Source organism: Phodopus roborovskii, unplaced genomic scaffold (assembly GCF_943737965.1).
Source record: "Phodopus roborovskii unplaced genomic scaffold, PHOROB, whole genome shotgun sequence".
NCBI lineage: Eukaryota > Metazoa > Chordata > Mammalia > Rodentia > Cricetidae > Phodopus > Phodopus roborovskii.
In genome coordinates this window covers 30,473,600-30,542,385 of record NW_026125052.1, presented here as the reverse complement: position 1 = coordinate 30,542,385, position 68,786 = coordinate 30,473,600, and the positions used below count along the sequence as shown (strand labels likewise).

The window sequence follows — 68,786 nt, the reverse complement described above, 5'->3', positions numbered from 1 at the left end:
CCTTAGGGTCTGAGGCAGACCCTGTCCCTGTCAGAGAGGAGCCTGAGAAGGGAACACCGCCCTCCCCACTGGTTGTAACGCTGGTACCTTCCCCCTCACGCGCAGAGGAGCCTATTTCAGGCTCTTGGAAGCCCAGATGCCTCTGGGAGCTGAGAAACTCCCCAAGACTAGCTGCTGAGGTTTCTCCCTGGCAGCTCAAGCCAGCCAGGGAGGGGTGGGAGGAAACACAGGCTGGAGGGGAAGCCAGGGTGACTCAAGGCCCCTGCTTCCTGGGAAGGGTCCTCCCTCAGGGCCACACACACACACACACACACACACAGGGTGCTGCCGTGTTGAGGCAAGAGGCTCACATGTGCTCAGGACCCGTCCGGCTAGTAGCGCTGAAGTCTGGTCCATTCCTTAGCTACCTCTTAGGCAGTTCCCTATCTGTAAGATGGGGAGTAAAGCAGTCCTCTGATAATGAATGCTCAATGAGTGTTCCCTGGGCTGTCCTCCTCGGGGAAAGCAAGCAATAGTTTCTAGGCTGTGGCAACTAGATACTGTAAGAGATGACTTGCAAATGGTAACATACTATATCACCTCCCCCCCACACACACACTGTTTTTTGTTTGGGTTCCTCTCCCCGCCCCCCCCGCAAATGTGAAAAACAAAAATGGCTGAGATGGGTGTGCATTATTTTGTGTAGGGGTGGGTACATGTTAGTACACATTAATATGTCATGGCGAGCATGTGGAAATCACATTACAGCTGTCCGGAGTCGGTTCTCTCCGTCCGCTTGTTGAGGGAGTTGTCTCTTGTTTCTGCCACTATGCTGTGTCCTAGGGACCCTGTCTCGCCGCCTAGGAGTGCTGGGGTTACTGCACTGAGGTGTCTGTCTTTCCTCCTGTGTCCGTCATTACAAAGCTTCCAGAGGAGTCCTGTGCGTTTCCGGGGCCCACTACCACCTTGTTCCATACCCACTCACCTCTGAAGAAGCCAGCTTCGAAGCTTTTCTCGACAGACAGGAAGGGGGTCATAAAGTGTCTGTCCAAGGTCCCACTCAGCATCCAAGCAGGTCCCTGTCCTTCTCCACATGGATGGTGCCCTGGCCACCCAGTCAGAACCTTCCTGCCAAGAGCAGCTCCCGTCCCTGGAAGGCTGGGCCAGCCAGATGTTCTGTGTCTCTCTCCCTCACACCAGACTCTCAGGCCTGAGCCACAAGCTGTGAGCTTCCTCTGATGCCTCAGAGGGACAGCCAGAGGGTGATGACACCCAAGGACACCCAGGTCGGAGTATCTTACACGCTTTCCGAGGAACCATTAAATGAAGTCGTTTCTCATCAGGTCCCAGCTAGGGGGCCCATAGGCCGGGGTAATGGGTCAAAGCAATTGTGAGGCTCTGCCTCCGCTGATGGTTGGGGTTTGGTCCAACAGACTGAAAGGGCACCAATGGCCATGTTGGGAAGGCCACACTGGGGGCCAGAGAGGGGCAGGTCTAACATGGGGACATAGGGGATGTGTCAGGTAACGCACTTCACAGGGAGGAAGGCTGGGCAGTGGTAAGTGCAGCTGTTGGACTGGGACAGAGGACTCTGGGCAGAAGCTATGGAAACATGACGGTAGGGGCAGGTTCACAAGAACCCTGGGGCATCTGAAATGGGTGTCAAACTAGGAGGCCACGGGTGAACGTTTTACGTAGGAGAATGACATAACGAAAGAAACAAATGTAGATAAACGAGAGAAGAAAATGGCCAATGCTAGGACAGTCCAAATTCAGCTTCTAGGGGATTTTTCTGGGGGTGAGGTGGTCCATGTCTCCGATCCCATCATTTGAGAGACAGAGGATGTCCATGAGTTCAAGACCTCACAGTTATTTGCAAACCATACCACAAAGGCAAAATCGGTTAAGTTAGATCGACCAATCAACGTTTGCCGCATCAAGGAGGGAGAGGCTGCGGTGGGAGAGAAGGGTATCTCTCATCAACTCTTCACTGAGTGAGCACAGATGGGCCTCACTTCGTTCACAAGGAAGGCTCTCGCTAAGGACGCTGTCTTAACTGAGCCCTGTATGCGGTGGACACCTTGCTCATGAAAAGCCTCTCCCTTTAATACTCACAGTCCCCACGGTGTGGGAATGCCAATGTCCGTTTTAGGGATAAGGCATCCGAGGTTTAGACAAGATCAATCATGGGCACTCGCCTAGGAAGCAGCAGGCCCTGGATCCAATCCCCAGCACTGAGAGAAAACTTAACTAAGATACTAAACGGGGGCATTGTGCATGTCTGTAATCCCAGCACTCAGGAGGCAGGACAGTAGGAATGTGTGAGTTTCAAAGCCAGACTGACCTACACAGATCCAGGCCAACCAGGGATGCGTGGCAAGTCCTTGTCTCAAAAAAAAAAAAAAAAAAAGAGAGAGAGTAAGACATAGTAAAGGAGGGTAAGTGGCTCACACTTGAGAGGCTGAGGCAAGATTGCTTGAGCCCAGGAGTTCAGCATCACCATGGGCAGCATAATGAATCTTCAATAAAACCCAAAACAATTGCTGGGCAGTGGTGGCGCACGCCTTTAATCCCAGCACTCGGGAGGCAGAGGCAGGCGGATCTCTTCAGTTCGAGGCCAGCCTGGTCTACAGAGTGAGTTTCAGGACAGCCAGGGTGACACAAAGAAACCCTGTATGGAAAAATAAAAAACCAACCTAAAACAATTGTTCCACGATTCCAGAACCTCTCTCTCTCTGGGTGACCAGAGCAGGCCTCAGTGGGGTGTAGGTTCAGACAGCACTCCATAAGCAAGGCAGACGGTGGCCTGGCACAAGAGGCTGCCAGCCTCAACAGGTCCAGCAGGTGGTTCTCGCAGGGCCTGGCCAGAGGGAGAGCCTGGGACTGAAGGACAGCTCTGTATGAGAGAGAAAACCATTCCCAGCATGCATGCATCTCCAACCCCTCCTCCATCTTGTCCCCCCACGGGACTCCGAGGAAGCCCCCTGCTTCAGCGCTCACCCCTTCCTCCTGCCAGGTTCTTCGTGAACTTCCCATCAGCCAAGCAGTACTTCAGCCAGTTCAGACACATGGAGGACCCCTTGGAGATGGAGAGGAGCCCCCAGCTGCGGAAGCATGCCTGCAGAGTCATGGGGGCCCTCAACACTGTCGTGGAGAATCTGCACGACCCAGACAAGGTGTCCTCCGTGCTTGCCCTGGTCGGCAAAGCACATGCCCTCAAGCACAAGGTGGAACCTGTGTACTTCAAGGTGCGTCCTTCCTTCCGTTTGCCCTGGTCCAGAGCCCCCAGCTCACTGGGCCACAGCTCCCTGTGGCTCTGGGAGGGCTCCCTGAGTAGCAGAGATGGCCACTGTGCTGCCAGCCTGTTCCCTAGGAGAGGCTGTGCCAGGAGGGACTGCACCGCAGTAGGAGAGAAAGGTGGTCCCAGTGCAGACCCTGTCCTGAGAGCATGATCTCCAGCAGCCACCACACAGGCCAATGCGGGCTGTCAGGGATCCTGGGGACTGTGGGAGGCAGGGTGCCCAGGCGTTTACCCCCTTCCCTCCTTTGCCCCCAGATTCTCTCTGGGGTCATTCTGGAGGTGATCGCCGAGGAGTTTGCCAATGACTTCCCTCCTGAGACGCAGAAAGCCTGGGCCAAGCTGCGTGGTCTCATCTACAGCCATGTGACCGCTGCCTACAAGGAAGTGGGCTGGGTACAGCAGGTCCCCAACACCGCCACGTGAGGAGGGGGTGCGGGTGGGCTGGGCAGCCTCTCCGCTGCGCCCTCTCCTGTCCCCTAGGCTTCCCATCTCTCCCAGGGACCAGGGACTGGCTGCTGGGCAGGAACCGTTCAGGCAAGCAGACACAGGAGTCTGATACACTTAAAGGCAGGCACAACACAAAGGGCCCTGTGACTTCAGGCCGCTTCTGTCCAGCCCCTGCTCTCGGCTGCACAGAACTGAGAGCTCCAAGCAGATCTGTCTGGGCAGTGCCTCTCCGTGCCTGGAGCAGGGATGGCTCAGGTCACCCAAGGCTATGACTGTCTCCCAGTGGGGCGTTGGCTCCTCAGACTCAGAGCAAGCAGTGTGGGCCAACCCCTCCCCAGTACCAATACTGTTCCTCACACTGACCAGGGAGAGCTTCCACACACTGTCTGGAGCCACGATAGTCACCAGGCCCACCGGGACCTACATGGGTGTCACTCACGGGGACAAAACTAGGGGAGGTTTACTTCCAGTCTGACCAGAGGACAGCACCCACTTCTAGGCTCCAACAGGGTGGCTGGACTGACTCAGTGACTCCTGCGGGCGGGCTGGGAGCAGGGCTGGCGATGTGGCTGTGGCGGCTGGGAACACTCAGAACCCCCCTAGACCCCCGGGAGACAGCTGACTCTGGGAGCTGAATGAAAGGGCGGAGGCGGGAACAGGGAACACGAACCAGGGGTCAGCCAGCGGCTTGGGACACGTGTTGTAGAGAAACATTCCCAGCAGTTTCCCATGGAAAAGGCACCATCTCCTCAGGCTCCTCCACGCCCCCCTCCCCGCCCGGTGCCACCTCCGGTTAAGGGGCCTCCCCACCCAGCTCTATAGAGGAGGTCCCTAAGGGCAGGACTACTACCCTCCCTGCCACTGACCAACCAGTCAAGTTGTGCGCCCTCCCCCCACCCCCCACCATCAGCAGCTCCCCAGGAGAGCAGAACAGAGTTCTCAGGAATTGCTGCTTGCAGCCAGGTCAACTCCAGATGTGCACAGCTGGGCCCGGCCTGGCCCAAACCCTGGAGTGAAGGACAGGCAAGAAGAGTTTTACCTGGCGGAGGAGGGCGTTGGCCAGGCTAAAAAAAACTGGCGTTCCCTCCAGCTGCCACTGAGAGGGGTCAGGGAGGAGACCGGGGAGGGGAGACAGAGGAGGGCTCCCCCCACCCCGCTTCTCCCCAGGCAGACTCTGCCGCCCAAGATGAGTTTGTTTACAGCCATGACACAAGACTTCCTGCTTTTGGAGAAAAGAACATTTTACAGGGCCTAGAGGGACTGTGGGGATGAGGGGAACTGGCCAGCGAGCCCCTGTGAATCAGAAACACATGGCTGGAGCCCTCCCCACTCCTGCCCCAGCTGGACCCCAGGGACTTAGTGCTGGCCAAACCCCAAACACCATTTGCCCCTCCTTTGGTCCTAGCAGGCTGGATGGGAGCTGATGATGCCGGGGCCAGACAAGCCAGAGCCACCTCACCTGGGCCCGGGCACCCATTCTGGGCTTCCCCAGCTGTCTCCTGGCATTGCCACCTCATCTCTTGACAGCCTCTATCCCCATCTCTGGTCTCCTGGGGTCTTGGGGTCCTGCAGGACCCAACCTATTGCCAGGACCCCTCTTGCCTCACAGGGTAGGGTGGAGTTTTGGGGCTGACTTCTAGAAGGGCCCTGTCCAACTTCTCTTATCAGGGAAACGCACTGAGCCAGACACCACTGTTTATTGAACTGTCTCTGCTTCAGGGTGTGTGACTCTGTGTGGGTGGAGGGGCGCTGGGGCAGGGGGATGTGACGGCCAGCGAGCTAAAAGGAGTTTCGTGGATGGAAGCCAGGGAGCCCTCTGCTAGGATGAGCAGCACATCTGATTTCCAAACAAATAGAAGCAAGTTCATGTCTGTAAGTCCGTCCATCGCCATGTGGTGTTTGTAAAATGCTTCAGTCAGTTCTCAGCAGACTGGACGCTGGCCACACCCCCTCCTACAAAGGGCAGGCCCAGGCAGCTCCTCTCCTGGGCTACTAGACTAGCTTGAGGTAGCACAGTAGGTTGGAGGTAATGGGGAATTGGGTCTCTCTCTGTGGGAAGTGTCCCATCTCATGATCCCCCAGTCCCGCGGTGTCCCATCCGGCCCCACTGACCCCTGTAACCTGTCACCTTCGTCTCCTGTCTCATCCACAGCCCACCGGCCACACTGCCGTCTTCGGGGCCATAGGACCGCTCCCGGCTCCCCCGTCCCTGGCAGCACTTTGGGCAGAAGGCTGAATTCTGAAGACACTCCTTGACCTTCCATTTCTGAGTGCCAAGAAAGCTGGAGGAACTCTGACTGGACTTCCCGAAAGGAGGCCTTCCTCATGGCCCTGGCCCCCCAGGCTGCTGGGAGGGAGCTGAGCCTAAGCAGTGGAGGGGCTCTTCTGCCTCGCAGCAGGGGGTGTCCTTGTCTTAGCTTTTCTACTTACCGTTAGAGAGGGACCTAGCAAGTGGCCGGTGGGAATCGAGGCCAAGCCTGCGAGTCACTTGGGAAAAGAACTAGCTTCATTCTGCCCACCAGCATGCGGGTTCACGCCACCATCTCTAGAGTATCACGCACACATGTCTACCATATATACAAATATATTCTATATACGATCTCTATATAAATATATATACGTACATATCTATCGTGTGTACCTGCAGGCGCAGAAGCCTCAGTCTTGCCCAGCTGTGGGAGGCCCGGAGGAGTCCTGGGCAGCTCTTGGGGAGCCAGGAGAAATCCTACAACAGCATAAGAGGATGGGGCCGGGTGGAAGAGTTGGGGTGACTCAGCTTGTCCCCATAGCTCAGTGCTCTGCATTCCTGCCCCTCAACAACAACAACAACAAAACAGAAAAAAGAAAAACAGAAAGAAAAAAAGAAAGAAAGAAAGAAAGAAAAGAAGAAAGGAAGAAAGGAAGGGGAAAAAATCTGGTTTGCCAGGTATAGTGGCATACCCCCGTGGTCCCTCGGTTCGGAGGCCGAGGACAGAGAATCACTGCAAGTTTGAAGTCAGGTGATCTCTCCCTGGTCTCCATGCTGGGGAATTTCAGGCTAGCCTGAGCTACACAGGGAGACCCTGTCTCAAACAAAACGCAATGAGCTCTGGCTTCCTTCCCCTTCCCAGGGGTCTGGCTGACCGACTTGCCCTAGAAAGGGTGAGGATGAGGCACACCAAGAGCTCAGACGATCCCAATGGGTGGCAGCCAGCGTGCGTGTGTGTGTGTGTGTGTGTGTGTGTGTGTGTGTGTGTGTATGTGTGTGTGTGTGTGGAGGGCTGAGGGACAGCCTGAGTAAAGGGCCTGAGAACGTCCGCGTCACTGGCTCATTTCAGACAGCAGTCAGGCCACAGGAGCAGGGATGCTATCCTCTGTGGAGACCCAGGGCCTCCCCCTCTTCCAGGCCACCAGGGCACCCTCCCCGTCCAGTCTCCTTAACGTTGCTGGGGACCCTGTGCGTGTCCCCCTGGTCACGTGTACTGTCCTGGAGGATGTCTTGCTGCTGTGGTGACTGTGCCTGCATCCCCTCCCGTTCTCGCACAGCCTTCCTGTAACTGCCTGTCTTTTTTTGTAGTTTCTGATGTTTGTAACCAGACACAGCTGTGTCATTAAACAGGTCCGTCCTTCCTGGGTCTGGTCTGTTCTTTTCCGCCCCGGGAGCCCTGCCTTCACCTCTCTTCTCCCACCAGAGATTCTAGATAAGGGCATTTTCATCTGAAACAACCCCCCCCCCCCCGGGCTGGCCCTAGCTGACCCTGGGCCACTCTGGGTGTTGAGACTGAAGATCGCCTGGTGGCTAAGAAGGGAGCCAGGACGTGGAGCAGGGGATGGGTCCGTCTTATTAACAATTCAGAGAAGCCAGACCTATTTGGTGGTTTACAGCTGTCTCATCAAGGCTACTCAGGAGGTTGAGGCATGGGGGGGGGTAGGGCTGGGAGTCGCAAGTTTAAAGCCAACCTAGGTAACTTAGTAAGACCTTATCTCAAAATAAAAAACAAAGAAGGCTGAGGATGCCGGGCACTGGTGGCCTGGTGCACACCTTTAATCCCAGCACTCAGGAAGCACAGGCAGGCGGATCTTTGTGAGTTTGAGGCCAGTCTGGTCTACAGAGAGAGTTCCAGGACAGGCTCCAAAGCGATACAGAGAAGCCCTGTCTTGGAGAAGGAGGAGGAGGCAGCTGGAGGCACCGCTCAGTGAAAAAGCTCTGGCCTGGCTTTCCTTCACCAGGCTCTAGGCTTAATCTCCAGCACCTCCACTAGGGGATAAAAAAGTCAGTGTCTCTTGGGCTTTGTCCTGGAAATTTAGCAAGGACAGGGTCAACGTGGAATGAAGGGCAATGCCAAAGCTGACTTGGTAACACACTCGGTCACCCCAGCACTAAACAGGCTGAGATTGGAGGAGGACAACCTGGGCAACACCATGAGTCCCACCTCAGAAAAGAGAGGGAGGGGAGAGGATGCGGGGAGGAGGGGGCCTCGTGTCCAGATCCCTTCTGTGCACTAGTCACATAGCCAAAGCCTTGACCTTCTTCTAGGCCTGCACACTGGACATCCCTCGCTGGATGCTGAATGCAGGTCCTGATGCTGCAAGCGGTCAGCCCTTGGGCCCTGCAGAAAGGGAGCCTGCTGGAATCAGCTTTCAACCTTGAGCTCTCAGCCTAGACTCTCTTCCCAAGCTCCACTGGGCCAAGCCTGTCCATCCCCCATGGCCATGGTCACAACAGCAGCTTCAAGTCCCTGAGGAGGGATCAAGGAGGTCATCACGGGGGGGGGGGGGGATACAGGGAAACAGGAAACAGCCTCTGCCCCTGGGGAAGGCTTCAGGCTGTCTGGAAGGACTCAGCCGACACAGGCAAAAGTCTTGTCTCCCAGCCCGCGCGCTTGAATGTGAGCCGTGCCTTCCTTTATCTCCTGGGCCTGGCACAGCAGAATCCAAGCTGGAAAGCCAAAGAATAAATAAATAGCAGCCTTAGAAAGCAGGACAAGCTCACGGGCCAAGAGTAAGCTGTGAAATGAAGGAGGGTGCTGGGTGCTGGGAGGGCGGCACAGGCCAGACCTTTCCAGGGATGGAGTGCGCCAGACTGGTGGCCTCCCAGCCTGCTGTGTGACTCTGGGCCAGACACTGAGAACCTGAATTTTAAAGCAGGAAGCCTGGTGTGGTGGTGCTCCCAGATCCTGGGAGGTTAAGGGAGGAGGATGGAGAGTTCGAGACCAGGCTGGACTACACAGCAAGACACCGTCTCAAAGAGAAAAATATCAGCTTCATTAAGCAAAAGTCTCGTCTTGCAAGGCAGGGCTGGCTGGACACAGAGGGCTGGGAGAAGATGCTAAGGATGAGATGCTAAGCAGAATCCTGTGCGAGAAGTTGGGATGAGAGGGACAGGGGTGATCCCTGGCGGTCTGGGCCCAGCCAGAGCTGGCTGGTGGGCTATCAGAGGGTCCTGATGGGGCATCTGAGGCCATGAGGGGGATCGTTCCTGAGAAGACCTCCCCACAGTCGTTTTGAGAATGGCGTAGGTGGAAGACTCTCCCCACTTCCTACCTTCAATAGAGGACGTGGGCCATCACCTCCACCCGCTAGGGATGAGGGTGGAAGGGGGCAGGATTCTGGTGGCTGGGTTTTAAGCCAGAGGCAGGGGCAATGTCTGGGCTTTGAATGTCTGGGGCACAGAACAAACACGCAGTCCGCCTTCTTATTGAAAAGCCGAGCAACTGGGTCAGCTCCCCTGGTGAGCTCAAGCTGAGAGCCATCGGGGTGTGGGCAACCAAAGGGGGGTGCGTTGCGAGGAGACGGCAGCCTCTTCTGCCGAAGAGGCCAGCAGTACAGCCTCACAGTGACCCCTGCTGGATGCAGCTGGAACTTCACCCAAAGAAGCAACCATCTATAGCTCGCCAGCTTCCGGGCAGATGGAGGTGGGGGGGGGGGTAGTACGGGTTCGGAGTGGGGAGAGCAGCGGATTGGTTCTGAAAGGGATGCAGCCTTACTGAAACCGGAGACAAAAACAAAAGTGGACATGCCTAAACAACACGAAGTATCTTCCCGCGGTTACCAAGTGGAAAAAGTTGATTGATAAAGGAAGGTGTTGGCACCAGATAACACAAATCTACAATCCCAGCATTTGGCAAACTGAGGCAGGAGGGTGCTGAGTTTAAAACCAACCTTGGCAAATGCATAGTGAGTTCCAGGCCAGCCAGGGTTATGTAGGACGACATTCTCTAAACAGACAAGACAGACAAACGGGAGACGTCTTCCTCACTTGGGTGCTTGCCTGGCAAGCACAAGAATCTCAATCCAATACCAAGGACCCAGGAAAAAAGCTAGGTCCGTGGGGCTTGCCAGCTAGCCTCCCCTAAAGGTGAACCCCGGGTCCCAGGGAAGAGCCTGACTCAAAACAGAGTGGAGAGATAACACCGGAGGTTGACACCTGACCTCCAGATGCATACAGAGAAAGAGCAAGAGAGGCAACCGCTTTAAATGCAAAAAGGCATGAGCCGCCACGGCCCTACTGGCATTTTCTTGATTAATGATAGATGTGGAAGGGGTCAATCCTCTGTGAGCTGCGCCACCCCTGGGCACTGAAAGAAAGCAGTCTGAGCACGCCATGGAGAGCCAGCCAGTGAGCAGCTCCCTCCAAGGCCTCTGCACCAGCTCCTGCCTCCAGGCTCCTCTCCAGTCCCTGCCCTGACTTCCTTGCATTGTTTTAGTTTTTAATCCTGGCTGGCCTGGAACTCCATCTGGTAGACCAGCTGGCCTCAAATTCACAGAGATGCTCCTGCCCCTGCCTCCCAAGTGCTGGGGTCAAAAGCTCTGCTGCCGCCCGCCGCTGCCACCGCCTGGCCTGACTTCCCTTTATGACTGATTAAAAGAAACTCTTTGCTCCCCAGGCTGCTTTCAGTTTACCACGGCTGGCAGGAGAAAGTAAACTACAACAGGGTTCCTCCCCTCGGGGGATGGCTGACAGAACACCAGTTTGTTCTCCATCACTTTCCCTGGATCTGCTCTGCCTCAGGTCTGCCCCAGAGAAAGACAGGCCCAGGGTAGGGAGAGCGAGGGTTCTCCTGCTGTGGTGGTTTAAGAAGACAGCAACGGCACGCTTCAGGCCGACCCCCACCTGGCTTCAGCTTCACACGGTTCTTGGAGCAGGCTGTGAGGGAGTCCTGCGCCTGTTCTACCAACAGCTTTGAGCAAGGCCAGAAGTGAAGCCTGTGGCAAGCAGGTGCTGAGCAGTCAACACTGCAGCCACCAACCTCAGACCTTGCCAAGAATGGAGGGTAGTGTCCAGCCACCTGGGCCACGTGCTGGCCTCTCTGTCAGGGCCTCCACATAGTTCTCTAGCAAAGCCTCAGAGGGAGGTCAGTCCTCCATACCCCAGCCTCGGCGAATCTACTCTGCCCCATGTCTAGATACCAACAAATGCATTTCAGAAAGAGGGGAGGGGGAGGAAGGAAGGGAGGGAGGGAGGGAGGGAGGGAGGGAGGGAGGAAGGGAGAGAGGGGGGAGAAAGGGAGGAGGAAGGAAGGGAGGGAGGGAGGGAGGGAGGGAGGAAGGGAGGGAGGAAGGGAGGGAGGAAGGGAGGAAGGGAGGGAGGGAGGGAGGGAGGGAGGAAGGGAGGGAGGAAGGAAGGGAGGGAGGAAGGGAGGAAGGGAGGGAGGGAGGGAGGGAGGGAGGAAGGGAGGAAGGGAGGAAGAAAGGGAGGGAGGGAGGAAGGGAGGGAGGGAGGGAGGGAGGGAGGGAGGGAGGAAGCCTTCCTTAAGTGCTTGCTTTCCTAGTGGAAACATAACAGCAATCCCAATACCAGTAACCAAACTGCAATCCCAATACCAGTATGAAACAGCCCCGATCATCCCACGTCCCGTCCCATGCAGCGTCCAAGGAGGCCAAAAGGGGGTGTTGGATCCCCTGGAACTGAGTTACAGACCCTTGTGAGCGACTATGTGTGTGCTGGGAACCAAACTCTGGTTCTTTGCAAGAACAGCAAGTACTCTTGGCCTCTGAACCATTTCTGGGCTTTTGTGGACTGGAACACAGGTCCCTACCAGACCAATCCCACTGCAACAGCCTCAGCTCTCTCTACCACGGGGCAATAATCTCCTCTCCAATGAAAAGGCTGCTCTGGTCTCCTTTCCAGAACCTTCCTCTACAGCCTTTCTGTGACAGGCACAAGCCCAAGTCAATACTGTGGTGGCCATACCTTGGGAAGTTTGAGAAAAGCCCATCTCTCAAGACCCTTGGCCCTAGGGGTTAAGAGATAGCTCACTGGCTGCTCTTCCAGAGAACAGGGTTCAATTCCCAGCACCCACATGGAGCTCACAACTGTCTGTAACTCCAGTTCCAGGGGACCCGACACCTTCACACAGACACACGCACAGGCAAAACACCAATGCACATGAAATAAAAGTTAAAAAAAAACAAAAACAACCTTGGTCCTGACTCATCGCTTTTGACACTTGGGGCTTGAGGCTGGATGGTCATGTGACCAGGCTCTGGCCTGCAAGGGGGGCAGGGTCAGTGCTTGGACAGGGGTGCAGCTGTGGAGATGGCAGAAACTGCACATCCAAGAGTCATTTTCTGCTGTCGCTGCTGACAGGTTCTCACTGTGTAGCCCAGGCTGGCCTTGAACTTATGACCCTGAAATGATAAGATCACACAAACCCTCCGGCCGTGACACTGAGCTTTGAGACTACATTTTGAAGCTGACCCAACAGGATTGCCTGATGCGATGCGTTTCCGTGTGGGCGGAAGGGGTAACAGTGGGTGGTGGCGGAGACTCCAGGATCACTGTTTTCCAAGGGGAATAGGCAACAAGGCAGTCTGCACACGAATTCTGCTGTGTGTTGTTAAGCACATGGTGGGCAGAGACTGTTGGATACCCCAACCACAAGCATCTCAGAGGTGCCAAGGCTAGAACTGCAGCTCAGAACTGGATGAGCGATGTAGGGTGTGGGAATCAGGGTTGCTGGCTCAGGGGTGGATGGGAGAAGAGGGAGGAGGAGGAGGACGGGGAAAGGGCAGAAGCCATGAAGCTGTAGGAAGCAGCCAGCTGTGTCAGCTCTCCCAGTCCACTGCTTTGAGGACAGATGGCAAGGCGGGGCCTGGGGACCTGACAAGGCTGCTCTGGCGGAGAGGAAGCCTGCTTGGAAGGGGTTGAGGGTGAGCCCAAAGCAGAGGTGAGCCCAAGAACACACCGGTGCAGAGGCAGGCTGCAGCAACAAGAAAGGATCCCTGATCCAGAGACGGGTGGAGAGGAATTAGCGGGGCAGGTGGCAAGGGGGGACGTCCACAAACGCCCATCCGGGCATTGATAAAATCTACCAAGTACCGGAAGCGTGTAAACCTCGGGAATCTACCACTCATGGTTTGGGAGAGCAGGAAGATCAAGGAGCCCATGTGGTGTGTCCAGTGAGTGAGGGCTCACTTCCCAGCTGATAGGTGTTCCTCCCCTGTCTGCAGGCGGGAGTGGGAGGGGTCTGACAAGCTCTCTTTTTTATCTGTTTGTTTGGGTTTTAAGGCAAAGTTCTAGGCTGGCCCTGAACTTATTATGTAGTTGAGGATGGACTTGAACTCCTGATTCCCAACTGCAGGCAAGCACCACCATGCCTGATGCAGGGTCTCTTTTATAGGGCCTCAATCTGCCCAGCATGATGGCTCACACCCACAATCCTTGTACTTGGGCGGCTTGGCCATAGGTTCAAGGCCAGCCTGGGCTACATACTAAGTACCAGGACAGTCTGGGCTCTATAGCAAAAACAGAATCTTTACATACACAGTGTTCCGCCTGCATGTGTGCTTGCAGGCCAGAAGAGGGCACCAGACCTCACTACAGACAGTTGTGAGTCACCGTGTGGGTGCTGGGAATTGAACTCTGCACCTCTGGAACAGCAGCCAGTGCTCCTAACCACTGAGCCATCTCTGTAGACCCTTAGAAATATTTTTAAATGTATACTGTTTTGTCTGCATGTGTGTCTGTGTACAGTGTGTGTTCCTGGTGCCCCCAGAGATCAGAAGAGGGTGATTAACAGGCGTGAGTGCTCGGAATGGAACCCAGTCCTCTACAAGAACAGCCAGTGTTTCTAACTGCTGAGCCATCTCTCCAGCCCAACAATCCTTTAGATTTTTATGTGCAGCTTTAGCGGTTTGGCAGAATTTTCAAAGGTGTGATAAGATTGCTACAGGAAATCTAGGGAAAAGGAAACCACACAAGGATCATATCCAACAAGCAGGCAGACTACAGCCTGAAGATCTGGAGTTGTCAGGGTCCGGGTTAACAGAAATTCTTCATGAAGCCTCGGGGCTGGGAGTGACAGGTGTAGCAGAATCCTTCCCTCCATTCCTTGGCCTTCTGCACATTCCCAGAATTATGCTATATACATGCACTTTGCGTCAAGTCAGGATCATGTCACACCTACTGGCTCTTGAGGAAAGACATCTCCCAGGACCAAGCAGTGAGGAGGTTTATATCCAGGGTGTGCGGATGATAACAGCATCTAGGGGCTGGGGAGATGGTTTTGTTGGTGGCCACACAAGCGTGAGGACCTGAAGTTAAGCCCCAGAAGCAACTCAAACACTGAGTGCAACAGCACATGCCTATAATCCAGTGTTGGAGACACAGGAAGGTCAAAGGTGTTGCTGGCCAGCCAATCCAGTGGCACTGACAAGCTCCACGTTCAGTGAAAGCTCTTGTCTCAAAATAAGATGGACAGTGTCTTGGATGGGGTCTCTATTGCTGTGAAGTGTCACCATGACCATGGCAACTCTTACAAAGGAAAGCATTTAATGGGGTGGCTTATAGTTCAGAGGTTCTGTCCATTACCATCATGGTAGGACATGGCGGTGTGCAGGCAGACACGGTGCTGGAGAAGGAGCTAAGAGTCCCACATCTTGATCTGAAGGCAACAGGAAGCAAACTGAGACACTGGGCGTAGCTTGAGCATATATGAGACCTCAAAGCCCGCCTCCACACTGACACACTTCCTCCAACAAGACCACACCTGCTCCAATAAGGCCACACCTCAAAATAGTGCCGCTTCCTATGAGCCAAGCATTCACACACGTGTGAGTCTGTGGAGGCCGTATCCATTCAACCCACCACAGTGACGAGGGAAGATGTGGTGTTCTGACCTCATCCCCAGCATGCACGCCCTCTGCGGTGGTTTGAGAATGTCCTCATAGGCTCATGCATTGGGACATTTGGTCCCCAGTTGGTGGATACTGTTTGGGGAGGCTTAGGAGGTGTGGCCGTGTTGGAGGAAGTGTGTCATTGGAGGTGGGTTTCGAGAGTTAAAAGACTCCTCGAGGCATCATTTCAGGGCTCTCTCTGCTTAGTGTTTATAGTAAAGGATGTGAGCTCAGCATCCTGCTCCAACCATCTTGCCTCCACTCTATCATCATGGACTCATCCCTCTGGAACCCAAATAACCTTTTTCTTCCTCAAGCTGCCCTGGCCGCAGTGTTTTATCATAGCAATGGAAAAATACAGAGACATGCACACAGGCGTACACAGGAAAACCATAAAGCAGAAATAGTGTATCTCCATAGCAGCACATTACCAAAGTTAGCCTGGGTTGAGACAGATTCCAGGCCAGCCAGGGATCTGAAATGATTTAAAAGATGGGCATGTGGTACACTCAGCACTCAGGAGTCAGAGACAGGCAGGTATCTGTGCATTCAAGGCTAACACGGTTTACATAGCGAGTTCCAAGCCAACCAGCAAGGTGTACGCAGTCTCAACAAAAATACAAACACAAACACTAACTACTGGAGAAGAGCTAGTTGTGGGGACTGACGGAGGAAGGTCCCCTTCCGGAACCGTGGCCTGAGTCATGGCCCTGGTTTGTGTGGAGAGGGGCCAGTTCAAGACAGGACTGTGCTCAACAACTCAGGCTTCATTTGTCCCCGAGAGATGGAAATGGCTATATTTCAGCGGACCACCCAGAAGGAGCCATTGGGAGGGCCAGGCGGACTTGTCCACATGTGGAATCAACTAGCAAGCAGTTTAGCATTTTACACCTGGAACCCCTATGCTCAGGGGGCTGAAGCAGGAGAATGGAGACCCCTCCGCCCCCAACTGGAGTTATAGACAATTGTGAGCCACCATTTGGGTTCTGGGAACTGAACCCAGGTCATCTGTAAGAGTCACAAGCACTCTTAATCACAGGGTCACCTCTCGACCCCTGAAACATAAACTTTGCTCAGTGGTCTCACTTAAGATGTTTTTCTTAGGCCAGGTGTGGTAACAGAAGTCCTTAATCCCAGCGGTAGGTGGAGTTCTGTGAGTTCAAGGTTAGCCTGGTCTATGTAGTGAGTGCAGGTCTGTGTAGAGAGGTCTTTAAAAGAGAGAGAAAGAGATGTTTTCTTTTTTTCTTTTTCTTTTTGAGACAGGGTTTCTCTGTGTGGCTTTGGAGGCTGTCCTGGAACTCGCTCTGTAGACCAGGCTGGCCTTGAACTCACAGAGATCTGCCCGACTCTGCCTCCCGAGGGCTGGGATCAAAGGTGTGCGCCACCCCTGTCCAGCTTCATAATTTTCAAATATGTTTTACGATGAAGGTTAGAGGACAGTTTCCAGGAACCGACCCTCCTTTTCCAGCCTGTAGGTCCCAGGGATCAAACTCGGGTCGTCAGGCTTGACGACCAGCAGCAGCGCAGAGTGCACTCAGACAGATGCGTTCAAAGGGAGACTCGCTGTAGTTTCACAGCTAGCATTTCACAGCTTGAATTTAGACCTCAGCCTGTAATGTTCTCACCAGAGCAACCAAACGCCAGCCGCACAAAACCAGCTCGACCGGTTTATTTCGTTTCATTCTGCAACACTCCAGGGAAGCCTGTGGCTTCCTCTACATCTACACTTCTATACCCAAGGATGCCGTCATCCTGTAAGAGCGCCTCTGACTTTAAAACAGGGGCTGGGAGTGGCTCGGTTGCTTGCCTAGCTTAAGCGCAGCCCTGGGTTCCATCCCCACCCTTCAGGAACGGAATGACAGAGGTGTTGCTGTCCCGGCCCCCTCCCCCCCTCCCCATAGTCTCAAGTATTTGAATATTTGGTACTTACTTGGTGGAGCTGTTTGGGTAGATTTAAGAGGTGTGGCCTTGCTGTTGCTGGGGGAGGTTATGTCACTGGGGGTGTACTCTGAGATTTCAAAGGCTGGCCCTGTTCCAGGCTAGCCCACTCTGCTTCCTAATTGTGGCTTAAGAGATGAGCTGGAGTCATTTATTACTTCAGCGCTAATTTTCAATCCAAAAATATCAGTTAAGTACCAAATCCAAACACTGGTTTCCAATAGAACAGGTTATTTTATACAAATTAATGTCATTTCAAAAAAATTGAAAAAATTTTTTTGAGACAAGGCTTCTCTGTATTGCTTTGGAGCCTGTCCTGGGACCCTGGAACTCACTGTGTAGACCAGGCTGGCCTAACTCACAGAGATCCACCTGCCTCTGCCACCAACACCTGGCTTGTCATTTCAAATTCTACAACTTCTCTCTCAGATTTATTTATTTACAATTATACAGCGCTACATGTATGTCTGTATGCCCGAAGAGAGCACCAGATCTCATTATAGGTGATTGTGAGCCACCATGTGGCTGCTGGGAATTGAACTCAGGACCAGTGCTCTTAACCTCTGAGCCATCTCTCCAGCCCTACAACTTCTCTCTCTCTCTTTTTTTTTTTTTTTTTAAAGTGAGTTCCTCACGTGGTTCTAGTTTGCAGCTGCAGGCAACTGTGCTCTAGCTGGTCTAAGGCCAGGTAGTGGTCCAGGATCTGAAAGGCACTAAGATTCTATATAAGGAGATGAGATCAACACCAATTTCTTCTAACAAACCCGAGAACCGTCCACAGGAACACAAGACTCTCCACTCAGCGCCCTAGAGCCCATGCCCCTCAAAGGATCACTTAGAAGTTTTCCATCTTTTGTTTTGATCAAAAGCCACAGCCTTACCCCGGTTCATTAAAACATTAAATGAATGAAATCTACCTGGAATAGTTGTAGCTTTTAAATGACAAATACAAATGGTGTCATCTTGGAGAATGCTCGGGGCCCGGTAGCTGGACCCACATTTCCATCATCATTTTTCCTCGGCCTCGGCCGCCCTTGGTGTCCGCATGCTCGCACGCTTTCAATTCTTCAAACTCGGCGTTCAGTTTCTGTATCGCCCATTCCATTGCTTCTCGGCCTTTGTTAGCGTTGGAAGATGAGGCGCTTGCCTTGAGTCCCTCGGTAGCTGCTGAGGCTGACCCCTTTCACAGTGATGACTGACAGTTTCCTCCGGGTCGTGTGGGCGTGGCTTGTAGCCTCTGGCCTACTGAGGTCCTGTTTGTAAATGAGATGCTAGTGGACCTGAGCTCCATTGTCTTCTTTACCTCTTTACCGGGTCAACCACCGAGTGTTCTCGCGGGTTTATTTTCATTCTTGCTGCACCAATAAGGGACTTAACGGAAGGCTGGACTCACTGTGCTGAGGAGCCTGTGGCTGTGCAGCTTTCCACAGGGATCCACATGTCGGTCCATCATGTTAACGCTGAACATACTTGCTTGGGTTCTTGGGGTTTGGGTATTTCTGCATTGCTGCCGTGGTAACCATTTCCCATGTTGGGAGGGAGGAAGACACGCTCCAAAGTCCAGATCTTCATAGTGCCAGCCCAGTGTCCCACGGTGGCGGGGATGATGAGGGACAGAAGTTCACCGGCCCCTCCCAGTTGGGCAGGTGGGGCTTGCAGCTCCATGCTCATGAGCTGGGTGTCCTGGCACGCCTTTAGTCCCAGCACTAGGGAGGCAGAGGCAGGCAGCTCTGAATTTGAGGCCAGCTTCTCCTACAGAGCGAGTTCCAGGACAGCCAGGGTGTTACAGAGAAACCCTGTCTCAAACAAACAACAGAAAAAGAGGGTCAGTACTCTGTGAAATTCCCTTTATTAGTTGTGGTTCTCTAGAGTCACAGAACTTACACAGTGAACCCAGAATACCCGGGAATTTATTGGAATGACCGACAGGCTGCTGTTCAACAATGGGAAGTCCGGGGATATAGAGTCGCTCAGTCCACGAGGCTGGGTGTCTCAGCTGGTCTTCTGGAACCCTGAAGAAGTAGGCTCCAATGACAGGGAGTGAGGGGAGGGATATGCCCACAAGGCCAGGACAAACCCTTCCTTCTTCCATTATCCTTATATAGTTTCCAGCAGAAGGTGTGGCCCAGATTAAAGGTGTGCCTTCCTGCCTCAAAGTCTGGGGTAAAGGCCTATCATCCTGCCTCAAGATCAGTGTCCCGAGTGTGGTCTCCATTTGTGGATAGTGGTTCATTCCAGATATATATCGTCAAGTTGACAACCAAGAACAGCCAGCACATTCACCCCCCCCCCCAAATCTCATGAAAGGCCCATGTGCATGCCTGTGTGCCCAACCCCCGGCCAGGAGGCTCTGTCACACTTTCCAGTGTGATGACATGGTCACCTCCGCATTAGACAGGAGGGTTAGGAGTTTAGGGCCAGCCTGAGCGACACAGAAGGAACTGGATGCCAATCTTAGCCACATAAAGCATTGTCCATAAGTAAATAATAAGCAGGAGAGGTGTCTCAGCAGTTATGAGTACTTGCTTCTCTTCTAGAGGACCAGAGTTCAGGTCTCCATACCCAAAGCAGGCTGCTTGTAAATCAGCCTCCTGTGACTCCAGATCACGGGGTCTGACACCCTCTTCTGTATTCATATGTCCATACCCACACACAAATGCGTAACAAAAAGCAAAAACTATGTAAGAAGTAACAGGCGGCTAAGCGTATATGCACTGTCCTTGCAGAGGACTGGGGTCCCTTCCCTGCATCCTCCTCAAGTGGCTCATAACCACCTGTCACTCCAGCCGCAGAGAGATGTGGTGCCCTCTGTCGGCCTCTGTAGGCAATGCGCTCAGGTGCAAAAACTCACCTGAGTGCACATGTACACACAATCAAAATGTTTCTAAATAAAAATATTTTAAAACGTCTTAGTGCAAGGCAGGGGTGTAGCTCAGTGGGAGAGTACTCTCCCAGATGTGAGAGGCATGTCCCCAGGAGCAGCAAGATTAAAATGTCCCAGGCTACGTGGAGTCTCTAGAGCAGCAGTCTCAACCTCCCTGACGCTGCAACCCTTTAATACAGTTCCTCGTGTGCTGACCCCCAAACAGAATCAATGCTGTTGCTTCCTTGTAATTTTGCTCCTCTATGAATCATGACGTAATATAGTGTAGTCTTGTGATGTCTCTCGCCCTCCAAGTTCAGAACCACTAGGGTAAAGGTAATCGCTACCAAGTCTGAAGACCACAGTTCAATTCCTGGGACCCACACGGTGCAAGAAATGAATGAGCATTCACACCAGGTGGGGTGGCACACGCCTTTAATCCCAGCACTGGGAGGCAGAGGCAGGCACATCTCTGTGAGTTCAAGTCCAGCCTGGTCTACAGAGAGAGTTCCAGGACAGCCAGGGCTACACACAGAGAAATCTCCACATGTGTGCTGTGGGGCACACACACAATAGGAACAATTTAAAAGAGTGTTTTTTTTTTTTTTTTTAAATCTCAGGATGTCTCTCTTGTCTCATTGGGCATGTGTACATGTCATTTCCTGACTGTGATGTATTTTAGCCACCTGTGGTCATTTTTCTGCTGTAGACAGACAAGAATCTCATCTGGCACGTCTGAGGTGCTCATTTATTCTCAGGAATCACAGCCAATGCTCTTAACCCTGAGCCATCTCTCCAGCCCCTGTTCACACCATTCTTGTGGATTAGAAGTTCTTGTTCATTTTTTTCCGACAGGGATTAAAGGTGTGTCACTGGAAAGTGTCATTTTAGAGAGACTCAGCACCCCAAGACAAGGTCATTCGCTAAACACCACAAGCTAGCATTGGAGAGATGGGTATACCTGAGCCTTTGTGTCCCCAGAGCTGTCCCTCCAGGCCATGATGGTGATTGCTTCGTCCAAGGAGGTGGGGGCGGGCTCTAAGAAGTGTGTTGTCCAGGAGAGTCTGACAGTATAACCTGCTGGGGAGTTAACTGTAGGTGACAAGCGATCTGAATTAGCAAAGTCCATTGGTTCCCAAAGGCCAGCTAGACTGACCGCTTCCTGGCTCAGAGGAGGGTGGCTCTGGTAAAGAGATCAGGAGCAGGCTACGGAGGGAAGCAAGGATGGAACACAAAGTTACCTTCCAGGAGGGAGGCACCGGGAAGAGAGAAATGAAACTTCCGAATCCCAAGATTCGGGCCACATCAGCTTCCTGCCCATCCCGGGCAATGCTGGTGCACTCGAGGCAGGCAGGTCCGAACATTGACACTGATGCTCTTCCCAGGCACAGTGCTCTTTCAAGGAAACTTCCAGAGATGTACCTGGGGTTTGACATCTCACTAAACTCTCACAAGCCTCTCAGGAGTTAGCCCGTGCCCTTCTTTACTAAACCTTTAACCTTGACGTTTTCTGCGGGGTGGGGCGGGGTGGGGCGGGGTGGGGATTAATTCCTCCATGCAGTACTGCATATGACCACTAGAGGGAGACGACGCACCATTAATACTAGCTGACGTTGCCCAGTGATCTTGGACCCTTTCTTTCTCTGGAACTTTTAACTTTTCCTGGGTCCCCTACATCCGGAATTTCCTCCCTGCTTGAGGGAAGGTCTACCTGGAGTATGCTTGGGGCCTCTGTCAGGAACACTTTGAGGAGAAGGGACATCTCTGTCCTCTTCCCTGTATCCCGTTGTCTTGAGGTCTTTCCTTACCCCCTCTCCCCGGAACCCTTGCAGCAGCCCCGCCACGTCCTCCACCTCCACACAAATCAGCGTGTCCCGAGCACCGCCAGAATGACCTGAAGCACAAAACTTGTTCACCGTGATGGCTGGAAAAAACATGGCCTTCTGTGGAGGACACTACTCCGTCTTTGTTCTCTACAGCCCTGGACACAGCCCTGACTCTTTCCAAACTTAAATAGGGATCACATATAAAAAGGTTGGTGCTGGCACACACCTTTAATCCCAGCACTCGGGAGGCAGAGGCAGGTGGATCTCTGTGAGTTCACGGCCAGCCTGGTCTACAGAGCGAGTTCCAAGACAACCAGGGCTACACAGAGAAACCCTGTCTTGAAAAATCAAACAAACAAACAAAAAAACATTTAAAAAGGCAGTCATGGCACTTCGCATTCCTAAACCCAGCAGTGGAAAGTGGATACAGGTGAATCTTTGGGGCTACTTGGTGGACTAGCCTAGCCTGATTGGTGAGTCCCGGCTAGTGAGAGATGCAGTCTCAAAATAAGGTGGACAAAGCCTGAGAAACAACACCTGAGATCGTGCTCCAGTTCTCTCTCTCTCTCTCTCTCTCTCTCTCTCTCTCTCTCTCTCTCTCTCTCTCTCTCTCTCTCTCTCTCTCTCTCTCTCTCCTCTCTCTCTCTCTCTCTCTCTCTCTCTCTCTCTCCTCTCTCTCTCTCTCTCTCTCTCTCTCTCTCTCTCTCTCTCTCTCTCTCTCTCTCTCTCTCTCTCTCTCTCTCTCTCTCTCTCTCTCTCTCTCTCTCTCTCTCTCTCTCTCTCTCTCTCTCTCTCTCTCTCTCTCTCTCTCTCTCTCTCTCTCCTCTCTCTCTCCTCTCTCTCTCTCCTCTCTCTCTCTCTCTCTCTCTCTCTCTCTCTCTCTCTCTCTCTCTCTCTCTCTCTCTCCCCTCTCTCTCTCTCTCTCTCTCTCTCACACACACACCTTTTCAGAGTTGCAAGGCAGTCTTGAGGGATTCTCAAGGTATGCAGTACAGCTCTGGAGGGAAAGATATTCTGACAGAAGTCAGGCTATACCTGTGGTTGCTGGGAGTTGAACTCAGGACCTCTGAAGAGCAGCCACTGCTCTCAACAGCTGAGCCAGTCCAAGTTGTTTTGATTTATTTCTCTGAGTTATAAAATGTGGTGTGTGCGTCCTGCATTTTGTTTCCCTTCTCTGTGCATCTTGGAGATAGTTCTGTATCAACACAGGGTTGCCTCGTTGCCTTTAACAGCCGTATGGTATTGCGACATATTATACCTAACCCGTTTCTCACTCTCCCATGCCAGGCAGGACAGCTGGCCTACTGCAGCCCAGCCTGTGATCCCTCTGTACCTCCAGGGCTGGGGCAGCATGGCACAATTCTCTGATGTCACTGAAGCATCGACATTTCATAGCCCTGTCCTTGGCCTTGCAGGGGTGAGGACATAGCCCAGCTACTGGAGCAGCATCTGCAAGATGGAGGGTCAAACTGTACTTGGATGCAGTAGCCATCACCCCTCCAGAGCTTCCCTCTGCCTGATGCTCTTCCCTGTAGTTGGACCAGCTTCTCTCTACCTACCCTGGCTCCACAGCTGCTTATAAGATAACCACCCTGAGACTTAATATATAATTGTTTGGCCAATGGCTTAGGCTTATTACTGGCTAGCTCTCTCTCTTGTAAATTAACCCATTTCTACTAATCTGTGTATCAATCACCATGGGGCTGTGGCTTACCAATGATGCCCTGATATCTTGCCTCCCCTATGGCTACATGGTGTCTTTTGACCCTGCCTCCTCCCTCTCCGTCTCTTGTCTCTGTGTTCAGATTTCCTGCCTAGCTTTACTCTGCTTAGCCATCGGCTGAAACAGCTCTATTTATTCATCAACCAATAAAAGCAACACATATTCCCAGCATCCAGAAGGACACCCCACATCACCTCCCCACCATGGCATAGACAGAATGTTGCTCACATCATGGAACTCACATACATCCCAGGCAAGCTCAGCCACCGACCTGTGCCCCAACCCTAAGGGCTGGTTCTTTTGATTCCATCTGCATAAACGTCAGCAGGATGTGCTGAGTACGCACGCAGTAAAGGCTTTCTGATTTGCTTCGAAGAAACAACCCCCAGGTTTGGGGTTATTATCTGTAAGGAGTAAGGATTTTGCTCCCGCCACCGGTCTTGTCCTGCTGCCGCGCCAGCCCCAATTAACACACAGAGACTCTTTATTTGATATAATGCTTTTGGCCAGGTACTAGTTTCTTATTGGCTAGCTCTGTCTTAAGTATTAACCCATTTCTGCTAATCTATGTATTTCCACGTGGTCTTATCAGAGAGCCGGCTGGCGTCCAGCTCTCTCCAGACTCTCCATGTTGACTCCTCCTTACTCCTTTCTCTTTCCTCCTTGTCTCCTAGTCCCTCCTATCTTCCTTTCCTATTGGCCAACGGTGCTTTATTCATTAACCAGTATGAGAAACACATATACAGAATGACATCTCCCATCATCTCCTCTTTTCTGTCTAAATAAAAAGAAGGGTTTTAACCTTAACACAGCAAAATATATAACACAACAGTTATCAAGTAAGAATCACAGTTAACAATATTTAGTTTATTAACATTTAGCAAGATTAAAAGAAACTATTCTATCATCTATCCTATGTTTGTGAGTCTAAAGTCCTATATGTATCTTGTCTTTAAGCTTAACTAAGGAAAACTATAACCATAACTATCTGTCTTCAACTCCTTCAAAGACCACAGAAGGATAGTATACAAACTCTAGAAATGCCAGAGACATCTTGCCTTGTCAGTCACCTGAAGTTCTTCTGTAATCTTCCATCTTCAGCCCATAGGCCATAGTGTGTCTAGCAGACTCTTCAGCAAAGTAGGAAACTTTAAACTGTCTTCTTGTATTGGCAGTTTGTCAGTCACTTTTCTCTGTGTCCTGCAGACTGTCTGGCAGACTCTTCCATGAAGCAGGAACTCTGTAGCAATGTCCATTTTGAATCAGCAGTCACTTTTCTGTGGGTCCTACATGTCCAGTTCATACAGCATAAAGTCAAACAGTCCAAACAAGGGCAGTATCTTGTCCAAATGGCTAGTCTTGCCATATTGGATGTAAACTCCATAACCAGTTTCTTTAATGTCCATCTTCCTTTTTGACGCAGGTGGTGTTGCCAGGAGCATTTATGTCTCACCTAAACCATTTTAAATGCCATATTTTGTAGGTCTTTGGAAGGTTTGAAGAATATTTACCCATCTCAAATACATCTCTATATATCTAGAAAACCTAACTAACCTAGCTGTAAGTTTTGACTATTATAGGTAACTATCTGTTAATCTACATAATTATCTGCTTTTGCTCCTGCCGTGCCTATCGGTGGCTGGCGACTGGGGAGCAGAAACTTGTCATCCCAGATAACATGAGCGAGCTCAAGCTCCAAGGGCTCTCATGCCCTTCCCCAAGCACGTGGCACACGGAAACTCATGCAAACACACACACACACACACACACACACACACACACACACACACACACGGTGCGCATAAACTCAGGCAAGCACACACACACGTCCGCTCACTTTTTAGTTTATTGTTTTTAATGTTTGTTTTCATGCGTGGAAGTGTTTGCCCTGCACATATGCATGTATGGTGTGCGAGCTTGTGGAGGTGAGATGGGAGCTTCAGCCCTCCCAGGAGATGTACAGGGGTCTGCAATCCCCCACGTGCGAGCTGGGAACTGAACCTGGGTCTCTGCAAGAGCATTCCTCCTGCCCTAAGTTTCAGAAACCGCGTAAATAGATCAAAAAGGAGACAGGCTCTCCAGGGTCATGAGGTCGCAGCTCCCTTCCGCCTTGCTCCTTCTGCTGCCCAGGCTGTGACAGGGCTCAGCCAGGAGGAGGTTCCGGAAGTGAGACCAGCAGTGATATCCAGGGGCCCGCGGCTCCCAAGGCAGTTTGGAGTGGATCTGGGCACAGGGCACTGCGAGCCACGTGACCGGGTGATCACGACAGCACAGAACAACCAAAGATGGAGGCCAGCTGCAGCCCAGCCAGGAAGCCCCTGCCTCTGCCTGCCCTGCGCCTCCCTCCTCCTTCCCTCCCTCCCTCCCTCCTTCCCTCTCCCTCTCCCTCTCTCTCCCTTTCCCAGTGACAGGGTTTCTCTGTGTAGCCCTGGCTGTCCTGGAATTACCAGGCTGGCCTCGAACTCACCTCCGCGTCCCCAGTGCTTTGACTCAGGGTGTGCATGCTCTGCTGCCAAGATGATCTGCCCCCTTCAGTTCCTTCACTCTCTACCCTTGGAGCCTGAAGAAGGGGACCCCGTGCCCTTGTCCTTCCCGCAGCTGGGCTGGACCGATCCTGTGTGTGCTGCTAGGTCGGTGCATAGGAGTGTTGGACAGGGTGTCATACATTTTGTCCTTAGCCCAGGACCAGGGACATGAAAATGAAGACCGGTACCCTACTTGGAAGTGGGTAAGACCATCACAAGGGACGGCCTCTCAGGGTGTAGAACTGAGGGGCTTCTGGGTCCAGAGGGGAGATAAAGAAGAAAGTGTGGCTAAGATGTAGGCTGTGGGGCAAACTGAGGGAGGTCCTGCCCTCAACACGGCTAATAATAGCAAACACAACAGCAGCTGCGAGTTAGAGCCCCTGGCCCTACAGGCCTTCCTGTTGCTACCCCCACTCACTCAGACAGGGTGGGCGAAGCTGAGGCCCAGGAAGCTTGGGGAGTTGTTTAAGGCCACAGAGGTGAGTCGGGTGCAGGTCAGGATTTGAACCCCCTCCCCAGCTTCCTGTTAGCTTTAATTGTTTATACTTCTTTCTCGCTATAGCCAATAAAGCAACCCAGAAGGCCTAGCATGTGTTGCTACTCGGTCAGTCATGACTAGGCTAGAATGCCTAAGGCCTGGACCTGGGCCACCCACTATTCCAAGATGTGGGGGCCTTTCCTCCTCTGCTGCAACAAGCTCTTGTGTGAGCCAAGTTCCAGCCCCAGCAGGAAGCCTGTGTCCTGGCTGCAGAGCAACACCCACTCTGGCCCAAGAGTACTCAGAACTGACTGGCAGCCTGGGTCAGCCCCTGCACACTTTAGCCCCCTTCTAACTGCTCTGTTAGTGCTGGAGTGGTTAAGGGGACAAGACTCAGCTTCCAGAAAGACCTGGTCTGGTCTCGAAGGCCTGAAGAGAGGTGGTTCTAGGGCAGAGAGGAGCAGTAGCAGGCAGAGAAAATCAGTTTCCCTGGAGGGGGGAGCTGGAAAGGATGCAAGCAGAGGCTGCTGGAGTGGAAGGAGCCTGGTCCAGCGAGAGGAGAAGGGAGATTGGGTGGTTTTTGTTTGGTGTGTGTGTGTTGATGGGGGTCGAACCTAAGATCTGTACGCTAGGCAAGTGCTTACACGTGGCCTTGAGTGGAGCACAGAGAGCCTAACAACCCAGGAGGCCCTCCAAGGCTGAAGCAGTGGGTCGACCCCGCCCATCTGAAGCCCCGCCCACGTAAGAAGCCACGCCCGGCCAGGTCCCGCCCACCACCCCCAGGTCCCGCCCCTGCGCCCTCGCGCAGGTAGGGAAGAGGCGGAGCGCCGGCGCCCAGCCTCGGTGGAGCCACCACCCCGCCGTGCTGCCCGCTCAGATCGCAGCGGCTTCCCGGGACGAGGGGACTCTGAGAGGTGAGCAAAGGCCACTGGGCGCGCCGGAGCTCGGGGCCACTAGGCCGCGGTGTCTGGGGAGTCCCGGAGCTGCCCGTGACGGCCGCGGGGAGGGTCGGGGGCTGCGCGCCCTGCGGAGCGCCCTGGAGGCCGAGGCTGCCCTCTGTGCCCGCTGGGCTGCTGGATCCCACCCGCAGATCTTCGGCCTCACCGCGACCAGGGCGCCTGAGGGCTTCCCCGGGGTACGGTCACCAGATGACCCGGCGCGTGGTTTGCGCTAAAGTTTAAAAGCCCGGGAAGAAAGAGGGCACCGCCTTGTGTTGGAACCTGCGGCCCCGCCTTCCACCCAAAAATCCCTTTTAGACCTTCTTAAGGCTCCGCTCCACTTTCTCCCGGGTGAACTCGGAGCCCGGGGCTGAAGTTTGTGCGTGGAGCGTCTCCGAGGTGGAAACAGGTGCGGGGGGGGGGTAGGTTCACACCACCAGAGTGGACCGAAGTGCAGAAATTGTACTCGGGAATAATCCTGGTTTATGGACCGAAGGGTTTGGGGAGTTGGGCCCCCGAATGGTGTTTCTGCTCATTGGGTTAAAGGGTAGGGAGCTCTAGGACCTGTAGGGCCCAGGCCTCTATCTCCACCCCAGGGCACACAGAGAATCCAGGTCCATGCCTTGACCCAGCTCCAGGAAACACTGAGCTGGGAGTCTGTACGGTTGGGGCTTACAGAGCGAAGGTGATGTGTATCTGAGAAATTGCTGGCCCCACAAGTGGAATGGCAGCTGTTTCTCAACCTGCTAGGTTGGGAGTTCCTCTGTGTGTGTGTGTGTGTGTGTGTGTGTGTGTGTGAGAGAGAGAGAGAGAGAGAGAGAGAGAGAGAGAGAGAGAGAGAGAGAGAGATCTGCCGGTGGAATAGTCCTCAGCCGCTGTGTTGTGCGGTTGTGACTCTACTGTAGGTCTGGGAGATGAGAAACTTGGTTTTGAACAGGGGCTCTCAATAGGGGCTCTTTTGCCTGCTAAGGGTATTAGTCTTCCACTAATCAGATAGGAAACACATGTTGTTGCTAGCATGTTGGATGAGACCTAGGATCCACCTACAATGCACAGAATTGGGGCCCCCCAAAAGTCAATATTGAGAAACCATACTGTAACTGGGTCCTTCAGCCTACTGCTTGTGACTTCCTCTCCCTGCCTCAGTTTCTCCAGGGGCTATGGGAAGAGCTAGGATGGATCTAAAACAGCTAAAACAGATGGGAGGGAGGGAGGTAAGGAGGTGTGAGGGCTGTCTGCCCTGGAGAGTGTCCTGAATGGTGCCTGCTGGCTCCTGGCCCCATGGGGGGGGTGAGCTGGGAGGGGGGCGGCTTCTCAGAGCACAGGCCTGGAGCACTTCACCCAGGGTAGCTTCCCACACAGGGTAAGCCCAGGGTGAGCCAGAGTAACCCTTGAGCTCACATATCCCTGGAGACCAAGCCCTGTTCCCACAGAGTTCCCAAAGCTGGTCAAGCTGAGGCCTCATGGATGGGTGATACCATGTGACCCACTGGAATTTTCCTTCTGAACACAGAACTAACTCTCCTGGCTGTTTACACCAGGAAAACATCATCCAGGGAATAACGGATCTCCTAATTCCTCGTGGCTACCTGATCTTTCCTGCCAGGTTGCCTCTGTGACGTTTGCAAATCCTGGTCTGGGTGGGCTCCGGCCCTGATGCATTTGCTCAGTGGCAGAGAAGGATAAAAGCTGTTAAAGCCATCCTAACAGAACCCCAAGGGTGACCAAAAACCTGTGTTGGGCTCCTGGCTCCCAGCTTTCTGGGAATGGAGGTGTGGACCAGACCTTTATAACTAGATATAACTGTAGTAGTTCCCCCCCAAGTATGTGCCTCTGAAGGCAGAAAACTAAACACCCAGACTTCCTCAAAGCCACCCACCCCCACCCCAAACCTCGCTCATTCCGGTCAGTGACCCCTGCCCCCACATCTCTGCTGCCTGGGAAGGAGGAGTCTGAAAGAGTAAGGATGAATCACATCAAGAAGCTTAGGGAGAACATTGGGTCTCAGTCCTTTGGGCTCACTGATACCTCTCCTGTGACCTGAACTATGAACAGTGCCTTATTCGTGTGTGTGTGTGAATGCGTGTGAGTGTGTGCGCGCATGTGTGTGTGTGTGTGTGTGTGTGTGTAGTGTTTCCTGAAGGTATGTCTGTTCAGCGTGTGTATGCTTGATGCTTGCTGAAGCCGGAAGAAGGTGTTGGATCCCCTATAACTGGGCTTACAGATGGTTGTGAGCCGCCATGTGGGTGCTGGGAACTGAATCCAGGTTCTCTGGACAGCAGCCAGTGCTCTTCAATGCTGAGCCATCTCACAAGCTCCGTTGCTTGTATAAACTGTGTCCCAGAGAGGCACCCGATGACAGCAGGAAGAAATCACAGGGCTGCAAGTGTGTGTGCCTGTCTTGTGGTTTTATGCTCTGGGCCTGGGTTCCCTCACACAGCTCGCATATGGGAGCTGGGAGAGGGTGTATTCTCCCAGCAGCAACTTCCCACCCCCATCCTGCAGGTCCCTGGAGACTCTGGGATCCTGCCTAGGTATTGCCCCATTGCCTGAGGGGATTTCCAAAGTGACCTCACCATCTGCTGGGAGCAGCTCCTAGTTTCCTACCCAACTCAGGCTGGGGGAGGAGGGACCAGACTCAGCACTCTTGAGTGCTGGCTGACCTCAGCAGCCAGCACAGGCCTGGGACAGGGACACTGCCAGGGCGGGCAGCTCTTGGCACACAGGCAGCCTCACTGGAAGAGCCAGCTTCCCTGCCCTGCTGTGGGAAGAATGGAGGGTTTCCTAGGATGTCCCCAAGTGTCCCTGGCAGACACACACGAGGAACAACCTTTTCCACATTTTCTGGGAACTGTGGGGAGTTGCTGGGTGTTACCGCCCTTGAACAGATTTTAGTCAGCCTCTCGGGTACAAGCATTTGGGGTTCAAAAGCTGTGGAAGGCAGTTTCTGTCTGTGCCCCACCCCCTGCCCACCTCCCCCCCCCACCCTGCATAGTGGTTTGGCCAAGTGAGTGCTGGCAGGGTGTGAGATAGGACACCATGGTTGGCCAGAGGGGCAGGTGATCCCAAGCTCGAGGACCAGGAGGCGAGGCCAGCGGACTCGGGTCTGTGAGGCGCGCGGTGTGTAGTCTTTGCCTCAGTTTCTCCAGATGTGCAGTGGAGGGTTATGAGGTGGGGGTTCCTCAGCCTGGTTGTGCCTGTGGTGGGGACCCTGAAGGGAGCCGACTTCACACTCCTGAGATTGCTTGTGTTTGGAGAGGTTGCTGTGCATGGCATGGATTTACATCACTGGAGAGACCCTGCCTTGTAGGCTACTGGGGTGTCAGATTGGAAAGCACGTCCAGATCTTCTGAACCCCAAAAAGAGCTGTCTGGGGCGGAGAACCCCTTGGGGCTGGGGGTGTGATATGGAGCCCTGCTCCTCTGCCTTAATAGGTGTCCACTGAATCACAGCTAGTGTGGGGGAGAACAGGGTGCCTCTTCCTTCTCCAGGTGGGTCCCTGAAGGGTGGGAACGTGCCCTGGGATTTTGGGTAGAAGCAGGTCTGGAAACTGAAGGCTCAGCTGGGCCCTAAGGGACTTTTATCAGGCAGGGGGCCAGGCGGCATAATGACGGCCACCTCCTCCTCGGCCCCGCCTCGCCTCCTCGGCCCCGCCTCGCCTCCTCGGCCCCGCCTCGCCTCCTCGGCCCCGCCTCGCCTCCTCGGCCCCGCCTCGCCTCCTCGGCCCCGCCTCGCCTCCTCGGCCCCGCCTCGGTTAGGTTAATGAGATAATGTCTGTGAAAGGCCCGATAAGCCGAGAAGTACACCCCAAGCAGTAGGTGTTCCCACTCCCAGGCACCTGCACTGGATGGTGGGGGAGGGGTTCATGAGCCCAAGGTCCTTGCACTCAGTCTACATAAGAGTGAGCTGCCACTCCAGACAAGTCCTTTTGCTGCCCGGCGCCTCATGTTGAAAAGCGGGCAGAGTGAAGAGCGCCGGCTGCTCTTGCAGAAGATGTGGATTCAATTCCCAGCATGCCCATGGTGGCTTGCAACTGACTATAATTCTATTTCCAGGGGACCCAACACTTTTGCCTGGTCTCCACAGGCTTTGTGTGTATCTGGTGTCCAGATATACACGCAGGTAAAATACCTACCTGTACACACACACACAGAAAGAAAGAAAGAAAAAAAAGTAAATCTTTAAAAAAAATTAAAAACTTGCTGGATGGCGGAGGCGCTTGCTTTTAATCCCAACACTCAGGAGGCAGAGGCAGGTGCATCTCTGTGAGTTGGAAGCCAGCCTGGGCTACAGAGTGAGTTCCAGGTTAGCCAGGGCTACCCAGAGAAACCCTGTCAGGAAAACCCAAAGGAACAAACAAGTAGGACCCTAGCAGGCTGCGGCTTCACCATTTGCTGACTGTGGGATCTAGATCTGTAATTTAATATTGTTGAACCTTGATTTTGTTTTCCCACCTGTCGGGAAGAGCCCTGACACATGACCACGTGGGCCGTGACGGTAAAGCTCAGATAAGGGGGGAAAGCCGCCAGCTAGCTACTGGTTATACATCAGGCATTGTGTGTGCAGAGTCTGCTGTCCTTGTAAGGAGTGTCATGTCATCCTATCTCATAGCAGACGAACCGTGACAGAGTAGCCAGGCCACAGGTGAGCCCTGACTCTGGTGGCCAGCACACCTCATTCTTTAACACGAGATCCCCATACTGCCCCAAAGTGAGATGGAGAGTGTTGGGCAGGTGGCCCTGAAGGTTCACCTGCTATGGTCACAACTTGGATCGTCCTGTGCCTAAGTGCCCTGAATCCCTGGTACCCGTTTGTGTCTGCGGCTAGCATCTTCCTGGGGAAGGGTGCCTCGGGGCAGAGTTCTGGGAAATCAAGTTTATTAGCTTCTTAATAACAGTTTACAAGCTGAAAAGTGTCTGGCTGGCATGTTCCCTGTGGAGGGGCTCCTAGCCTGCAGAAGCAGACCTGGGCAGGGAGCCCAGGGAGCTGCCTTGAGTATGTTCATGACAGCCACATAGGGCAACCCGAAACCTTTTGCCACTTTTCAATGCCCACACCTGGCCTGGTTCTGTTTTCTTGCTGAGTGACCCTGAACAAGGACTGTAGGATGGATATGGTGAAACTTTGTCCCTCAGTAGAGCATGCTGTGTGATGTCTGAGCCCTGGTTATTTGTGACAGAGACACCCAGGGCTCAGACAGACTTCTGGGAGGGGCGGGGGCTACATAAACAAACCAGGTGCAGAGCTGTGGCTTCCCTCAAAATCACACAACAGAGCTGGGCCCATGGTGCCAACTCTCCTAGTTAGGCAGCCGCTTCCCTGCAGGGAAGGTGGGAAGTGGGTAGGCGATTGGCTTGTGACTATCAGACAAAACCTCAGCCAGCCCTGTGCTTGAGAAGTCAAGGTGTGACCTTTACTCAACACCACCTCCCCCCCCGCCCCCCAACCCCCACCCCATCCCCTGCCCAGGCTGGAGCCTGCCCCAATCACTGGACATGCCTCTTCTGGTTTTGAAGACCAATGGAAACCCAGTTCCAGCAGCCAACGCTCCCATGACAGGCAGATCTACACAGGAGCAGGCTCATCTTGATGTGGTTGTCGGTGTTGAGTACTCTCTGTGGGTGCCGTCCTCACCTCTGCCCCCCCACCCCGGCGGGGCTTCAGAAGTGGGGCAGAATATACAGTTTTAGGAGACCAGGCTGCTAGACAAGCATCCTAGAACCCAGCCACCCATTTGCTACTGTCTTTGTTCTGTCCCCAAAGCTGTCTGTCCCCAAAGCAGCCCTGTGACCTGCCGCTGCGTGCCTGGGGTGTGATAGGACTCTGTCCTAGGTTCTGGTCAAGGAACCTACACCTTCACTCTGTTGTCAGAGGGGACCTGCCTCTACCAGCAGCTGCCAGGGGAGTTTGAGCTGGGGACTCCGGGCTGCATTCCCATTTCCCAGTATTCCCAGTATGTATGTTAGCTCTGTCTGTGTCTCTGTCTCTCTGTCTCTGTGTGTGTGACAGGCTGCATATCTGTTTCCTAGTAAGTATGTTAGTTCTGTGTGTTTGTGTTTGTGTGTGTGTGTGTGTGTGTGTGTGTGTGGTGTTGCTGTGATGGAATCCAGGGTCTTGTGTGCGCCAAGCAAGCTTTGTACCACTGAACTACACTCATGCCCATTTGTTGGAGCATCTAGAGCCTTGGGGATACAGAACTTGCCCCCTCCCCCACCTCAGCCTGCTCCTAGGACTAGAGTCCCCAGCAGAGGAGGAAGGCATTCGCACTTCTGCCTGGCTAGCTGGCTAGTGGTCCAGAGAAAGCCCAGAGAGATGGGGGCAGAGGGGACGTAAGGCGAGCAGGGCGCCACACCTACACACTGGTCCTCTCGCACTTACACATTCTGCCGTTGGCAGTTCCCTGGGACCTAGTACCCGCTTCCCGTGTCTGTGGTGGGCTGTGACGCCCAGGTTGCTCTAATTGGGTCAGAGGGAGCCCAGAGCTTTAGGGTCTAATGGGGGAAACCCCAAAGAAGTCAGCAGATTGCCAAGCCCTTGAACGAGCTTCTGCAGGTCTGATCTTGTGAAATGAGTTTGGCACAAGCCCTGGGAAGTCAAGGGGGGAAGGAAAGAAGTCGGGGCTGGGTGGGGGGATGCCTGCTGCTTGTGAGATCTGTGCAGGGTGTGAACCCACAAAACCATTTTTCTTTTGTGGGTGGCCACCAGGCACAGGCCAGCGGTGTGCTGACTTAGTGCTGCCACCCGCTGCCCCCAGCCTACGGCAAAGGAGCAGGGCCTCTCCTCCTCCTTCCTCTGTGGCCCCTGTGGCCTTTGCTGCTGCGACCTCTGCCACCCTCCCAGGTCCTGCCCCGGGACCTCCTGTCAGGCTTTCGCCTTGCTGCCTCTTCCCCGGGCCAGGAGACACTCAACAGCGAGTCCCTAGCCGTGTGGAAATCAATCTGGAGCCGCCTTAGGTGACAGCTGTCTTACATGGGCTGGGCTATCCTTCCCTCCAGGACCATCAGGGCAGGGGAACTTTGGGAGGTCTTTTTTTAACAGGGGATTGCAGCAGTGGAGGGTTCTGCTTCCTCTTGTAGTTTTCTGAAAACCCAGAGGTTCCCAGCAGGGCTCTGGGAGGGAGGGAGGGAGGGAGGGTGCAGCTTTGGTTTCTGTGGCAGGGAAGCCAGCTGGGGGGAGAAGTTGCTTCCTTGCCCCCAGCCCACACTGTCATCATCTGTGACTCAGCAGGGACCTGGCATGTGGCTTGTCTGCCACCCCCCACTTCTGCTCTGCCCACTCTCTGCAAGCTCCAGACTTGCCCACAGCCCAGAGCTGGGCATGGCTTCCGGGGCAGGTGTGGGTTACTTTAGTCCTTCGTTTAGGTGACTTGTAACTGTCCCCTTTGGTCATATTCAGTGGTGAATAAGGGTCTCCCCCTTTCCCTGGAAGGGAGAGGGCTACTTACTTCTTATCCATCGGCCCCTCCCTCTGTCCCCATATCTGGCCATATGTGGCCTTGGATCTTACAACAGGCTCGCACTCCTTTGGGAATACCGATGTCAAGCTACCTTAATGCCCTGGCTCCTCAGTCTACAGACTTAAGGGAGTGGGGGTTTATTAATAAGCATGTTGGAGAGATTAGGGGAAGGGTAGGTGGACCCTCTCCTGGACAGAATGGGAGGACAGTGCCACCAATGTCACCTGCCTGGTAAGGCAGGGACGGCCTGCCTAGTGTGGCTGGGGGAGCACTGGGGGGGGGGGGTGACCTTGCCTAACAGGCTACCATGCCTGGGTTGCACCTGCCTCATTTGGGAGTGGCCAGGCCCCACCCTTTGTGGGGAAACCGGAATCTCTGGGCATTCTGGGCAGCTTCTGAGTCTGTGTTTCTGTGTGCCTAATCGGGGCCACCACCGCGGGCTGGGTGGGTGCTATCTGAAGGCTCTCTGGGAGGGCATGCTGACCCTCGTGAGGATATGGAGGCCATCTGTCAAGGGGCGATCTCATTGTGGCTGTGCATTCTCTGTGTCTGCCCTGCCCCCTCCCCTGCTGGATACCGCTCTAAAGGAAGAGGAAACTGACCTACCCTCAACCCTGGCTGCTAAATCCAAGCCCATCTCTGGGGCTCTGGCTGAAGACTCTTGTGGGGAAGGCTTTTCCCTAGAATTTAGACCAGGATCCAGGTGGCAGAGGCCACAGCCCTAGCCTTGGCCCCTTCCACCCCCGCCCATGGGCGGCAAGCCTGGGGTCTTGAAGAGCTCGGCGGATGTGACTGTGGGCAAGAGGAAGCCCGCTCCCAGGATGTCACAATTTCCTTTGCAGTGAACTAGCATTTCTGGGGGCGGGAGATACGTGGCTGGTAGGGCGGCTCCCGCTTTTTTTTTTTTTGGTCTGGCCTGTGTGGCTTGCCGTGGACATAGGTCACACAGGAGCCTGGCGAGAATCTGCTCATCCCCACCGCTGTGCCAAGCGGTCCTGGGAAGGGTTGGGCTCACCCCTACATAGGTTGGGGCAGAGGGGTCAGGAGAAGTTCTGGGAGAAAGTGGTAGGGAAACCCTTCATAATCTGTAGGTCTGAGTTGTTACCTTGTCTAACGGCCAGTGAACAGAAGGGGAAACTGAGCCACAAGGGTTCAGCTATTTGTGGCCCATCATTGGAGGCTTGGTGCCGTCTTTACAGGCAATGGTTAAAGGCTTTCCTGGACTCCTGACCCTCCCCACCCTTGCCATCAAGCTTTAATATTGTCCCAGAGGTTTTGAGCTTCCCGTGTCCTGTGACTGCCATTTCCATCTGGAGATTAGCACAGATAACAGCCAGGAGGGCTCGTGGGTGTACATGGAGCTCCCTGGCTGGAGGCTTGGCTTCTGAGGGCAGCTCCTCAGAAGGGAAAAGAGTATTTATGGCTAGCCAGGGAACTAGGCCACTGGGCCTCATCCTCAGCCAGCACCCAGGAGCCACCGGCCGAGCCCTGCAATGGGACAGGGCAAGGTGAGTGACCTCCAGAGCCAGCTGCGGGGTTTGAGAGAGGGACTGTGCCCAGCGTCCGTGCAGACTCACCTCATCCCCAGCTGCACAGACCCCCAGCCTCCCCCAGTTAGGACTCCATGGGGACTGACTGGGTGTGAGATAGAGCAGGAGACTCCTGCAGTCATGCGGCGCCTTGGGATGCGGTGAGCGCCCAGCGGTGACAAGGCTTTCTGGAGGCGACGCTCCTTAAGCAGTGGGGGAGACGGGCGGTTGTGCCCAGCGTGCAGGCAGGGCTGCTGGTGCCCAGGGCAGGGTGGTGTGCAGCAGCCCGCCCGGAGGTCGCACAGGACCTGACGCTGGGCATGCTGCCCAGCCGAACCGTCACCCTGACTGAGCAACATGATAACTGAGGTGAAGAATGGTTCATTTTCTGTCACCTCCCCTCGGAAGACTTCCATGTTGGTATCTGTGACCCGTGTTGCCCCTGGAAACCACACTGATGTCTGTGATCCTTGAACACCATGTGGAAGGCCGTGGTCTGTGCTGCTCCCGGCTGCTGTGGGCACAGAAACTTCTTGCTGTGGCTTTAATGCGTGCAGACTCGCAACTGAGGATGAGAGGCGCTGAAGGCTTCTGTGATGCCCTTTGTCGCAACCCCCCACAAAACAGTCCAGACATGAAATCTGTTGAAGGGAGTATTTAAAAATTGTGATAAAGATTTAATAATTCAAATAAACTTAAATTCTGTCAGACAGAGGTGGCGCTCACCTTTAATCCCAGCACTCAGGAGGCTGAGGCAGGTGGATATCTGTGAGTTCAAGGCCAGCCTGGTCTACAGAGCGAATTCCAGGACAGCCATGGTTACACAGAGAGACCATGTCTAAAAACAAACAAGCAAACAACAAAACAAAGCAAAAAGAAAATTCGATAAAGATACTGAAATGTAATCTTCACAGGTGAGGGCCTCTGGTGGAGGAAAGACTTGCTTTTCTTTAGGGGTCTGGGAATTTGACCATGCTCCAGTGAATATGTGGGCAACTTGGTGTTTTCATTTGGGGGGGGTGTGGGGAAGGGGAAGTGAGTGTGATTGGGGCCGCCTGCCCCTCCCCATCGGTACCAGCTTCCTAGGGTAACGCCCGCCTGATGCCCTCTCCCTGCCCTCTGGTCCCAGACAATTGCCAAGCGGAGGAGCTTCTGCATCGAGGCCCCAGGTGAGGCTGTTGTCATGGAGTTATCCCCAAGCAGGGCCCTCGTGTGACCACCAGTGCTCTTCAGGGTCTGCCAGCTCCACCCCCTGTGGCTTCCATCTGTGGCCTCAGAGGGCTGTGGGATAGGACTCCTGACACTTTATGGTGATGGAGCCAAAGCCAAGGTTGTTGGTCCTGGGCCAACTCTGCCTCTGCTCTCCCAAGCCCGCTACCCACCCAGTTTTACAGCCCCAATACAGAATGCAGAGCAGGTGGGAGCAGACAGGGGCCCAGACCACTTCCTGCTCCAGTTCACCCACCACAGCCTCTGGGCAGCACAGGCTCTGCCAGTCATGCTTTGAAAATCACTAGAAGGCTAGACCACGGTTCCTTTTGTGGATGACTCCCAAGGTGGCCTCACACCACTGTCTGATGATTTCACTCTGAGCTGTAACCCCTTCCCTGCTGTGTGAGCTTGAGTGAATTAATCAACCCCTCTGAGCCTCCATTGCCCACCTACAAATCAGAAGTGTGACAAGATAATGTCCCTCTTGGGAGATGTTTTGAGGGACAGGGCATGTAGGGGGCTGGGCCAGGCGGGGCACATGAGGCTCCAATCTTGCCTAGACACTGTTGACACTTCCCAGTAGCTCCTGGAGCTTCCTCCAGGGAGGGCTCGCGGTATGCCTCTGCCTTGTTTATAATATGTGCCCAAACAAGGCTCCCTAAAACCATGGTGTCCTCTTCCAAATGGTTAACGTTATGTTTATGTTGTGTGGAGTCTACGTCAGTAAAAACTCACACGGCAGAACAGGTCCCTGTCCCTTGAGCACTGCCCTAGTATCAGGCTGACTAATGGGAAATAAATCTGTTTCTGTTTGTAATGCTGGAGTTGAATGAAGACTGGCATATATGGCGGTACCAGACCTCAGAACCGCAGGCTCAGCCCCTTCCTTTCCTTCCTCTGTGCCGATGCCTATCGGCAGGGGTGTGCTATGAGGGTGCGTCCGTCATGGCACATGTGTGGAGGTTGGAAACTGGTCTTGGAAGTCAGTCTTCCTCACCTTTTGCGTTGAGACAGGATTTCTTTGTTGTTGCTGTGTGTACACCGGGCTGGCTGACCCTCGGGTGTCCGAAGGTCCTCTGCCTCCTGTCTTGCCGGAGGTATGCTGGGATTACAGAAGCTGTTGTTGTTGGCTCTACATGGGTTCTTCATGTTTGCACAGCAAGCATTGTATCTATGATGTCATCCCTAGGCCTGTTTTCTCTCTGCCTCTGTGTGCGTGTGTGTGTGTGTGTGTGTGTGTGTGTGTGTGTGTGTGATGAGCCTTTGCCTGCCAAAGGACAACCTTGGGTGTCATTCTTCAGGGACCACAAACCTATTTTGTTTTTAGACAAGGTCTCTCACTTCACTACCTAGGAACATGACCAAGTAGGCGAGGCTAGCTGGCCCACGAACCCCATGGATCTCTTCCTGCCTCCACGGATCCAGGGCTGGGATTACAGAACTATGCTGCCATGCCCAGCGCACATCCCCACACATGTATGGAAGGCACTTTAGGACTGAGCCCATCACAGTAAATCGTAGTAGAAGACAGGGTTAGGTAGATGTCCCTGGGGCTGGAGAAATGGCTCAGTGGTTCATTCCCAGCACTCACGGCGACTCGCACTCCTGTGTAACTCCAGTTCCGGGGCATCCAAAGCCCTCTTGTGGTCTCTGGGCACCAGGCATGCATATGGTGCACAGGCACACATGAAGGCAAAACGCCCACACATATTTTTCATAAGTGCTTGCGACACAAGTTTGATATCCTAAGTTTGATCCCGAGTACTAACAATGGAGAGATTAAATTAATTTTTGTTTGTTTTTGTTTTTCGAGACAGAGTTGCTCTGTATTGCTTCGGAGGCTGTCCTAGAACTTGCTCTGTAGACCAGGCTGGCCTCGAACTCACAGAGATCCCCATGCCTCTGCCTCCCGAGTGCTGGGATTAAGGTGTGAGCCACCACTGCCTGACTTCAATTAATTTTTTTTAAGCCAACAATTCCTGGACTTGTGAATTAAAGTCCTAGTGAGCTGGGCAGTGTCTCACACACACACACACACACACACACACACACACACACACACACGGTCCCCACACACAGCAGGTAGAGAGCAGAAAGATCAGGAATTAAAGGTTGTCCTCAGCTAGGCAGACCTTCATGCCTGGCTCCAGTTAAACCCTGGACCAGACATTGCCTGAGCACTGGTAGGTTAGCACCCTGAGTTCGATGGGCTCGTGGGCCGTGGCTGGGCCAGCACTATGAGGGCCCTCACTCTGGGCTTCTCCTGCCCCTCCCATGGGAGACGGGGGAGGTCAGGAAAATGGGACGATTTGGACGCTGGCCTGTCCCCTCTAACCTGCCCTTCTGTTCTCGCAGGTTGGCTTCTAAGACAGCTGTCCTGCCTGACCTACAGCCACCTGTCACTCCATCTGTCCACCACGACCCCGGGCGCGTCCATAGAGCAAGGGAAGGAGAGGGACATGGTGTAAGGCACCCTCCCACAGGCATAGGGAGCTTGGGCCCTGCACACATCTGAAGGTAGAAGCTGGTGGCTGGGCGGTGGCGGGTGTGTGTGTGTGTGTGTGTGTGTGTGTGTATGTGTGTGTGTGTGTGTGTGTGTGTGTGTGTGGCCTCAGGCACCCCACTTGTTTGGTGTAGAGGACAATGAACTCAGTCTCAGAGATGAACAGACGCCTGGAGACAGGGCTGAGGCTGTTCTGGCCCCTGAAGGGAATTGGCATCCAGGCTGAGTCAGAAGGTCCTCTCTGCCATGTGGTCAGGGATCAGAGGGACATGGGGTGTTTGCAGGCTGAGGCCCAGCATCATTGGAGCCCAGGACCTTGCACGCGCCAGACGACATCCTGACCTCTTCTCTGTATCTCTAGCTCTGTTTGGTTTTCCTTTTATGTTGTTTGTTTTGAGACGGTGCTTTGCTATGTAGCCCTGGCTAGTCTTGAATTTAGAGAAATCCTCCTGTCTCTGCCTCCCAAATGCTGGGATTTCAGACATGTGCCACCACGCCTGGCTTCTTTCTTTCTTTCTTTCCCTCTTTTTAATTTTTATTGATGTGTGTGTGTGTATTCTGTGTGTGTAGGCACCTGTGCAATCAGAAGGCATCGATTGCTTGGAACTGGAATTATAGGTTGTTGTGAGCCACCTGATGTGGTGCTGGGGGGAACTGAACTCAGGTCCTCTGGGAAAGGAGCTGGTGTTCTTTTTTTTTCTTTTTCTTTTTTCTTTTTTTTTTTTTTAAAGGCAGAATTTCTCTGTGTAGCCTTGGCTGTGCTGCAACTCTATCTGCTGGCCTTGAACTCACAGAGATCGACCTGCCTCTGCCTCCCAAGTGCTGGGACGAAAGGCGTGGGACACCCCCGCCTAGCACAGCCAGTCTTCTTAACCACTGAGGCATCTATCTGTTCTCTCTCTCTCTCTTCTCTCTCTCTCCTTCTCCTCCTCCTCTTTTGGTTTGGTTTGGTTTGGTTTGGTTTGGTTTTTCGAGACAGGGTTTCTCTGTAGCTCTGGAGCGTGTCCTGGCACTGGCTCTATAAATCAGGCTGGTCTCAAACTCAGAGACCCTCCTGCCTCTGCCTCTGAGTGCTGGGATTAAAGGTGTGCGCCACCACTGCCTAGCTCCTCTTTTTTTCCCAATACAATCTCATGTATTGAATCCCTTGAATTCTTTGTGTAGCCCAGACCGCCTCCGACTCTAGTTCCCCACATTTATTTATATTTATTTTGTGTGTATGTATATTTACATGCTACACATACCACAATGTACCCGTGGCAGCCAGAGGACAACATACACAAGAGGCAATTCTCTCCTTCCACAGTGTGGGTTCTAGAGGCCACATCGGTGTTGTCAAGTCTAATGGCACCCTTAGCCCCTGAGCCTTCTCACCAGCCTCGGCTCTGACTCATGGTCCTCCTGCCTCTGCCTCCTGAGTGCTGGGATTGCAGATGTGAGCCACCATGCCTTTTGAGAGTGACATCTTCACTTAGATAACGCTCTCAACGTCGCAGCCTAGTTCAGCACCTCGGTCCTTTTTGCATTGAACGGGCATTAAGATGAGAGCACTGACTGCTCTCCCAGAGGACCTGAGTTCAATTCCCAGCCGCCACATGGTTGCTCACAGCCATCTGTAATGAGATCTGGCGCCCTCTTCTGGCCTGCAGGTGTACATGTAGGCAGAACACTGTATACATAATAAATACTTAAATAAATAACTCTTTAAAAACATTTGTCTGTCCAGTCTCCATTGACAGACATTTGGTGGTTGTCACCTCTTAGCTCTGGTGAATACATTGCTGGGGACAGTGTTCGAGGAACGTTTTGGGAGTCCCTAGTAGAATGTGTTGTTCTCTTTGTTATTGCAAGTGAAATCCTGGCTCAGCCCTGTCATTGAGGCAAGCCCAGGCACCTCAATGGAGTGACAGTCAGAATACAGCTGGTAGGTGGGGAAGCTAATGGGGCCCGGAAGCCGCATGGAGGAGCTTGGCCTAGTAGAGCGGGCTCTTGGAGCTGAGCAGAGACACAGGCATGATGTTTTCATCTAAGATGGGTCCATTGGAGGGGACTTAAGGGCAGCAGCTGGAGGGGTGGGGAGGCTGATGAGCTCTCTAAGGCGAGAGCAGGCTGTGGAGAAAGGTAAAGACGGAGAGAGCTAGGGGCCCCGAGAGGAGGCTCAGCGGTCAAGAGCCCTTGTTCTTGCAGAGGACATGGTGTGATTCCCAGCACCCACGTTGTGGCTTGCAGCTACCCATAACTCCAGTTCCAGGGCACCTTTTGCCCTATTCTGGCCTCCGTAGGCACCAGGCACATATACTGTGCATAAAGTACATGCAATCAAAATACTCATACACGTAAAATAAATAAATAAAAGTAAAAGCTGCTGAGAGCTGGAACCTGGGGCTCCGTGTGGTGGCTGTGGAGCACTGCCCCCTTCACTTTACCCATCGTTGCCTCCTACTGAGCTTCCCAGAGCTACAGGGACAGAGACAGACAGCGGGTGCCCCGTCTGTGAGCCGCAGCGTGTCCCAAGCAGGGAGAGGTTCCCTAACAGAGCAGTCAACCTCCTCCATACAGGGCCACCTGTCCAGATCCATTGCAGTTCTTAGCACCTTGTTCTTCGCGCCAGCCTCTTGCATGTAGTACTTTGTAATATTTTACACACCCACGCAGTATGATCCACGCTGAACGAAACGCCCTGTGTAACCATCCGTCAGGAATTGGTATGTCCTGTTTAGTCAGGGCTTTCCTGTCCTCAGAGATGTCAGTCTGGCTGCTCCCCAGGGAAAGGCGTCCACACCCGACCCCAGATCCTATGCTGTTTGCTGGAGCACAGGGGCTACCCTGAGGGACGGCCCCAAGCTTGCTTCCTTTTTGCCTGCTCGGTCTTTGCGTTCAGTGAGCATGAGTCACCTTTATTGTTAAGAATAGTTTGTCACTGTGGAAAAAGAAATGACAGGCCTGGGGACATGGCTCATTCGGGAGAGCGCTTACCTAGCAATCGTGGAGCCCTATGCTTGATCCCCAGCAGACATGGTCGCACACGCCTGTAATCCCAGCACATGGGAGGGAGAGGGAGGAGTCCATGGTCACTCAGAAGCACAGCACAGGGCTCGAGAGATGGCTCAGGGGTTAAGAGCACTGGCTGCTCTTCCAGAGGTCCTGAGTTCAGTTCCCAGCAACCACATGGTGGCTCACAGCCATCTTTATGAGATCTGGCGCCCTCTTCTGGCCAGCAGGCAGAACACTGCATACACAACTGATTAATTGATTAGAAAAGAGAAACACAGCAAGTTCAAGGCTAGCCTCGGATGAAACCGCTCTTAAAGGAAAGGGAAAAAAAAAAAAAAAAATGAGAAATACCAGGCCAGTTGCAGTTTGAATTATCTTTCTCTTTTCCTAACAGATGTAGACCAGGCTACCCTTAAACTCACAATATTCTCTCCTCATTCTTCCAAGCACCAGGATTATAGGCTTGTACTAACCACACAGAGGCATGCTATGTGACTGAGGCTGGCCTTGAACTCCCAGGCCCAAATGACACTCCCTCCCTCAGCCTCCCGAGCAGCTTTGAGAAGCCTCTGAGAAGGAAGTGTGCAGCCTTGGGGGACCCGCATGGTGGGTTTCTCTTTCCTCTGGGCCAGAGGCAGGGCCACCACTTCCTGTGCACAAGGTCTGCCCCCACGAGAAGCACCTGCCCTGCCCTTCCCTGCATGATTGACTCCTGTGGCAGCAGCGTGTGCCTGCCCAGCAGCACTGAGAGCACCAGGTGGCAGTTTGGCATGCTCGGTTGTCTGGAACGTTCCTGTCCTTTGAATGTTCCCACAGAGACCAAGGAAGGGCCCTTTGCCCACGCCCACCCTACGCCCCGCCCTGCTCTGACCACACCCAGTCCTTATCCTTATCTTTCACCAAAGAGAGACCAGAAAGGGACTAAGGGGGGGGGGGGTTCAAGGTCCTCTTCACCCCCTGCTAGTCAGAAATGCAAATGTGAGGTCAGAAATAGACACCGAGTTCCTCTACCAGCCAGGTGTGGCCTGGCCACATCTCTCTGGAGCTTGGTGTGAGGCCATCCTGTGGGGCAGGTTGGTGCTGGCCCCTGGGCTGCCTTCCCTGCTTCCAAGATCCCCAGCCCCATCAGATCCTGCCACCTCTACGCGCCTGTGCTGCCCTCCCTGCCTCTCTTCTAGCGCCGTCAACAACATGGCCTCCGCTGACAAGAATGGCAGCAGCCTCTCCGCCGTGTCTGGCAGCCGCCTGCAGAGCCGGAAACCACCCAACCTATCCATCACCATCCCACCGCCAGAGACCCAGGCCCCCAGCGAGCAGGACAGCATGCTTCCCGAGGTGAGAGGCTGGAGGCGCAGACCTGCCAACCTGTGCCACACCTTCTGGGTGGTTGCGCTGCCTAGACACGCCCATCTGTTAAGGCGCACAGCCCTGAAATATTGTAGGGAGCGAGGCTTTGAACTCTGAAATTTTGGGAGCTCTGTCTCCTGGTGGCCAAGGAACAGTCCTTGAGAAAAGGGCTTGTTGGCAAGCCTAGGCTCTCATTTTCCCTCTCTGGCCCGGCCAGGCCTCTTCTGAGGGGGTGTGGGCTGTCTGTGGTGGCCTGAGTGGGTGTAGGGTGGGTCCCACAGTGCCAGCAGCCCACCCGGTAGTGCCTGGCTCTGGGGGGATGGGTCTGTGTTTCTGTCCACTTGCATTCCCGTTCCATAAAGACTTCATTGAGAACAGGCCCCAGATAGCGTGGGCTTTGCACACAGCCTAAGACATAAAGGAGAGCTATGTTGGGGCCGCCCGCTCACCCTGCGGCTCTGTACGTCACGTGAAAAGACGTGAGACCACCCCATGATCATGGGCAGATCATGTATAGGGAGGGTTTGCTGGGGTTTGTCCATTTGGGGGGGTACAGGGTTTCATGTAGCCCAGGTTAGCCTCGAGCTGCATCTGGCGTATGTAGTGGTGGGGGCCAGAACCCAGGGATTTATATTCGCTGGGCAAATGCTCTACCAACTTGAGCTACATCCCCAATCCTTGCTAGAAAACACTAGAAAATGTTCACTTTAGGTTCAAAATGAAGGCTTGTGGAGGGAGGGGGCGCAGCTCGGCAGTCTGGTGTTTAAGTGGCCTGCATTGAACCCTGCATTGAATATAAAAGCAGCAGACCAGTGCACAGGCCCTGTACTCAACACATGTCCTCCTCACTGCCCCACAGAGGCCCAAGAACCCAGCCTTCCTGAAGAGTGTCAGCCTCCAGGAGCCCCGAGGACGATGGCAGGGTGGCGCGGAGAAACGCCCTGGCTTCCGCCGGCAGGCCTCCCTGTCCCAGAGCATCCGCAAGTGAGCGTCCACCTGCACACCCCAGCAGCCTGTACAATCTGGCCTTTCACAGGGCCTGAGCCCTGGGTCCCCTTTCCAGGAGGTGTAGACGGTCAGTGAGAGTCAGCTCCCTGTGGGGGTGGAATGCCAGCGCCTGACGTGATGGCGTAGGTGGTGCAGCCTGGGCTCCAGGTGTGCCCAGGCCCGCAGGAACTTCCACGGCATGCTGGAGAGACCCCTCCGGGCCTTCCCGCTCCCATTCCTCTAAGCCTGGTCACTGGGGACTCGGCGGAGCTCAGGGACGCGGATTCCCTAGGGCCCTGGAGGTAGATGGTATGGCAGGCAGGTGGCTTACCTTACACATAAACAGGGACACACATGTCCTCGCCCTCAGGTCACCTCTCCCTGTACCAGTTTCCCCAAACACATGCACATTTCCTCTGTTACCTCATACATTTCCCAACACACTCACACCACACTTGTCCCTTCCCAGCACACACATGCACACATGCACCCTCACCCCCTCCCCTGCACACACATGCACACATGCACCCTCACCCCCCTCCCCTGCACACATGCACCCTCACCCCCCTCCCCTGCACACACATGCACACATGCACCCTCACCCCCTCCCCTGCACACACATGCACACATGCACCCTCACCCCCCTCCCCTGCGCACACATGCACCCTCACCCCCTCCCCTGCACACACATGCACACATGCACCCTCACCCCCCCTCCCCCTGCACACACATGCACCCTCACCCCCCTCCCCCTGCACACACATGCACACATGCACCCTCACCCCCCCCTCCCCTGCGCACACATGCACCCTCACCCCCTCCCCTGCACACACATGCACACATGCACCCTCACCCCCCTCCCCTGCGCACACATGCACCCTCACCCCCCTCCCCCTGCGCACACATGCACCCTCACCCCCTCCCCTGCACACACATGCACACATGCACCCTCACCCCCCCTCCCCTGCACACACAGGTGCACCAGGACCCCTCACACTGCTCCTCTCCCTGGAAGTGCGTGCGCAGGTTCCCATCCACGCTGTATCTTTTTGCAGGGGCACAGCCCAGTGGTTCGGGGTCAGTGGCGACTGGGAAGGCAAGAGACAAAACTGGCATCGTCGGAGTCTTCACCACTGCAGTGTGCACTATGGCCGGCTCAAGCCCTCGTGCCAGAGAGACCTGGAGCTGCCCAGCCAGGAGGTGCCCTCCTTCCAGGGCACTGAGTCTCCAAAGCCCTGCAAGATGCCCAAGGTGGGCTCCCCGGAGATGGGGGGCAGTGAGCAGCTCTCCCATGGGCCTGGGCAGCTTTGCTCACCTACTGTCTCTTGCAGATTGTGGATCCGCTAGCCCGTGGCCGGGCCTTCCGCCACCCAGATGAGGTGGACCGGCCTCACGCTCCACACCCACCTCTGACTCCAGGAGTCCTGTCCCTCACGTCCTTCACCAGTGTTCGTTCTGGCTACTCCCATCTGCCTCGCCGCAAAAGGATATCCGTTGCCCATATGAGCTTTCAGGCAGCCGCTGCCCTCCTCAAGGTGAGACCCACGTCCCCACCCATGGCAGCCACTGAGCTGTGAGTGCATGCGTACCCTGAAGCCCAGAGATGCCCATGTCCCTTAGGGCCCAGTTCTGCTGCGAGACCCTCACTGCCCCTCTGTTTTAGGAAGGTACTTTCCACAGATATGGGAGACATGACGGGAGATAAAGTATCCGATCAGTGGGCAAGGGCCTAGTGTCCTGGATCAAGAGGTAGCAGTAAGGGACATAGAATTGAGCGTGACGGTATGGAATATGGATGCCTTGAGTATTGGAGTGCCAGTTGCTCGTTAACAGGCAAGAGGTTACCAGGGGAAAAGTGACCCTGAACCTTGGAAAGAGGCTGTGTAGGGCCAGCAGCAGCTGGAACGCCATCCTAGCCTTCTGCAAAAACCCATCGCCTGATCTGATGCTCCATGCCTTCGCCAACCTGCACACTGTCCCTTTGGTCCTGGACTCTGGGTCCTGATACTGATGATAATGCTTCTGTCCCATGCCCAGGGGCGCTCAGTGCTAGACGTCACTGGGCAGCGGTGCCGGAATGTCAAGCGCAGCTTCGCCTACCCCAGCTTCCTGGAGGAAGATGCGGTCGATGGAGCAGACACCTTCGACTCCTCCTTTTTTAGTAAGGCAAGCATGGGGTGTGGACTCTCTGGGCAGGGACTGGGGTGGCCTGGGAGCTGAGAAGTACCTGGGCCTTGACCAAGTCCTGCCGGGATCCCCAAAATGTTCAAGGGCAGGATGGGTGTGTCCTTTGTGAGCCACTGGGCTGGGCTCCCATGGGGGGTGGTGAGGAGTGGGGATGTACCCACTGGGAGAGTCACTTCAGGGATGACCAGCATGTGGCTTCTCCTTCCGTCGGCGTTGCCTTGCCCTTGAGTGGCATGCTAGGGGATGGCACTTGGGCCAGTGACCTTACCCTGTTTTCGGTACCCTCTACTCCAGGAAGAAATGAGCTCTATGCACGATGATGTATTTGAGTCTCCCCCGCTCTCTGCTAGCAACTTCCGAGGGGTCCCACACTCCGCCTCCCCAGCCTCCCCTGATGGAGTGCAGATCCCTCTGTGAGTACAGGGTGGCCACTCTCCTGCGCCCTGCCCTGCCCTCTGCCCAGCTCTGGCCCCTGAGGCTGAATCATTTGTCACCACCAGAAAAGAGTACAGCAGCCGACCCGCAGCCCCTGGGGCCCAGCGTGGCAAGCGCATCGCCTCCAAGGTAAAGCACTTTGCATTTGACCGGAAGAAGCGCCACTACGGCCTCGGTGTGGTGGGCAACTGGCTGAACCGCAGCTACCGCCGCAGCATCAGCAGCACTGTGCAACGGCAGCTGGAGAGCTTTGACAGCCACCGGTGAGCCCCCCAGGAGCTGGCCTGAGCAGGGGCCTGCTTCCAGAGCCTCTAGACCTCTCAGGGCCTTCACAAACGCCAGCCCATCTTGTTCAGTAAATGTTTCAAGAGCACCCTCTACAGGTCTACTGGGTAATGACAAGCTCCCAGGCACACGTGCTCAGGGAGCAGGGTGTGTATGTGTGTGTGAGTGTGCATGTGTGAGTGTGTGTGTGTGTGTGTGTGTGTGTGTAGGTAGCCTGGAAAGGGTCCACTGACATATGCTGCCCTATCCGCGCTCAACAAACGTTGGTCAAGCACCGGCATGCACAAGCTCTAGTACACAGCCCCGAGAGAAAGGTATTGTGGGTGGCTGGGTCAGAAGGATAGGTAGCAGTTGGAGCCTGGAGCTGGCAAGATGGCTGAGTGAGACTGTGACCTGAGTTTGACCCCTGGGACCCATGTAAAGGTGGAAGGAGAGAGCCAACTCCGCAGATCCGCAGAGTTGTCTTGCGACCTCCACATTCATGCCATGTCATGTGCACCCCACCCCCAGTTCAGTGTGCAATCCCAGTCTTCAGCCGGCAGAGGCGGGCAGCTCTGTGCGTTCAAAGCCAGCCTGGTCTATATGTTGAGATAGAGATAGCTTGTCTGAAAGCAAAAGAAGTTAAAACAGAACAGAAGGGGTTGGAGCCTGGAGAGAGGGCGTCTGAGGGAGGTTGGGGACGGCGATGTTAAAGGAAGCTGGGGTTAAAGAATGAGGTATGGTCACAGTGTGACCCAGCAGTCACTGGACTCCGTGTACAGAGTAAGAAATGACGGGTGGAGGGGTGGGCAGTCTCCCAGGCGATGTAAAGTTCTCCAACCCTGGGGCTTCAGGGTCGGGCTGATCCAGGAAGTGCCAGCGGAAGAGAAAGGAAGAGATGAGCACAGCCAGGCTTGCCGGTCAGCAGCAGGGGTGATGCTTCCATCGGGGTTTTAAGCGGAGCGACGCTTGGAGATGCGTCTTCCTCGTTTGTGTGGGGAAGGCTGAACGGGGGTGAGCAGAGAGCCCAGGGGCAGGGCGGTGTGAGCTTGCCGGGCTGACGAGGCCTCTGCCCACAGGCCCTACTTCACCTACTGGCTGACCTTTGTCCACATCATTGTCACCCTGCTGGTGATCTGCACCTACGGCATTGCACCCGTGGGCTTCGCGCAGCACGTCACCACCCAGCTGGTGAGTAGGGCTCTGCCGAGGGCCTTCAGCACGTTGGGCTCCGAGTGTCTCCCACCGCAGTGGCCTGGCCCAAGCTGGAGGTGCTGAGGCTCTGTTGGGGGATGCAACCCATCCCCTCTGCTCTCACACTCGGGACTCTGCTCCTCCAATGCCTCACACTACCTCCCTGACAGGTGCTGAAGAACAGAGGTGTGTACGAGAGCGTGAAATACATCCAGCAGGAGAACTTCTGGATTGGCCCCAGCTCGGTGAGGCCTAGGCTAGGGGTGCCTGGGAGCCCTGTACCCTGTCACTCCACGCTGGGTAGATGGGCAGTTGGGGGAGGCTCCGCAGTGGATGTGGGGTGCCCTGCACCTGCTGAGTGTGGAGTGATGGCTCACCAGTCCCTCTCCCAATCCCAGATTGACCTGATCCACCTAGGAGCAAAGTTCTCACCCTGCATCCGGAGAGACCAGCAGATTGAGCAGCTGGTGAGGAGGGAGCGTGACGTTGAGCGTGCCTCGGGCTGCTGTGTCCAGAATGACCGCTCGGGTTGCATCCAGACCCAGAAGAAGGACTGCTCGGTGGGTACAGCCCCCCGACCCTGCCAGCCCCACCACAATCCTACTGGATCACTCCTTCCCTCTCCAGCCCAGCTGGCAAACCCAAAGCCGGGCTTGGAAAGCTGGACAGACTGGCTCCTAGGAAGTACCTGAGCCCTGGGGAAATGGGAATAGTCCTTGTCCTGGAGGGTTCCCTACCCGCACCCCTGGGTGACATTGCCCCGGCATGACCTGCCTTCCTCTCCACCACCCAGGAGACTTTGGCCACCTTTGTAAAATGGCAGAATGATACTGGGCCCTCAGACAAGTCTGAGGGCCAGAAGCAGCCATCAGCAGTTGTGTGCCACCAAGACCCCAGGTACAGCATAGAGCCACCAAGCCTTCTGGGATGCCGGCGGGTGGGTGTGGCGGGCTGGGGTGTCACAGCTCTTCGTTTTGCCCAATCAACCACTGTTTTCAGGACCTGTGAAGAACCAGCCTCCAGTGGTGCCCACATCTGGCCTGACGACATTACCAAGTGGCCGGTGAGTGAGTGGTAGAAGGCTTTGGGATGACGTTTGGGATGACTGGGGGGGGGGGGATTTGGCTCCCTGTCACTGAGGCCCACTGCCATCGGTTCCCTCTCGTAGATCTGCACAGAGCAGGCCCAGAGCAACCACACGGGCTTATTGCACATAGACTGTAAGATCAAAGGTCGCCCCTGCTGCATTGGCACCAAGGGCAGGTGAGCCAGCACCCCAACCCTGCAGGCTGGTGGGCCTCTGTAACTGCCCTCTGCTCTCTGCTCTTGGGTGATGAGGAGGCAGGGATGGAGGGGGCGGTGAGGTAGAAAGGGAGCTTGTTCCATCGCCTGCCGCCGTGGCCAGGTGCTGGGCTCTAGCCTAAATGGGCAGGGGCCCTTTAGATCACTGAAGCCCTGTGCTTCCTGTCCACAGCTGTGAGATCACCACGCGGGAGTATTGTGAGTTCATGCATGGCTATTTCCACGAGGAGGCAACGCTCTGTTCCCAGGTAGGGAAGGCTGCCTGGGTATTGGAAGCTGTAGGGGTCCTGAGGCTCACCGGATCCTTCCCATCTGGAAGCCTCACCTGGCCTGCCTCCTAAGGCAGCAGTGACGACCTGTGTCCCCCCCACCCAGGTGCACTGCTTGGACAAGGTGTGCGGGCTACTGCCTTTCCTCAACCCTGAGGTCCCCGACCAGTTCTATCGGATCTGGCTGTCTCTGTTCCTGCATGCTGGGTAAGAGGTGCCTCGCTACCCCTGCCCAGACTCCTATGCCTCCCCACTTAGATGCTGGAGAAAGGGCTTCTGGCCCAAGCACAGCCCACTCCGCCTGCCAGTGCTGGCTGTCCTTGCGCTTATACCCGGCTGGTGGATGGGCACACAAGGAAAGCTGATGATGCCGTGTCTCTGTCCCCAGCATAGTGCACTGCCTCGTGTCTGTGGTCTTCCAAATGACCATCCTGAGGGACTTAGAGAAACTGGCCGGCTGGCACCGCATCTCCATCATCTTCATCCTTAGCGGCATCACAGGCAACCTGGCCAGCGCCATCTTCCTCCCCTATCGGGCAGAGGTAGGGACTCGGGAGACAAGGGCAGAGAGGGTGGGCGCGCCCTCCCTTTTGGGCTTAAAGCGATGTGGCACGTGGGAGAGTCAACCCTGCTGCTTCTGCTCTAGTCCCTGCCCGGGGTCTGCGCAGGGCACAGAGCCGCTTGTGTTGAGCTCAGCTATGGATGGACACTAAGCTGGGGCTGACTGTTTGGCCCCTTCATGCTTGGGGGCGGGGATAGTCAGGAGTCACAGGGATCCCCACTCAGTGCTCACCCTCAGGAGGACTCTTTTGATCCGTTCCCCTTAAGTCTGTTGCTCCTTCCTGTCTATGCTCCGCCCACGGCCTGTGGTCTCGGAGCAGCAGGCCGGCCTGTGCTAAGCACAGGGGTCACACACCCAGGTTTTGTGCAAGGGTGGGCAGAGAGCAAGCCCAGCAGCTCCTGCCTCGTTCCCTAGGTGCCAGGTGCGAGATGTGCCCCTGGTAGGTCCCGAGTCAGTGCGGCGCCTCTCTTCCCCAACCCTAGGTGGGCCCGGCGGGGTCACAGTTTGGCCTCCTAGCGTGTCTGTTTGTGGAGCTTTTCCAAAGCTGGCAGCTGCTGGAGCGACCGTGGAAGGCCTTCTTCAACCTGTCTGCCATTGTGCTTTTCCTCTTCATCTGTGGCCTCCTGCCCTGGATAGACAACATTGCCCACATCTTCGGTTTCCTCAGTGGTATGCTGCTGGCCTTTGCCTTCCTCCCCTACATCACCTTCGGCACCAGTGACAAGTACCGCAAGCGGGCGCTCATCCTGGTGTCGCTCTTGGTCTTCGCCGGGCTCTTTGCCTCCCTGGTGCTGTGGCTGTATATCTACCCCATCAACTGGCCCTGGATCGAGTACCTCACCTGCTTCCCCTTTACCAGTCGATTCTGCGAGAAGTATGAGCTGGACCAGGTGCTACACTAACTGCAGAGATGGCGTCTGCCGCGGCCACGTGCCTTTGAGACTTGCTGGCTGTGGGGTCCTGAGCACGGGGGCGCACTCTCCAGACAGCGCCGACTCCGTGTAAAACAGGTAGTAAAGGCAGATTCCACAGGGAGGAAGAGCTCCCTTTCTCAGGCCTGAATGTCCCTGACCCAGAGTGCCTGTTTCTTCACAGCTCAGGTCCTAGGCCCTGCCTGCCTTTCTTCCCAGGGCTCGGGGCTCTGCCCTCTGCAGGTGCCGCCTTCCCAGTGTCACTGTGACTGTGACCTCGCCAGACACACAGCTGCTGTCTCTCAGTTGTCCCCAGGGTTGAGGTCCTCACCATGCTGCTATGACTCCTTTCCTGTCTCTCCTCGCCCCCCTGCCCTACGAGCCCTTCCTGCATTTGTCCATGGACTCGTGAGCCTGCTTCTGGACATAGCATGTGAGAAAGGCTTTGGCCTTTGTCTAGGGGCAGTGACAAGCAAGGAGAGATGGTTATATGGGGGTGCTTAGGGCTTTTGTTATGCAAAGAAGCTGGATCTGGTACACCAGCTCAGCCCTAGCTGCAGTCTGTGTCTGGCCGCACAGGTTGGTTCTGATGCCCAGATGCCTCCACCACTACTGTCTCACCGCGGCTTATGTGACCAGGGGCTGAGCCACCTTGAGGACTGACTCCCAGGGGACCCTTGAGGCTCGCCCAGGGCTGGTGTTTTGTTTCTTTGTTTTTTTTTTTTTTTTTGTTTGTTTGTTTTTGTTTTTTTTTGGGGGGGGGTTCCAATTTATATTATTGTCCTAATTTTTTAAAGTAACGCTAACTTTGTATGGACGATGTCTCAAGTTTATTAAATGGCATTCTCTATTCAGTGTCTCTAAAATACTGCTATAGCCTGGCAGGGGTGGCGCATGCCTTTAGTCCCAGCACTGGGGAGGCAGAGGCAAACAATCTCTGAGTTCGAGGCCAGCCTGGTCTACAGAGTGAGTTCCAGGACAGGAGAAACCCTGCCTCGAAAAACCAAAATAAATAAGTACATAAATAAATCACTGCTTTTATCCTCAGGCCTCCAGGAAAATGAAAAGGAGAACTTGGAGCTAAAGAGATGGCTCACTTCCTGTCCTTGGCGCCCGGCTTCCATGTCAGGCCGCTCATACTACTGCAACTTCAGCTCCAGGGGGTCCCTCAGTCCCCTCTGGCCTCTGTGGACACCTTGTCCCACTAACACACGTATATAAAAATGAATATTTATTTAAAAAGTACTAAAGCCAGGCAGTGGTAGTGCACACTAAGCTCAACACTCAAGAGACAGAGGCAGCAGATCTCTGAATTCAAGCCTAGCCTGATTTACAAAGTGAGTTCCAGGACAGCCAGGATTGGTTACACAGAGAAACCCTGTCTCAGAAAACAAAACAAAACAAAAACCACTCAGAGACTGGAGAGATTAAGAGCACTGCCTGCTCTTGCAGAAGACATGGGTTCAATTCCCAGCAACCACATGGCGGCTCACCTGAAACTACAGTCCCAGGGGATCCTGCTCCCTGTGGCCACCGCAGACACCTGCATGTCTGCTACACAGACACACATAAAGACGCATACACCTGAACATTTTTAAATGTTTTTAATTTTGAAAGCCGGGCATGGTGGCACTTGAGGGCAGCCTGGCCTACATAGTGAATTGTAGTCCAGCCTAAGCTACCAAGTAACACCCTTTCAAACAGTTTTATTTATTTATTTATTTTAATTTATAAAAGTAAACACGTGGGTGTCAGTGCAGCGGTCACGAGGCTGGGACAGACCTGAGAACTTGGGAATCTCTCAGGCAGATTATGATCATCGCGAGGATGAAGAGAACTCTGGGCGGGCTGGGCTGCATGTGCAGCCCTGAAATCTCCACCCCAACTCCCGTGCAGTCAGAGGATTGACCATCTGCAGAAGCGGCCTGTTCTGGCAGAGGCGCTCTTGGTGGGAGGTCAGGGGGCGTTTGCTCCTCCAGTCAGCTCACTTAGAAGACCCTGCACACACCCATAATCCACAGCCCCTGGGGACATAGCTGCTTTATTAGTGGGGCTGGACCAGGGTAGAAGACCTGGGCACTCTGGTGCCCGACCACAGAGGGGTGTGGCCCTGCGGCTTTCCCTAGCCCAAGGCTGCCGCCATCCACAGGTCCAAGCCCCAGGTCCTTCTGGAATCCAGCTCCAGGCTGGCTCACATTCCCAGTTAGGAGCCAGGAAGGATGGGGTGTCAGTCTGGGGAGAGCAAGGACCCCAGAATCAGGGCAGTGCACTGGGATGCATGAACAGCAGGTAGAGGAGGAAGTCTGGGGACAGCCCTTGGCTTTGTGCATAGTTCAGAATGCAAGTGGCCCTTTGGGGACAGATGGCAGCTTGTGCTGGGCGAAGCCACCTCCTGTCCTCTTTATTGGCCCTTACCTCTCTACTCCAGTTGGCATCTGTCGTCTCCCTTCATGCTAGCCCGCTCTACCTGGGTGGGCTCTAGGCAGAGGAGGGTGTGGCATGGAAGTCAGGAGCCCCCAGCCTGCTGCTCCCGCCCTCTCCATGGCCAAGTGGGCCGCTTGGGTCAGCAGCCGCTGTTCCTGCGTAGGAAGGCATGGCACCGTAGGGAACACTGTAGCTCCGTGAAAGTGAGGGAGCCCACGGTGATGGCACACGGGCCCACAGCCTGGAAACCAAATTTCTCATAGAAGGGCACCAGTGTGTCCTCGCACATGAGCACAGCTCGATGCACAGCTGGCTGGCTCCCCAGGTGGTGCAGGTATCGCCACAGCAGGACAGAGCCCTTGCCCTGCTGCCGGAAGGTGCGATGCACTGCCAGGACGTGCAGGTGCGCTGTGCGACCTCCAGGCCTGTGCAGTGTCAGTGACTCCTGGGGGTGGGCAAGGGACAGATGTCCAGGTTACTTCTGATGCCTGCTCCTGCAAACCCAGCCCTAACCAAAAGGAAGGGTGTTCCGGGTACCGGGAGTAGCCCAGACTCCCACTGTGAACCACTACAGCCCTACGGACAAAGCTTCAAAGGTCCTTCAAGACCTGTGGATTGTGACCCCTCTGGGGGGGTCTAAGGACCCTTTCACAGGGGTCACCTAATGCAAAACAGGTGCTTACATTACAATCCATAACAGTAGCAAAATTACAGTTACAAGTCTCAGCAAAAAATAATTTTAGGGTCAGCACATGAGAAAGGGCTGCAGCGTTAGGAAGGCTGAGAACCCTGCTCTAGAGGACGGGGTGAGGGCTCCCGCCTCCGGAGTGTCTGCTGCTGATTGGATCTACTCTCTGCTTAGAAGGAGACATCCACCTCTGAGGAGCTCGCCCTGCCCTCACCTGAGTAAGTCTCTCCTTGTCCCAAAGGGAGCCGATGATGAAGGCCACAAGGCAACCCTCCTCAAACCAGCCCAATGACAGCTCTGGACAGAGGGTCAGGAAGTGTCGGATCTCATCCAAGTAGAGGGGGCAGGTACCGGAGACAGAGATGAAGGCTAAGGCAGAAGGCAAGGATGAATGTTTGCTATGCTGCTTGCCCACTGCTAGTGTACACCAAGGGTCACTATTGCCCTCTGCTGGAGAGCACACATCTCTCCCTCCCTCCCTCCGTGTGTGTGTGTGTGTGTGTGTGTGTGTGTGTGTGTGTGTCTGTGTCTGTGTCTGTGTCTATATCTGTCTGTCTGTGTGTGTGTGTCTGTGTCTGTGTCTGTCTGTCTCAAATTTAATTCCCAAAGGCAGGATCTTCAGGGGAAGACAATAGTCACCCTCGAGTACCTTCCCAAGTGCCACTCACCTTCACGCTCAATCTCAAATGCACTGATAGCATCCTCCGGGGTAAGGCACCGGAACTCGCTGGCAGGAAGTGTGTGACGCCGCTGGCAGCCTAGGAACTCTGAGGTCCCAGGTGGCAGGTGCAGGGCCTCAGGTTTCAGGGGGTGTATGCTCAACATGGGCATCTGGCTGCTGAACCCTCCCTGGGGTTCTCCAGCTTCAGAAGTGGTCTCTAAGCACCTGTGGGAGAAAACAAGGGAGGGGCCTGGCATTCGTCCTGAATAAGTCAGGCATCTCTGGGGACAGAGCCAATCCTCAGGTGCCTGGACCTCCAGGCAAATTCCAGGAATGTTAGTGTATCTCCTCACTTTCACTCAAGAGTTAGAGATCAGGCTGCAGAGACGGCTCCGCTGATAAGAGCACTGGCTGCTCTTCCAGAGGACCCGGTTCAATTCCCAGCACCTACATGGCAGCTCACAACTGTCTGTCACTCCAAGATCTGACACTCTCACAGGGGTGTACATGCACACAAAATAAAAATAAATACGTTGTAAACAACAGAAGAGCTATAGGGAAGTTGTCCACTGCCCTCCAGGTATCCCGGCCTTGATGCCCAAGGGGGCAGAAGAGCAAGGGTGCATGAACCTCCAACCTCCTCTACTCAATCTGTAGGGGTGGGCGGACACCCAGGCCTGTGATACCGCCATTCATGTGGCTTGTCTCACCCAGAGGGAGACTTCTAGCCTTCTGTATGAGATAGTACAGCCACGAGAATATTCAGTTTTTGCCTTTTAAAGGAAGTGTGTCCGTGTGGACATGTGCACATGTGTGCATGAGCCCACAGAGGCCAGAGGCATTGGGCCTGGAGCTGGAGCTACAGCTGGTTGTGAGCTGCTCGGTGTGGCTGCCGGGAACCGAACTCAAGTCCACAGGGAAAGGGATATGGACTCTTAATCTCTGAGTCATCTCTCCTTCCATTTCAGGTTGCTTCAGGCTTTAATCCAGGAGAAAAAGCTCTTTAATTAATGTGAAGCCGATCGCCCATTTCCCCAGATGACGTCAGACTAGGTCATGCTCAGGAGATGGGGATAAGACGGTTAAAGAGTCTGAGGCTGCAGAGTCCCCAGTGGGGAGGGTCAGGTATGGAGGGCACTCGGGAAGGCTGTCCCCCAGCTTAGACCCATAGCCCCTGTGGGTACCCTCTTTCCTAAGACACCCCACAAAGTGGTGGTCCTGAAAGGACCATACCCTGCCCTCAAAGGGGGCTGGGAAGCTAAGGTGAGGTGGCTCAGTAGGCAAAGGGACTTGCCACCAAGCCTGAGAACCTGAGTTTGATCCCAGGGACCCACATGATAGAGAGAGAGGACCGACTCCTACAGGTCACCCCTGTCTTGCACATGCTCACACACACCCACACGTGCACATAAAATGTTCTTTTTTAGGCGGGCAGCTGAGGCAGCTCCAGCACAAGGATCTAAGCACAATCCCCTGAAACAAGAGAAAAACCCGGAGGCAGCGCCCACTGCCCAGTGTCTGCAGTTCTAGCACTGATGAGACAGGATGGGTGAAACCCTGGAGCTCACTGGCTCCCTTAGCCAGCCTAGCCTATTTGGTGAGCTTCGGAACAGCAAGAGACCCTATCCCAAAAGAGGAAGTAGATGGTTCCTGAGGAATGACACCCAACGTCAACCTCTGGCCTCCATTACACATGCACACGCATACATACAAAGAGTCAGGCATGGGGTCCACTTACCAGAACTGTAAGGAGTCCAAGTGTCCCCGGTACAGAGCCAGTCACCCCGGGGACTGTCACCAGGTGCAGGAACTAGGCGAACCTGAGACTCCTTTCTGCAAGGCAACTGTAGGGCATCTCCCTCGGGCAGCATGTGATGATGATCTGGGAGATTCCTAATCCCCCAGCCCTGACTCCCATGTTACACCAGGCAGTATGATGCCAGCAGGACTTGGCAGTCAGGCCCTGGCCCCATCCTGCTGAGGACAGGCGTCAGCAGCGGCACAAAGGACGCAGAAGGAATTACTAGTAGCTGTCTCAAGCCCTGGGCTATAGGGAGAGCATGGGCTAAGCCTGGGGGTCTGACTGTAATCCCTGCCCTGTCCCCAGCTGGTTGGGCATGAGCAATAGCCTTCTGTTCCTCAGAGGCCAGTTTGCCCATGCCTCTGAGGGTCCTTCCTGCTCAGGTAGCTTGCTACTTTTTGTAGCCACATACCTGGGGAGGCACTTTCTACATCCCACAGGATATCCTGCCGGGTGAGTGTGACTGTCTCCATTTTACAGAGGAGGAAACGGAGGCTCTTCAATAACCTCATGGAGCCGTCCGGGCACCAAGAAAGCAGGGAAGTCCCCAGAAACAGTTTCCATAGCGTTCAGAGCAGAAACGCCTAAACACCATCAACCAAAGAGAGAGCTGCCACTCTGATGAGCCACTGTCACCAACGCCGAGGGGGACAGAGGACAGAAACATGAAATGCACGGTGGTGTCTAGCCTAACACATGATCCAGGTGTTAGGAACTGGCTGGTGGCTGCCCAGGGACTGACCTTGGAAATACAAGTGAGGTAACTGTTCTGTGGTACAATGCTAGCTCGTGCAACTGTCTATCTTTATGTTATATTCACGTCCTCTTAAACTCAAAGATCTCTGAGTTCCGTTCATCTCAGCTCCAACCGTCCCACCTCTGGGACCTTCAGCACCTGCAATCTCTGTCCCTCGCACAGCTGTACCTCTCTCCTTCCCACTCACACCTCCCTTGGCCACCCTCGGCTCTGCTCTGCCCTGTCTTCCCCAGGGCAGTGTACCCAGGCTCCTTGTCTGCTCAAGGTGCTGAGCCAGGAGTGCATTCCCTGAAGCCACCAACAGAGGGTGCACTTGCTGTTATCCCCGATCCTTGCAGTGGGGCCGCAGTTCCACCTTGAACCTTGGGGAGACCAGAGCCAGCACAGCCACGGCCACCACGCACACACTTTGCTATCGGTGGGGTCCTCTTTCCTCAGGGCCTCTCTCTGCTGTCTGATGCTCCTTTTGTTGCCTCAACTGCTCGCTCCCTGGCCACTTGCATCTTTCCCCTGCAGGAGACCAAGACCTCCTTAGGGTCAGCCCTTGGGTCCGGTGGGCAACACATTCAGGACCCCAGCCGAGCATCCATAGTGCCAACGTCCAGGGTTTCCCACAGCTGTGTCCTTCTTAGTTGGTGGCTCCATTGCGCCTCCTGGTGTCCAATCACAATCACCAGTGGATGCCCACAGTTCCATCCCTTGTCACTAACCATCCACATGGCTAGGCACCATCTGGAAAACACCTCTACACACGGCGACCCTCTGAGAATATGGCTAAACTGGAGAACCCCATTCTGCACCAGTGAAGGGGAAGGAAGGTGATAGCTGGATTCTCTGCTGGCCAATAGGAAGAAAACACACTCCTGAGCTGGGGTGTGGCTCAGCCGGTAGAATGCTCACCTAGCCCAGCACAGTACACCAGGTGTGCTAGTACAGACCTGTATGGAATGGGGAGGCAGGATCAGGAGTCCAACGTCATCCTCATCAGCTACATAGTAAGTTTAAGGTCGATTTTAGTTATAACAGAGGCAGAGAGAGAGACGAGGAGAGGGAAAGCATCTCAGATTGATGTGTACAATGATCAAAGATCGGATGCCCTGAATTGAGACACCAAAGTCCTCGATACCAAGAGGGAGGGCGGGCGTTCCTTTCTAGCTCCAGCCACCCTGTGGAATGAGATTTCCCTGAGACCCTTCAGAGTACCCAAGCCATTCCCACCTCTGGCAGCTCCGGCTCCCTAGAGACCGTGATAAAATTAACCTGACCTCAGCTTTTGTGTAGGACTGCCAGATTTATTTGTTTGTCTGTGTTGTTTTGGTACAGGGTTTCCCTGCGTAGCCATGGCTGTCCTGGAACTCACTCTGTAGACCAGTCTGGCCTGGAACTCACAGAGATCCGCCCGCCTCTGCTGGGATTGAAGTTGGGCACCACCACACCTCATCCCCTTCCTTTGTTTAGTACTAAGAACTTTGGCCTTAAACGTTGGATCTCCCTGCATCTACCTCCTCAGTGCTGGGGTTACAGGCACCACCATATCCACCTGCTAGGACTGCCACTGGCAAATACAAGTGCCCGGTGAAATTTAAACGTCAAATAAGAACTAAAACTTTTCAATATTTTATTTATTATTATTATTATTATTTATTATTTTTAAATTATGCATGCCTGTGTGTGTATGTGTGTGTATGTGTGGGAGTGCGTGGGTGTGCAAGAACTCATTCAGAAGTGTGTCTGATCCCCTAGAGGTGGGGCTTCGGGCGGTTGTGGGTCTCCTGATATGGAAGCTGGGGATCAACTCAGGCTCTCTACAAGGGCAGTGCAATCAATAGTAAGTATATGTATATGTATATGCATGAATATATCTGTGTGTATGCCTTCACATATATGTATATGTACACATGTGTGTATGTTATGGATATATGGTGTTCTTAAGCACTGAGCCATCTCTCCAAGCCATGAACAATCTTTTAAATAGAAGCAGCAGCTCTAGTTTGCTTTCTGTTGCTGTGATAAAGTGTGATAGTGATCAAAGGCAACTTGGGGAAGAAAGGGTTTATTCCACCTCACAGGCAAGAGCTGGCGGCAGGAACTGAATTAGAGACTATTCAGGGACGCCTCTCATTGGCTTGCTCTTTATAGCATGCTTAGTTTTCTTCCTTTTAAAGATTTATTACAATACAGTGTTCTGCCTGCAGGCCAGAAGAGGGCGCCAGACCTCATTTTAGATGGCTGCGAGCCACCATGTAGTTGCTGTGAATTGAACTTGGGACCTCTGGAAGAGCAGCCAGTGCTCTTAACCCCTGAGCTGTCTCTCCAGCCCCAGCTTGCTTTCTTATACAACCCAGGACTACCTGTCCAGAGGTGGCACTGCCTCCCGCAGCGATCAATAATCAAGAAAATAAATGCCCCACAGACATGCTCACAGGGCAATGTGATGGAGGCCATTTCTCAAGTGACATTTCCTCTTTCCAGAGGTGTCTCTGGTGGTGGCGGCGGTGAATTCCTTTAATCCTAGCACTCTGGAAGGTAGAGGCAGGCAGATTTCTGAGTTTAAGATCAGCCTGGTCTACAGAGTGAGTTCCAGGACAGGCTCCAAAGCCACACAGAGAAACATCAAACAGGAGCCCCTGCACTATTTGGGGCATAGGTTATTACCGTTTTTGTTTGTTTGTTTGTTTGTTTGTTTTTGTTTTTTGAGACAGGGTTTCTCTGAGGCTTTGGAGGCTATCCTGGAACTAGCTCTTGTAGACCAGGCTGGCCTCGAATCTGCTTTGACTTGGTGTGTGAGTTGTGCTGGCTCTGAGCAGACCCCAGAACATCCCTACTCCAAGCCAGTGGTCCTTGTTCCTGGCTAAAGATTGGAATCACCTGGGATTTGGGGGCTGGTGATGCTGGAGAGTTGGCTCAGCCTTTAAGAGCGCCGGCCGCTCTTCCAGAAGACCTGGGTTCAACTCCCAGCACCTACTCGGTAGCTCACCACCATCTGTACCCTCGATTCACAGGAATCCATCACCCTCTTCCGGCCTCTGTGAGCACCAGACATGCATGAGGCACACAGACATACACACAGGCAAAACACCCATACACATGAAGCAAAATAGTTAAGGGACTGGAGATGGATCAGTGGTTAGAACTGGCCACTCATCCAAAGGACACAGGTTTGAGTCCCAGAGCTAAGCTACGTGGTGGCTCACAACCATCTGAAATTCCAGTTCTGGGGGATCCCAATGCCCTCCCCTGACCGCCTCTGGCACCGCACACATGCAGGCAAACACCTGTACCCCTATAAAAATAAAAACAATTAAAAAATAAATTAATAATCAGAAAAAATTCTAGCCAGGTGGTGCTGGTGTGCAGTGAGATGTCCACCCCTACACCTGTTGCACAGACCATGCCCATTGGGGCATGGGGACAGGTGTGGGCGTGACTTGGGGGGAATATGTCTGGGGTCCCTGATCCCCAGGACCCTTCTTGCTTCCTGGTCAGAGACAGAGAGCATCCGGAGGCATCCTTGGGATGGGAACCTGCTGGCGGTCATGTTTCTGGTGTAAGTGATTTCTCCCAGAATAAACATCCATCAGCCTATGGTTTCCCAGATTGTTATTTATCCACTACACTGGTGCACACCTTTAATCCCAGCATTCAGGAGGCAGAGGCAGCAGACGGATGGATCTCTGTGAGTGTGAGGCCAGCCTGGTCTACAGAGCGAGTTCCAGGACAGCCAGGGCTACACAGAGAAACCCTGTCCTGAACAACCAAAAAACAAAAAAACAAAAAAACCTAAGACCTGTGGGTCAGCCCTAGGACCACGCACGGACCTTAGCATTCTGGAACTGGGTATGAGAAGCTGAGAGCCAGTGTCCCTTTTGCTTCCTCCACAGCCTGCTGGGCCTGGTAGTGTTGTATATCATTTGTCTGTCTGTCAGGGCCTCAGCCCCCACTGGCCAGAAGGCCTGCTAAGAGCGGGGGAGGGGAAATGAGGACCCCCAAAAAGAACCCCCAGAGAGAAGCCGAATGCCACACAATGCCATCTCACAGCACCCTGTGCCCTGCTTCCCCCGGGGTATCATCCCTCTCCAGAAATGACATTTGTTTCTGTCTGCCCTGTCTGCTGTGTCTGACTCCAACAGTGTAGCCCTTCTGCCCAGGCTCAAGGGATGGAGAGAAAAGCCCCATCCTTGTAGGGAGGGTCAATGTGCATGTGAACCTGAGGTCCTTGTTCTTTTGGTGTTTTGTCTTGATTTTGTTTTTCCAGACAGGGTTTCTCTGCGTTGCTTTGGAGCCCATCCTGGAACTCTCTCTGTAGAGCAGGCTGGCTTTGAACTCACAGAGTTCCACCTGCCTCTGCCTTCCGAGTGCTGGGACTAAAGGTGTGCGCCACCAATGCCCGGCTGAGGTCTTTGTTCTTGATGTCTCCTAGATCCTCCAGCTTCAACCTGTGGTCAGGTGGCTTGGGTGTGTTTGAAATGGCTTCCTCAAGAAGAGATGTACTGAGAAGTTGGGTCATCGGTGTGGCAGGGTTGGGAGGAGAGGACTGGGCCCTTTAAGGGATACGAACCTTCGGGAAGTAATTGAGCATACTGCTTTCAAACAGCATTGATGTAATTCTCGTAGGACCCCGCTTATTTCTATCAAGAGGGTTGTTACAAAGAGGGGTCTGGTAACCTCTCTCTGGCTTGCTATCTTGACATATGATACCTCTTCACCACATGCTCCCATTATAATGTGATGTCACGTCGTCACGGGGGCCTTTCCAGAAACTGAGAACGTGGGGCTCTGAGATCTTGGATTTTTATCAACCAAAACTATATTGCCTCATGAAGCATGTGGCATTCCATTATAGCAGTGGGAAATGGACTGGTAACCTCCTACAGCCCTAACCGGCTCCTCAATGCTTAAGTCCAATGACCCCTCCCCAGTTCCTATAGGGAAGGGTTATAGGATAGGACTATCAACTGACTTCTCCAACCTTTGAGAATACATGGGGGTTGCTGCCTTAGGTGTGGCTATCCTGTCTCCGGGGCACTCCAGTCTGCACGGCCTTGGACTGTACTCTCTCTTACAACTCCATCCTCACTTCCTGCCTTCCTCTCTCCCTCCTTCCTTTCCTCCCTCCTTTCCTCTGCCTCCCACCCTGTTCTGGGAATTGAAAACAAGGCCTCAAGCATGCTAGGCAAATGTGCCACTGACCTATGTTCTCAGCCCAGATTCCTGCCCCATCTGTCCTTTTAGAAGTTGATGTCCCAGAGTACAGAGGCTGTCTAGGGCCAGGAGGCTACTCATGTAATACTGTAATTGCACCCTATTTGTTTCCAAACCCAAGGAAGGTGTAATATCAAGAGTGATAGCTAATATAGCGTTGGAGGATGGTGTGCTCCTGTTTGAGCATTATAACAAAAGGACCACTCTAGTAGGGGATGTTGTACTGGGGGAGATTGTGGGGAGGGAGGGTGAAGTTGAGTGCTTTCTACTCAATTTTGCTGTGACCTGAAAACTGCCACACGTAAGAAAGCCTTTAAGAAAGTTAATGTCTCCGGGCAGTAGTGACACAAGCCCTTAATCCCAGCTCTCCAGAGACAGAGGCAGGTGGATCTCTGAGTTTGAGGCCAGCTTGGTCTACAGAGCAAGTTCCAGGACAGAGAAACCCTGTTTTGGAAAACAACAACAAAAAAGAAAGTTAATGTCTCCTTGCAGGGACTCTTGTGGATAAACAAACTGTCTGTGCGTCTGATTGGGTGCTACTGATTGGAATGCAGGAGGCTCCAACTCTGGTGAACCAGGAAATCACGTTAAGTGAAAGAATGGGAGGGCATGGGAGTATCCTGAGGTCTGGGATTTGGGGTCGTTCACTGCTGAGGGGAGAGCCATTAATTAGTGGGAAGAATGGTGATGTCATGAGGTGGGACATGTTCCAGAATCCAAAGGACACGACAGACCACACCATCAAATGCCACCAAGAATGAGGAGCAGATCTCAAATTCTGCTAACAACGTCACTCCTGATGCCCCCTGCACCCATGCACGTACGTGTGTGTGTGCGCGTGTGTATGTGTGTGTGTATATGTGTGTATGTATATTGTGTGTGTGTATGTGTGTATGTGTGTATGTGTGTATGTGTGTGTATGTGTATGTGTGTATATATGTGTGTGTATGTGTGCGTGTGTGTATGTGTGTGTGTGTGTGTGCAGTAGAATCTCACACTGACACTAGGCTGGCCTAGAATCGTGTCCCACACTAAAGCCTAGGCTAGGCTCACCCTGCTTCAGTCTTCTGAGTGCTGGAATTACAGGAGAGAACCACAGCTCTAAGCTTCTAGGCTCTGATGACCTTAAACAGAAAGACTGGGGAGTTAACTCCCCAGTTAAAAGTGTTTGCCCCCTAAACACAAAGACTGAAATTTAACCCCTGAACCTGCCAGGTGAATGTTGGGTGTGCATGGCAGCCCACCTGTATTCTAACCACAGAAGGCAGGGATCGGGGGATTTGAGGAGGAAGCTGACTAGCAAAGCTAGCCGTATTGGCAAGCTCTGAGTTTGATTGAGAGACCCTGGCTCAATAAATAATGTAGAAGAGATGGAGAATGATTCTTAGCATCAACCTTGGGCACATGTACACATGTAAACACATTTGTGCCCTCTCTTTCTCTCTTAAAAATAAAAGATGACTCCTTTCTGGAGACAGGGATGGTGTCAGTGTCAAAGCTAGCAGCAGGCAGAGTGGTCGGGATGGCCTTTGGCTAAAGGCGTGCTGACTCACTGACATGGCTGGGGGCTGTTACAGTCTCACCCCGTGTCTGGGCCTGAAGCCTACAGCAATTGGAGAGCCCAGAGCTGTGAGGGCAATTGATATCTGCCTAGGCCTGTGGCAGGACACAGGTCCCTGGGCCAAGGAAGCTTCTACTTTATGCATCCTTGTGGATCCTGCACTTTACCATTCTGAGTTCATTTTCTCCACCTTTGTGCCACCCGGCAGCTTCCTAGGCGAATGTAATGGCCTGCGCAGGGGCTGCAGATGTAGCAGGCACCCTCTTGTGGGAATTCTGAGCCAGGGAGCCAGATGGGTAAGGGATGCTCTGGATTACTTTCTCCAAGCTTCCGAGAGCCACTTTAGCAGTAGGGTCATACAACTTCTGGAGTCCTTGTTGGGGTAATATGCCCTGTAATGCACTGAACGTACTCCAGTACTCATATACCTTCCTTACCCAGCATCCTTCAGGCCCAGCTTCCTGGACTGCAGACACTGTCTAAGCTCTCAGAGCAGTCTCTTTCTTCCCCTGGGATTTAAAGCTGGGGATGGGCTTGTACAAAGGACAAGAGATGGAATCTAGGGGTTGGAGGAAGGCAACACATATTTGCTCAGGCAGGGAGGGAGCCAGATTTCTGCAAATCCAAAAGGCTTCTGGAGCTGGGTGTAGAGGCGCACGCCTTTAGTTCTAGCACTTAGCACTTAGGAGACAGAGGCAGGACTCTGTGAGTTCAAGGCCAGCCTCGTCTACATAGTCACAGTCTGAGCTACATAGTGAGACCCTGTCTCTAAAACAAAACAAAACAAAAGGGATCAAGAACTTGGCTCTTCAAGATTTTGTGCAGTGTGCATGGGTAGGTCCATGCGCGTGTGCACGCCTGCGTGCACGACATTGAAGTTGCACCAGCACTCTTCCTAAAACTCCCCACTTTTATTTATCCAAGCAGGGTTTCTCGCTCACTGACTCTAGCTAGTCTGGCCGGCCGGCTTGCCCCAGGCATCCTTTGCCTTGTCTTCCACTAGCAATATAACAGGCTGTCACTGAGCCTGCCCAATTTTAAGTGATGCCCAGTCCTCACACCTGCAGAGCGATCCCTGTGTCTGCTGAGCTATTTACCAGCCTCTACTTCAGGATTTCCTTGAGTGCAGTGACCCGGATATCCCTGGGTGTCTTGGAGTGTTCCACTTTCCTAGTCAGGCTCCTCCATGCATTCACCGTGGTTGGCAAGTAAAAGAAAAAACAAAGTTAAGACAGGGCCTTTCTATATAGCCCTGACTCTCCTGAAACTTGCTGGCTGGCTACAGACTCACAGAGATGCTCCTGCCTCTGCCTCTCCAGTGCTGGGATTAAAGGTGTGGGCTACCACACCCAAGGAGTAATTAATTAAGCTAGATCCTGACCCTGGGACTTCCCGCTGCCCCTATCTTTGATCAATTTCCTTGTGTGCTACCAAGGAGACCCTCTAATTTTCTACTTGGCTTTCAATTATCAATTAACTTAGCTCCCACTGCCTTTCTCGGTCTCTGATGCTTTCACTGTCCTCAATGGTAGCCACCCCTCTGTAACCATGGTTACTGTGTTACCCTTACCTCTCCAGCACCTGAGAGATTCAGTAGGCCTGGCTGCATTCCCTCCAGTGGTATAGCCCACTCCTACCTTCACCCCTGATGGGACCCCCTCCCCTCTTCAAAGATGTACTTTCATTATATATATATATGTATATATGTATATATGTATATATGTATGTATGTATGTATGTATGTATATGTATGTATGTATGTATGTATGTATGTATGTATGTATGTATGTATATATGTATATATATGGACATTGTGCCTGAATCTGTATACCACATGTGTGCAGTGCCTGCAGAGGTCAGAAGAGGGCGTCAGATCCCCTGGAACTAGAGTTACCGATGGTTGCAAGCCACCATGTAGCTGCAGTTCAGGGTTCAGAAGGGAGTCACACCCCGAGGCTTGGGAGCACCCGGGATCTGGCGAAGTCCCCGGAAGACACCAAAAGGTGGTGAGGGACTTCCGGAGGTTCAGTCTCCACAGTGACTCCAATTCAGCTCAAACTGGGCAGCGCAGCGGGGAGGTGAGGGTTTGGGGGAGGCTGCGTAGGTATAGGCAGCCTGAAGAGCTCCTCCCCTTCCTGGCTTCAGGGCAGGAAGAGCCTGTGGGAGCAGAGGAAACTCCCCAAAGGGAGGTTTAGAAATGTCCTCCTATCTACCTGGGTGACACATTAACAACCTGCCAGGTGCCATACTGGGCAGCAGCACTAAGCACACAACTAGGACACGAGGCATACAGTTCAGTTTTGTCCAGTGGTGGTGAGATCAGCATTTAACACCAGACATTCTCACCTCTACCCTGGCAGGTTCTGGGTAATCTATGCAAAGCATCGAGTATAGAACTGGGCATGAAGTTACACCGCAGTGAGTGGAGCTATTATTAGCCACAATTAACAGAAGCTGTGGAATAAATGGGCCCCTTCCTTCTTGCAGTTTTACTCAATGATTAGGGAGGGAAGGGCACTGCCCTTTCATATTAAAGCAACGCACACAGGCATAAGCAGAAGTAAAATGCAAAACACATTTGGATTGGGGTGTGTTGTATGCATCCATGTAAATGCATGCCCACATATGGGTGGGCACACTGTCCTTGAACCTGTGTGCTTGTGGGTGTGGAGGCCAGAAGGGGATGTCACGTGTCTTCTCGGATTGTTCTTCACCTTATGTATTGAAGTAGGGTGTCTTAGGGTTACTGTCGCTGCAATGAAACACCATAACCAAAAGCAAGTTGGGGAGGAAAGAGTTTATTTGACTTACACTTCATATCCCTGTGCATCATGGAAGGGTGTCAGGAAAGGAACTCAATCAGGGAGGAACCTAGAGGCAGGAGATGTTGCAGAGGCCGTGGGTGTCTTCCTGGTCTGCTCCCATGGCTTTTGCAGTGTGCTTCCTCCTCCTCCTTCTCCTCTTCTTCTTTTACTGATTCCAATTCCCTCTCCCTCCCTCCCATGCCCCCCATCTCATCTCCCTCCCCGACTCCACAGGGAGGGTGGTGCCTTCCAGGAGGGGTCATCTAAATCTGTCAAGTCATTTGGAGTAGGGACTAGACCTTCCCTCCTGCCTCTAGGGGGAATTCCTCCATGGGGAATGTGCTCCCAAAGTCCTTTTCTGCACCAGGGATACATCCTGGTTCCACTGTCAGAGGTCCCTTAGACTGCCCAGGCCTTCTAACTGAGACCCACGTTCAGGGGGTCTGAGTTGGTCCAATGCTGGTTTCCCAGTTATCAGTCTGGGGGGTCCATGAGCTTGTTCAGGTCAGCTGTCTCTGTGGGTTTCTGTAGCCTGGTCTTGACCCCTTTTCTTATCACTCCTCTCTCTCTGCAACTGGATTCCAGCAGCCCAGGACCACCAACCCAGGGATGGCACTGTCC

At 53.8% G+C, this 68,786-nt stretch overlaps 3 protein-coding genes and 1 pseudogene across 3 annotated transcripts in view; 2 read left to right on the top strand and 2 right to left on the bottom strand.

Annotated features, from left to right (window-relative positions):
• The window catches only part of Cygb (cytoglobin), an 8,475-nt gene extending 2,119 nt beyond the window's left edge, over positions 1 to 6,356 (top strand). Inside the window, exons 2-4 of the mRNA XM_051181140.1 lie at positions 2,996 to 3,227; positions 3,536 to 3,699; positions 5,880 to 6,356. Of these exons, the coding sequence (XP_051037097.1) occupies positions 2,996 to 3,227; positions 3,536 to 3,699; positions 5,880 to 5,913 (430 nt within the window). The 3' untranslated portion in view covers positions 5,914 to 6,356. The remainder of the gene's footprint in view (positions 1 to 2,995; positions 3,228 to 3,535; positions 3,700 to 5,879) is intronic.
• Positions 6,357 to 17,720: 11,364 nt separating this feature from the next.
• LOC127221146 (PRELI domain containing protein 3B-like) lies at positions 17,721 to 18,334 on the bottom strand (annotated as a pseudogene).
• An 8,724-nt stretch (positions 18,335 to 27,058) lies between these two features.
• On the top strand, positions 27,059 to 53,117 carry Rhbdf2 (rhomboid 5 homolog 2). Its single transcript, XM_051181127.1, has 19 exons — positions 27,059 to 27,091; positions 39,668 to 39,829; positions 43,988 to 44,144; positions 45,016 to 45,140; positions 46,199 to 46,394; positions 46,475 to 46,678; positions 47,181 to 47,309; positions 47,625 to 47,743; positions 47,831 to 48,028; positions 49,109 to 49,220; positions 49,394 to 49,468; positions 49,622 to 49,783; positions 50,017 to 50,120; positions 50,223 to 50,286; positions 50,392 to 50,486; positions 50,698 to 50,773; positions 50,901 to 51,001; positions 51,183 to 51,336; positions 51,839 to 53,117. Exons 3-19 carry the CDS (start codon positions 44,001 to 44,003, stop codon positions 52,256 to 52,258), a joined length of 2,478 nt encoding a protein of 825 aa, XP_051037084.1. The 5' UTR covers positions 27,059 to 27,091; positions 39,668 to 39,829; positions 43,988 to 44,000; the 3' UTR covers positions 52,259 to 53,117.
• Positions 53,118 to 54,830: 1,713 nt separating this feature from the next.
• Positions 54,831 to 56,210, bottom strand: Aanat (aralkylamine N-acetyltransferase). Its single transcript, XM_051183556.1, has 3 exons — positions 56,048 to 56,210; positions 55,594 to 55,748; positions 54,831 to 55,136 (listed from the first exon to the last, which is right to left on the bottom strand). The coding sequence occupies exons 1-3, from the start codon at positions 56,208 to 56,210 to the stop codon at positions 54,831 to 54,833; spliced, it is 624 nt and encodes a 207-aa protein (XP_051039513.1).
• Positions 56,211 to 68,786: the final 12,576 nt, after the last annotated feature.

Bases quoted from the DNA above. Each gene is read 5' to 3' on its own strand.
- Rhbdf2 (XM_051181127.1), top strand. From the start codon at position 44,001: ATGGCCTCCGCTGACAAGAATGGCAGCAGCCTCTCCGCCGTGTCTGGC. The intron at 48,029-49,108 runs GTGAGCCCCCCA...CTCTGCCCACAG, and splicing joins GAGAGCTTTGACAGCCACCG to GCCCTACTTCACCTACTGGC. The intron at 51,337-51,838 runs GTAGGGACTCGG...CCCCAACCCTAG, and splicing joins TCCTCCCCTATCGGGCAGAG to GTGGGCCCGGCGGGGTCACA.
- Aanat (XM_051183556.1), bottom strand. From the start codon at position 56,210: ATGCCCATGTTGAGCATACACCCCCTGAAACCTGAGGCCCTGCACCTG. The intron at 55,749-56,047 runs GTGAGTGGCACT...CTTCTGCCTTAG, and splicing joins ATTTGAGATTGAGCGTGAAG to CCTTCATCTCTGTCTCCGGT. The intron at 55,137-55,593 runs GTGAGGGCAGGG...GCCCACCCCCAG, and splicing joins ACAAGGAGAGACTTACTCAG to GAGTCACTGACACTGCACAG.